The sequence below is a fragment of the Brassica napus genome, chromosome C7 (assembly GCF_020379485.1).
Source record: "Brassica napus cultivar Da-Ae chromosome C7, Da-Ae, whole genome shotgun sequence".
In the NCBI taxonomy this organism is placed as follows: Eukaryota; Viridiplantae; Streptophyta; class Magnoliopsida; order Brassicales; family Brassicaceae; genus Brassica; species Brassica napus.
Window position 1 is genome coordinate 32,863,918 of NC_063450.1, and position 69,302 is coordinate 32,933,219.

Consider the following 69,302-nt stretch of genomic DNA (forward strand, 5'->3'; position numbering starts at 1 on the left):
TTAAATATACATTTAAGTTTTTTTTGTCATCAACTTAAACAGACTGATCTAAGACCCTACAACCAAACTGGCAACTCTGCATCCAAATGAACGACAAAAGACGATTGATTCCTACATTATGTGCAAGACCATCCGCTTTTAAATTTTGTGTTCGAGATATATGAATGATCTCTGAGTGGTTGAAACTTCCCTTTCGAAGCTTGATGTCCTTCATGTAAGTTGCAAAAGCAAGTCATTCTTCTGATGTTGAAACCATATTTACCAATTGAGAACAATCAGTTGCAAATATGATGTGAAACTGGCGTATATTCTGCATACATTCCATGGACCAGATAAGCGCTTTTATTTTCAAGTGTAATGGTGATAGGCCGCCTCTCATATTTTTTGCCCCCATCAAACCATCAAAATCTTCTTCTATACTATACCAGTCTTGTCCTGAATAAGTTTCATGCGCTTTCGATGATCCATCCGTAAAATCTCATCGACTCAGGATGGAAGCTAAACTTGTCACTTCAACCTCACTAGATTGGGTGACTCTGGGTGAGTGATACCTAAGCGTCTACCCAAAGTAATGATTCAGTTTCTGCTAGCTAACAAACAACGGAAGAACCGTTTTACCTTTCGATTTGAGGTGAGGCACCGAGGGAAAGCTTCGAGGAGAAGACCCACCGAGAGACAGATTCGAGGAGAACCAACAAACTACAAAGAAAAACAACCGATCAGACCAAGAAGATGCATAATCTAAGACATGCATAATAAAAAACACAACAATCGCTTATCTTTCGATTTCAGAAGAGCAACCGAGAGAGAGCTCCGTCGCCTCGAGGAGAACTACCGAGAGAGACGTCGCCGACGCGAGCCACCGATGGAGATGTCGCTGACGCGAGCAACTGAAGGAGACGTCGAAATCACCTTTCGCCGAAAAATCACTTTCACTTCACAAAGTACAACGTCTTCGGTGCACATCAAAGCTGTTACCCCGGATTGTATGAGCCCACTGGACTCCATGCATATTTGAATTTACCTTTGATACTATTTTGTAACCCCTTAACTGTCGCCACATGTGGTTTCACACCCGTTCTCTGCATGTGTACCTCATTCGCTGGATGGCCAATGTGTTAGTTTATTTTAGAGATTTGTTTACTTATTCTACAATCACCTCATGGTTTTTCATTTTGTTTCCTCTTTATTCACACGATATTAGTAATCTCTTTTTGATATATCACCTATCATTCTAGTGCTCTAGTTTAAACACATTTTATTAACATATTGATAGACCATGGATTTTACCCACTTTTATCCATAGTCTATAAGTGTTTTAATAACTAATTATTACTATATAGTCTGTTTAGAGTGTTTACAGGTTCAGGTACGTTCTGGAGAAATATGGTGATTTTGGAGTCTTTTGAGGTGCAGAACTGCACAGACGCGTCAGATGTCTAGCTATGGATGGAGTTCTTCCCACCGTTATATTGAGGCCATCTGTTGATACAAGATATAGCTTTGAGTTAGCTTTCCAATGCCGCCGGTCTGAGGTCAATCAGCATCCTGTAGCAGAAGTTATGTCCATTTTACTGAGGAGTAGCTAGTCTGCCTCGCGAGAGGAAGCTGTCGAGAAGAGGAACGTATGTCGATTGTGGGAACCAAAATTCACACTGTCTATTTCCATTTAAATTAGTAAAGTTAGGAAAACCCCAATTTACTAGATGTCCTGGATATTTGTTAAACCACACGCCAAGCAATCAGAACACGCAAGTAAAGACGATAAGAAATAAGAAATCGTAAAAGAGAGCAAAAGGAGTTTTATTCCGAATTCGCGTATGAGCGTTACAACAAGGTAGAAGCCTCGGCTATGAGATATCTCGGCGAGATACCTAGTTCTAACAACCAAAGACTGCCAAACCTAGTTGAGTCGCATCTCGAAATAACAAAAACGGAAAGTTGTCTAATTGCTCTAAGTGCTAAGTTTGCTCTGAAAAAACCTCCCCCCATGCTTCTCGCCTAGGACTCCTTATATACTGGCTCCTAGGTCGGTTTACGCTTTTCCTCTTCTGCCCTTAAGCCATCATAGCATAAAAATGGAGATATTCCATTTTTTCCGATCCTCGTAATTATCTTCAAAATTTCGTATTTATCCGCGAAAACTTGACATTAATCTTTCCTTGCGAACCAAGTGTAAACCGTCATGCGGCTTACGAGCTGTTGGTTAAGAAATCATAAGTTGGGCCTCGAGTCATGTCTTAGGTCCCTTTGGGCCGTCTCTTGACTTGAAGCGTTTATTACGGCTTCTTTCGATAAAGAACAAACTTTCCGCGGTTTTTACCGTAAAGTTTGATCGATGACTTAGAATGGCGGGAAACATGAAATGGGTTCGGTATGGTCTTCGGGAGATAGCATCGAAGGGTAGACGAGAATGCATGGACTAATTGTCGCATCGATGTTTTGGAAGAGCTCGGTCGCTACGTAGCGACCGAGCGGAACGGACGCTACGTAGCGACCGAGCGGAACGGACGGTACGTAGCGACCGAGCGAATCGAACACTCGGTCGCTACGTAGTGACTGAGCGGAACGAACGCTCGGTCGCTACGTAGCGACCAAGCTTCGGCTCGAGCTCGGTCGCTACGTAGCGACCTTACAGAGCGAACGCTCGGTCGCGATGCAGCGACCGAGCTTCGGCTCGAGCTCGGTCGTTACATAGTGACCAAGCGGAACAGACGCTTAGCGACCGAACGGAACGGGGGACGTGTTCGGTCGCTGCGTAGCAACCGAGTGGAACACGCATTCGGTCGCTGCGTAGCAACCTTTTTCGAGCTCTTGTCCGATGTCTCGTGTTTTCTCCGCAAAGCTTTTCGTAAGAAAGAATCTATTTTGAAAAAGTATTTGTCGAAGAAAGTTCTCGTTTTCTTCTTCGGACGTTTTGAATGTTAACTTCGTCGTAACCATTTTTGACCCCAACAGTTAGCCCCCCAGCTCATTTGAGTCGAGACTCTAGCGCACGGTTTGACGATTTTGGCAAAGTTAGGCGTATTGAACGAAGTTTACTTCAAACTCCGCGGAAGAAAATTCTTGAGAAAGCATATATTAAAAATATAAAATTCCGAGCCCATACTTCTGTAAGTAGTGAGCTCTTGTCAATCATTTGCTTCACACCTTCCCTTCTTCAAACCTCCAAAACCTCTCTAGCTCCAAATATTTTGCCTTCAACATGTCTTCTTCCCATGGTAACAAGAGAAGTTCCGATGTTGAGATGGGCGATACCACCTCTCCGGCTCCGATTCCGACTTATCCGGTCGAAGCGCCGGCTTGCGTTGCCGACCATCTCTCCTTTCGAGAGAGACTAGTTCATCGCCAAGACGAGAAGGAGCAGGTTCGAGCCGGCTCCAAGTTCCCATCCTCTTCTGAACTGGCCATTGCTCCGGGTAATGGGACCGAGGTCGTAACTCCACGAGATGCGGGAACTCTCGCAGGCTCGGGCATTCCGGATGCTTCGACTTTACCTGCCGGATCGTCCACGATTCCGATCCTCGTCGAGGATAAGGAGAGGGCTTCTGACTCTATGCCTCCTCCTCCGGCCAGGAAAGAGATCGTTCTAGCGCTACGTGCTCCTAGTGTTGTTCCGGTTGCTCAGCCTAAGGGCCAAAAGAGGAAGTTTACCAAGGGCGGTGACGGGGAATCTTCGCAGCAAGGAGACTCGAGCATAGCGTCGGGGCTTCGCGGAAAGGTTTGTCGCTCACCTAATCTCTTGATTGTTATATATTTCTCTAAAAGACAAAAAATTCCTAACTTTCTTCTCGTTTCGCAGTTCATGTCGTTGATCGACGGGATGATCAGCGAGTGCGGTTCTGAGACCAGTCGTCTTGCCGGGGAGTTGTTGGAGCTGCAGGGTAGATGGTCTGAAATCGACGCCATGCTGACGGCTGTCAAGGATTCTCACTCCGTTAAAGTGTCGAAACTCGAGGTCGCGATAGGGGAGCTCGAGAGGGACCTCGGGAAGACGGCAAGTTCATTGCTTAAGGAGAAGAAAACCAGGAAGGCCAAATCTTCGGAGGTGCGTCGGCATCAGCGTCAGATAGAGGGCGCTGCAGGATTAGCGAGCCGCGGGATCTGAGAGGCCAAGGACGCTCTTCGTTCTGAGTTTCAGGCTCACTTGGCGAAGATCTCCACATTTCTGGGCTCCCTCGAGTGCATCAAGAATAGGGATTTAGCCTTGGCGACAATTGAGGGCGGGATGGCTGTGGTTCAGTCGTTCCAGAGTGAGATTCCTCCGACCTTAGAGGCCGAAGAGGATCGACTGTTCGGCTGCAAGGGAGATTTGGCAGTCGTGGATGGAGATTTCGATCTCATCCTAGCTGACCTGAAATCCGCGTGCTTTTTTCCGACGTGTTCAGAAGGCCCGGAGGGGAAAGATCCGGTGCTCGGAGAAAGCGGAGGTGATGCGGCTCCAGGCTTGGACGAAGCAACGGGTGAAGAGGGAGCGTGACTTCTGAGGATGACTTTGGTTAGATCTCTTGCGAGAGACTTTTTTTTTATATTTTATGTTTCGGCCTTAAATGGTCTCATTTCGTGTTTCGGAACTGGCCGTATGTGGCTTTGAATCCCTGCCGCTCTGCGGCTTTCTCTTTATGACAAGATGATCGAGTTGCATCTTTCATAAGCTTACGTATGGCGTGGAACAAGGGTGATGAGTTGTCGTCTCATATCCTTCTTCGATGTGAAATGTTTTGTTCGAGATCCGTTTCGAGAGTTTTTCCGCGAGATATCGACTTCGTGGGATATCTGAAGATGTCGAATATAAACATAGAGGCATGGTTTGGGATCTCGTATCTTTTGGATATCATGCCTTGAGATGTTAGAGACCAGCGCGTTGGGTTTAGGGCAAGACCTAGGTTTACTTTCGGTTTTAAGATTTTATGCGGTGACTAGTCGGCTATCGATTTATCTGTCGCGATTTTAACCTGATTCGTACCGATTTTAATTCCGCGATAGGTTCTCGGCTTATATGACTTGTTGGATATGAATCGAGCATCTCTCCGGAGACAATTTTTAAGCCAATCGGAAGTGTTGGACCAAAATTTTGGGTTTCTTTTATAGCGCTATTATCCTTGTGTCGGATGTACGAGAGTCATCTTCGTGAGATGGCTATGTCTGTTTAGGACGTTCGAGAGTTCGATTTGATCAGCACCGGACTTGGCGGCAGATGCCGTCGTTTGGAGTTTTTGCGCAAAATATGTGTTAAAATGTTCATCATTTTTTTGACGGAGTGTCCGTTTTCGTCGTTCGGAAGAAGTAACTCTCGAGGCATCTCCTGCAACGTCTCGCGATACCAAAGGCTGCTTCTCCCTAATAGCTGATTTATTTCCGAATATCAAAAATGTTTTGCGGATAAAAAATAATTTGCTTGGTTAAGATATGTCGGAAACATCGAAGGCGTGGCAGGATGTTTTCGAATTTGAGAGTATACGAGTATACGTATCGACCCCCCCCCCTTTTAAATGAGGGGGGACAGCTGAATTCGCCTTTCGACAAACTGCCTACGTACTCCTTATGGAGATCAAGACGTCTCGTAGTTCGGTCATTGTGAGTTGGTTTGTTTAGTGATAATATTTTTTGAGATGCATCGCATTCCAGGTCCTTGGAATTTTTACGCCTTGCATGTTGGCTATTTCGTAGGAGCCCGATCGGACGACTTTTTCGATTTTATAGGGTCCTTCCTAGTTTGCTCCAAGTTTTCCCGCGTTTCGTTCAACGGTCTTTTGGAAGACTTTGCGAAGGACCAGATCTCTTTGATTAAATCTACGATTCCGTACGTTGGAATTGTAGTACTTTACGGCTTCGTGTTAGTAATTTTGGATTCGGACGAGCGCTCAATCTCGGCGCTTGTTAATGAGATCGAGATCATCAAGGAGCATTGCGTTGTTGAGCTCCTCTTGTTCGGGATGTAATCTTCTTCGAACACCGGGTAACTCTACGTTTGCGGGAATCGGGCATTCCGTTCCGCACACCAGAGTAAAAGGGGTTTCTCTGTTGCTCGCCTCGGGGTGGTACAGTGGGACCAGAGGACTCCCTCGAGTTTGTCGGCCCACCTGCCTTTTTTGGCCCCTAAGCGTTTCTTCAGTCCGTCGAGAATGGTTTTATTAATCGTTTCAGCTTGTCCGTTACACTGCGGGTACCTGGGCGTCGACTTGTTAAGTCGTATCTTCCATTTTTCGCAGAACGCCTCGAACCGGGTGGAGATAAACTGAGATCCGTTATCGGTTACGATTTCGTAAGGAACTCCATGCCTACAGATGATGTTTCTCCATACGAAATTTTAGACTTGGACATCTTCTATACTCACGTACGAATCTGCCTATACCCATTTTGAAAAGAAATCGGTGAGGACTAAAAGGAAACGCTTTTGCTTTGAACTATGAAGGGGACCGACGATGTCCATGACCCAGCGCATAAAGGGATTGGGCGATGTGATGGAGGATAGAACTTCTGCTGGTTGTCGGATGGTTGGAGCATGCCTCTGCCATTTTTCGCATTTTCGTGCGAACTTCTCGCAATCTCCGATCATCGTTGGCCAGTAGTATCCATGGCGTTTGATTTTCACTGCCAGCGATCTTCCACCGGAGTGGTTGCCGCAGGACCCAGAATGTACTTCTTCCATCACTTTTCTTGCTTTTTCCTCTTCCAGGCACGTCATGAGTGGTCCGGAGAATCTCCATTTGTAAATTTCGCCATCCACTGTTACGTAGCGCGCAGCCTATGTTTGGACTTTGCGGGCTGCCCATTTCTCGGTGGGTAGGTGTCCGTTGATAATGTAATCTCGAATTGTCTGCAGTCATGGGGTATCGTAGCCGTAATCGGATTGCTCTGATTGCGGTTGTATCGTAACTTCTTCTTCTTCGTCATCTTGACCTTCTATGAGGTTGACGACGATTGATGGTCCGATGCTCGGTTGTTCGATGAACTCGACCGGAATTACCCTTTTAAGTCCTGGGTCAGAACTTGATGATAAGGCCGCGAGAGCATCTTCCTGGACGTTTTCGGAACGGATCGTCAGTTCGATAACAAGGAGACCGTTGCTCCCCCCCCCTTGAACGAGATGACGTTCGCGCACTTCGAGTCTTGCATATCGTTCCTGATTGTTGAGTGGCTTTTGCGGGTTAGATTGATCCACAGACCTCCTCCTTCTAGCACCAAACTGTGGGAACCGAAATTCGCACTGTCGATTTCCGTTTAAATTAGGAAAGTTAGGAAAACCCTAATTTCCCAGAGGTCCCAGATATCTTTTAAACCACCCGCCAAGCAATCAGAACACGCAAGTAAAGACGAAAAGAAATAAGAAATCGTAAAAGAGAGCAAAAGGATTTTATTCCGAATTCGCGTATGAGCGTTACAACAAGGTAAAAGCCTCGGCTATGAGAGCTGTCGGCGAGATTCCTAGTTCTAACAACCTAAGGCTGCCAAACCTAGTTGAGTCGCAGCTTGAAATAACAAAAACGGAACGTTGCCTAATTTCTCTAAGTGCTAAGTTTGCTCTGAAAAAATATCCCCCCATGCTTCTCTCCTAGGACTCCTTATATACTGGCACCTAGGTTGGTTTACGCTTTTTCTCTTCTGCCCTTAAGCCGTCATAGCATAAAAAAAGATATATTCCATTTTTTTCGATCCTCGTAATTATCTTCAAAATTTCGTATTTATCCGCGGAAACTTGACATTTATCTTTCCTTGCGAACCAAGCGTAAACCGTCATGCGGCTTATGGGCTGTTGGTTAAGAAATCATAAGTAGGGCCTCGAGTCATGTCTTAGGTCCCTTTGGACCGTCTTATGACTCGAAGCGTTTATTACGACTTCTTTCGATAAAGAACGAAATTTCCGCGGTTTTTACCGTAAAGTTTGATCGATGACTTAGAATGACGGGAAACATGAAATGGGTTCGCTACGGTCTTCGGCAGATAGCATCGAAGGGTAGACAAGAATGCATAGACTAATTGTCGTATCAATGTTTCGGAAGAGCTCGGTCGCTACCGAGCTTCGGCTCGGGCTCGATCGCTACGTAGCGACCGAGCGGAACGAACGCTTGGTCGCTACGTAGCGACCGAGCTTTGGCTCGAGCTCGGTCGCTACGTAGCGACCGAGCGGAACACGCTTTCGGTCGCTGCGTAGCGACCTTTTTCGAGCTCTTGTTCGATGTCTCATGTTTCCTCCGCAAAGCTTTTTGTAAGAAAGAATCTATTTCGAAAAAGTATTTGTCGAAGAAAGTTCTCGTTTTTTTCTTCGGACGTTTTGAATGTTAACTTTGTCGTAACCGTTTTTGACCCCAACATCGATCGATACAGAACTCTTGACATCGATCGATATGGATGCCAGAATGCGGGCCTAGCATATTATATGACTGACTGAAACCCAAAAGCAACCAAAAATTACCAGAATACCCTTGGACGACCATAAACCCTATTTATGTTATTTATAAGCCATTGTTGAGGCTACGCTATAAAAGCTTTCTTTGATTATTGTTCTTAGTTAGGAGAGAAAGGAGGAACTCCTTCAGAGTCCTCCTGGAACTCCATTGTCTTGGTTTTTATATCTATTGCAATTTTATATCTATTCATCTCTGATTTCTGTGACAAACTTCATGTCTGAATATATCCACCTATTAGGTTTAAGGTTCAGATAAGTTATGAGAGATTAGCCCAAAATATAGAAATGCTAATCTGTGATATTCATCATAGGATTGTGCTTACTGCTTGTGTTCTAGAGTCATGAACTAGAACTCTGATCTTAGAATCATTAGGCACAATGCCATTGCTTGGTCTTTTCTCTGAACTGAATTCTATTGAGCTAGGATTGCTAGAAACATACGAGAGTTGATTTAGGAACCCTAGTGAACACATATTCAACCCGATCGTAAAGCTTGCTAGAAGTGATATCGATCAATGATCCAATAGATTAATCGATCGATATTGTGAAAGGTGTATCGATCGATATTCCTATAGAATAATCGATCGACACTTTCTACAGATCAACATGTGAGAGCTGAGATCTTAGATCTAGTAATAGATAATCTACACATGCGAGAGCTGGTAGATTATTGTTATTGTTTATCTTGCAAGCAACAATTAGCCTCTATATCATTATAATCCTGATTACCTGAATAGAAACCCTAGATCTAGCAACCATCCTTCCATCAAACAAATCCCTTCCAAGCTGAACAATTGTCTTGTTCAACTTGTTTACTGCTTTGCTATATTTATTTACTGCTTTAAAACTATTAGCCTAGCTTAATCATAAACTGTTTAGATCTAATTGGTTCCCTAGCTCCCTGTAAATTCGATCCCTAAGTACTACAACTCGACCTCTTATTTGAGAGAATATAAATCACTCCTTAGGGTATAAATCACTGTAGCAAAACTACTGTAGCAGGATACTGTTTATCGGAAAAAAAAGAAGAACCGAGTAAACGATTGCCATATGTATCAACCGACGCAAACCTGTCGACATCGATCGACATTGCTTTACCTGCGTCGACCGATATCAACATCCTTACATCGGTCGACATTCATTCCGGTCTGGTATATCGTTCTTACTTGTTACATTGAGCCCTTATGATTTATTTCTAACCATAGCTCATAGCTCCGACTAAATTTACACTGGGGACAGTGTAGTTTAAGTCTGGGGGGAGGTTTACTGATATTTATTTACTTATTAGTCTTATTAAAATGTTTTCAAATTAAGTTATTATTGAGTCAATAAGAGGATTATGAACTTATAGATTTTGCTAGATATATAACCACTCTTTAGGACCATTCTAGACTTACTGATTGCAGATAGCACTAAAGATACTAAAGTGGATCAACCTGTCAACTATCCACTCTTGCTAAGGTTGTTTTGAAGGAACCAAAGCTGACCTCCAACAATAAACTTGACACAACTGCTTGTCTTGGGGCTTGGTATACATGGGATCGGATTCTTTAAACAAGTCTGGAAGATAAAGCCCTGTGTAGATTTATCATCTTTTCTTTCTCTATTTCGACCCTAGATTTGTAGGAAGAGATATTTATTTTCAAAAAAAAAAAAAACGAAAAAGAAAGAAAAAAGTAAAAAGAAAGAAAAATATAAATTATAAAGAAAGAAAAAAGTAAAAAGAAAGAAAAATATAAATTATATATATATGTGTTAGTTAGGTGGAATCCGAACAGAACTTGGTGGGTACAACCATTAATGATTGCTTCATAAGGATTCCAACAAAAAGACTTCGAACGGGACTTGGTGGCGGCAATTATCAAGGTTCGATTTATATGAATTCTTGGAAATATGTCAAAAAGAAGTGAACATGACTTGGTAGCAACCACCATTAAGGCTTGATTCATGGAAGCCTGTCCAATCTTGGTCAATGATCTTGCAATATAAGCAGACGTTGATTAAAGAGAGAAATTAGTAGAGAGAAAAGGTAGGAACTAACTTTTACCTGCAGATCCAGATACTTGTTTGAAAATCCTTGCATCATGTGATCGATACTCCCAAGGTAAAGCCTGCACTTTTATTTATGCTAAGAAATGAGGTTGGTAGAGGGGAATGTCAGACAGAATTTGCTAAGTTGTTGGCTAGGTGAATTTGGTTGCTAAGCTAGGATATGATATACTGTGCTTTTGTGATTAGGACTTCTTAGATGTGGATTGCAATATTGTAGAGGTGATGATTTAAGTTTTTAAATCCTGTGAGTCCCTGCTGTTTTCAAACCTCTTTCAGAGAGGCTGCCCGTCTGTTTTGCTTGAGGACAAGCAAAAGGGTAAGTCTGAGGGAGTTGATAGACCATGGATTTTACCCACTTTTAGCCATGTACTATAAGTGTTTTAATAACTAATTATTACTATATAGAGTCTATTTAGAGTGTTTACAGGTTCAGGTACGTTCTGGAGAAATATGGTGATTTTGAAGCCTTTTGAGGTGCAGAACTGCACAGACGCGTCAGATGTCTAACTATTAATGGAGACCTTTCCACCGTTAGATTGAGCCCATCTTTTGACAAAAGAATCGTTTTGAGTTAGATTTCCAATGCCGCCGGTCTGAGGTCAATCAGCATCCTGTAGCAGAAGTTATGCTTGTTTTACCTAGGAGTGGTCAGTTTGCCTCGCGAGAGGAAGCTGTCGAGAAGAGAAATGTATGTCGATCGATGCAGAACTCTTGACATCGATCGATATGGATGCCAGAATGCGGGCCGAGCATATTTAATGACCGGCTGAAGCCCAGAAGCAACCACAAATTACCAGAATACACTTGGTCGACCATAAACCCTATTTATGTTATTTATAAGCCATTGTTGACGGCTACGCTATAAAAGCTTTCTTTGATTCTTGTTCTTAGTTAGGAGAAAATGGAGGAACTCCTTCAAAGTCCTCCTGGAACTCCCTGGAACTCCATTGTCTTTGGGTTTTATATCTATTGCAATTTTATATCTATTCATCTATGATTTATGTGACAAACTTCATGTCTGAATATATCCACATGTTAGGTTTATGGTTCAGATAGGTTATGAGAGATTAACCCAAAATATAGAACTGCTAAGTTGTAATATTCATCATAGGAATGTTCTTACTGCTTGTGTTCTAGAGTCATGAACTAGAACTCTGATCTTAGAATCATTAGGCACAATGCCATCGCTTGGTCTTTTCTCTGAACTGAATTCTATTGAGCTAGGATTGCTAGAAACATACGAGAGTTGATTTAGGAACCCTAGTGAACACATATTCAACCCGATCGTAAAGTTTGCTAGAAGCGATATCGATCGATGATCCAATAGATTAATCGATCGATATTGTGAAAGGTGTATCGATCGATATTCCTATAGAATAATCGATCGACACTTTCTACAGATCAACATGTGAGAGCTGAGATCTTAGATCTTAGATCTAGTAATAGATAATCTACACATGCGAGAGCTGGTAGATTATTGTTATTGTTTGAGTTCTCTAATATCTTCCAAGCAACAATTAGCCTCTATATCATTATAATCATGATTACCTGAATAGAAATCCTAGATCTAGCAACCATCTTTCCATCAAACAAATCTCTGCCAAGCTGAACAATTGTCTTGTTCAACTTGTTTACTGCTTTGCTATATTTATTTACTGCTTTAAAACTATTAGTCTAGCTTAATCATAAATTGTTTAGATCTAATTGGTTCCCTAGCTCCCTGTGAATTCGATCCCTAAGTACTACAACTCGACCTCTTATTTGAGAGAGAATAAATCACTCCTTAGGGTAATTTGAGTGATATCACGTATATATCAACCAAATATTTTTTTTTCGTCTCCACGAATACAATTATTTACCAGAAATGGAAATGTTAGGGGAATTGAGATATACAAGAAGCAATTTTCATATGTTTTTAATTTATTAATCGTACTTTTATAAATCTATTTTCGTTTTTTTCCCAGCATAAAGAGACAAATAAGCTCATAAAGGTGTCTTCGTTGACTCACATAAGCTGTGAAGGAATATGATCAAACCATACTAAAATATTACTATATGTTTTTATACAATCGTGTAAATATATAACTAAATTTTAATTTTTGTAAATAACATATATCTTGTTTAAGTTTTTTTTGGCAAATCATATCTCAATTGGCACATCAGTTCATCAGTTATTACATCATCTAATTTTGGTGACATAACACATTAATTTTACTAACATAGATGCCACATATGACGTATCCAACAACATGATCTTACTAACATAGATGCCACATAATTTAGGGGTGTCAAAATGGGTCAGATAGGTCAACCCAACCCATAACCCAAATAGTTGACTGTTAATGGGTCATGGATCAACCCAACCCATTTATTAAATTACATGGATCAGATGGGTTAATGGTTGATCCATCAACTCAACATCTTTATAATGAACCTACGTTAGATATTGCCATTGTAGAGACTTCAAATATCCGTCTTTGTCAATCTTGAAAGAATATAAACAATCATACTTGTCACCAAAGACATTCTATGTTTACTCAACCAATTAGCTGACGCACCGTTTTGGTATTGTAGTAACGTAAAAAAATACATCCGATTATGAGGATGTTCATAATGTAAAAAAATTATATAACCATATCGAAGATGATCGCCAACCTCTGTATATGGGTCTACACTTCAGCAGAAACTCGACAGTTGTTGTCAACGCACTGGACAATGTCACTGCAAGTTATATTGTCAGTGAAGTAGAGATGTTCAAGCTCTTTTGTACAAAATACAGATTACATATCTGTAGAAATATTTTCAAAGCTATCATATGTCAAGTGAAACGTTAAAACATATTATCAGACGAAAGAATATTACTTTCGAGACTGTTCAAATATCTAAAAAAAAATCTGACATTAGATGGAGATTTTGAGTACATAACATTCAGAACAATGAACCAAGAAACTACAAACGCCACAAAAGAGTAGAGATTGTTGAACACTATACATCTCTACTAAACCTATCACTTATCAGCAACAAACACACAGACACCATATGCTAAAGTTTAATCATCACAAAAGAGTTAAAAGACTCTCTCAAAACACTTAAGAAACAGAGAAGCAAAGTTGTTATTATTATGTTGATGTGAGGGATGAGACCACCACCAGCTATAGTTCCATGGTACTAACATCGTCTTTATTTGGAGTTATTAGTGCTTGACTTGAAGCCTCCCGGATAATGACTATCTCATCTTCATCATCTTCATCTACAGTTCATAAGAAACCGAATATTAATATATAAACTTAATTGAGCAAAGAATATAAAGTTTATATAAGATTGTACCTTCACCATCAAATTTATAGCCATGAATCCAAGACTGAGTACACAATAAAGCTTGCACATTTCTAGGAATAAGGCGAGTTCTGTACTTGCTTATTACGTGAGCTCCAATACTGAAAGAAGATTCAGAAGCCGTAGTGGTAATAGGAATGCTGAGAATGACCATTGCCATGAATGCTAGCGCGCCAAAACGATGCATGTTCTCTTTCCAATATCGCAACACATTCTAATCAGGATGAACTCTCATTTCTAGTTTTGGCTCCTCTAAATATATATCCAACGCTGACTTTCCTGGTTCCGCAGTCTCTGGAATATCATCTAACTCAAACAAATCATGTTCTCAATAAACATAATAAGAAGTTTAGAATGAATATTAGAAAAAGTTTCAAATGAATTAGATATATAAACGTCAGAAACTTATATCCAACACACCAAAGTTCTCGGTCTCTGTTCCTTGCTCAGAACCACGAGAATATGGTCTTGTAAGCTCACAACATGAGTCAAAGAGAGCTGTCTTCGGTCATCATCAAAGAACTTCCTAAGCTGATCCTCAAGATGATCAACTTTTTCTTGGGAGGTGAATGGATCAAGCTCGCCATAAAAACGCTTCAAAAGCTTTAACTTCATCCTAGGATCCAAGACAGCCCCCATTGCAAGAACCACGCTATACTCCTCCCAGTATTTATCAAACTTCTCCCTCATGTTAGAAATCATTGTCTGGATGACGACATCCTCATTGCTCTTATGAACTTCCAACAAGCACTGAATCTTCCAAATATGAGCAAAATACAAGTTTTAAGTAGAGTAGCTTCTGCCAGACATTAAAGTTGTAATGCTATAAAATGGCTTCAAGAGCTCAAAGATAGTGCTAGCTCTTTTCCATTCTTCATTGGAAGGGCAATGCTTGTAGTGTTTATCACCTAATTTATACCTCTTTAAACCACTTAAATACCAGAGTCTCCATATTCCTACGAAACTATAAAATTGTGTCAGTTGGTACCTCTTTTAATTCAGTTTCGGCCTGAATCTGAGCTTGTCTCAGTTCCTCATCGTGCTTGGCTTTGAGGTTGAACTCCTTAATTCCATGTATAGAGAAAGTGATCCAGATATACCTGGTCAAAGATAGTGATAGTTTCTGCCTGACATTAAAGTCTTAATGCTATAAAAGGGCTTCAAGAGCTCAAAGATAGTGCTAGCTCTTCTCCATTCTTCATTGGAAGGGCAATGCTTGTAGTGTTTATCACCTAATTTATACCTCTTTAAACCACTTAAATACCAGAGTCTCCATATTCCTACGAAACTATCAAATTGTGTCCAGGGGTGAAGCCAGAAGAATTATTTAATGGGTACATTATTAGTGATAAAAAATAAATCTGCATGCAATGGGTTTCGAACTCAAGACGTTATGGGTGCAAACCCTGTTTTTACCAATTGATCAACTGAAACTATAGTAACTTTAGGTGTAACATTTCAAATATCAATAAATAAGGGGGTGCACGTGCCACCACACCTCTAAACGTGGCTTCGCCCCTGATTGTGTCAGTTGGTACCTCTTTCAATTCTGTTTCGGCCTGAATCTGGGCTTGTCTCAGTTCCTCATCGTGCTTGGCTTTGAGGTTGAACTCCTTATTTCCATGTATAGAGAAAGGCATTCATCGTAAACTCCACGTAATGTTATGACGAAGTTACCAGGCCCGTCTTTTTTCATTTACGACGAAGTTACCAGGGTCCGTCTTTTTTCATTTACGACGAAATTACGAGGAATTGATTTAACCAATTACGACGAAGTTACAGGCCAGTCTTTTTTCATTTACGACGAAGTTACCAGCCCCGTGTTATTTTTACAAGGACTTTACTACGTTTAACCCTAAACCCCGAGAATGAAATCCTTAAACCCCAAAGTCACACATCATCTAACATCATCATCTTCTTCTTTACTTCTTCTTACTCTTTCTCCAACTTAAACCCTAAAACTCCAAATAATTTTTTAAAATCTAAAGAAATACATATTATATAAAACAACATTTGTTACACATACATTAATATGATATAAAAACAATATTTCCTTAAACGAACATTACAATAGAGAAATACAACATTTGTTACATATATTATATCACTCAAAATCGTTTTTGTTCTCATCAATATTGCATCACTCTAAATCATTTTTGTTCTCATCAATATCAGTATAATCATCATCGTTGCTTCCCTCGAACTCGTCTTCACGTGCTTCATCTTTCGCATCTTCAGAAAGATCTTCATATTGAAAGTTTTCCGGGTCGATCAAAAGGATTTCATCAGTTTGATGTTCAGGTACCTCAACTTCAGTGATAGCATCTTCTTCTTGCAAAGGCGGTTCTTCTCCAGCGACAATGCGTCCACGAGGTGTAATTTTGATAGCAGCTAACCAGTTTATCCCGGAAGTTCGAAGGCGAGGATAAGGAAGGAAGCTAACTTGGTCGGCTTGTGAAGCTAAAATGAAAGGCTCAAATTTGTTGTATCTTCTCCCAGAATTGACATCCACAACACCAAATTTGTTATACCGAACCCCTCGATTCACAACAGGATTGAACCATTCACATTTGAAGAGGATGCATTTTAGCTTCAATAACCCCAGAAATTCCACTTCAATAATCTCCTGCAAGATTCCGTAAAAGTCTGTTTCACCTTTCATACATATTCCGTAGTTACTCGTTGCCCGATGTCTCCCATACTCGTATGTGTGAAAGGTAAATCATCGGGTGAAATACATAGGTGATGTGGTGACCTTTGCTACTGGACCTTGAACCAAATTGTGAAACCATACTGGATAATATGGATCGTCATAATCAACCTGCAAAAAACAGATATTCTTAATTAATATTGAAGTATCAAAAAACGTGCTTAATTAATATATGAATGAGATATATTACGTACCTGTGATTTTAATCACTTGACAAAATGCTTAACTTTCCGTGTGTCCACATCAGTTGCAGATATTCCTGGTATTGCTTCTTCAACTTGAGATACAAACATGCTGCAAATTAAACAAATGATCAAGTCATATATAATTAACTTCAATTCATATAATTAACATTCACAAAAATATTTACCTTTCAAAGTAGCGGGTCACTGCATCCTCGCAGTTGAGCATAATATAAGTGTGGGCACTATGTTTATCCTCTTCACATGACCACCATACTTCTTTCGTTTTACCAACAAACTGTCCAATTTGGCAGAAAATGTCAGGAACACCATCAATTGCATATGATGTTGGTACTCCACCATCATCATATCTTCTACGAACTATTTTTCTCGTACGAACAGTAGGAGCAAAGTAGTATGATGTTAAGTTAGATGTTTCGGCTGTCAAACTCCCCGCAACTATTGAACCTTCCACATTTGCAAGATTTCTTGCTTTCCCCTTCAAATGTTTCATCTGTCGCTCATACGGATACATCCATCCGTTGTGAACAGGTCCAAGAAGCAATGCTTCATACGGTAGGTGGACAACTAGATGCTCCATGACGTCAAAAAATGAAGGAGAAAATATCTTCTCCAGGTTACACAATATGATCAGAATGTTCTCATGAAGTTGTTCGATGACTTCTTCCTTGAACGTACGTGTGCTAAGATCTCTGAAGAATGCTCTGATGGCTGTATATTGCAAAAGTAATCAAATTAATAACATTTCATAACATATGTATATATATATTATAAATTTATAATTACCAGCATGTGCTTCATGGACATTTGCTGGAAGGAGCTCGGCAAAAACAAATGGAAGTAGTCGTTGCATAAACACTTGACAATCATGACTCTTCATTCCGGAGAACTTTTGACCTCGTTTAACACATCTTGACAGATTTGAAACATAACCATCAGGAAACTTAACTTCTGATGCAACTCAGTCAAACAAAGTTGTTTTGGCTTCTGATGACAACCGGAAGATGGGAACATGAACGTTTCCATTGCTCTTGATATGTAACTCACTTCTTGAGCAAATATCAGGTAAGTCAATCCTTGACTTTTTGTTATCTTTTGTCTTCCCAGGGACGTTCAGTATTGTATTCATGATGTTCTCAAAAATGTTCTTCTCAATATGCATGACATCCAGATTGTGGCGTAAGAGAAGATCCTTCCAATAGGGTAGCTCCCAAAATAAACTCTTCTTAAGCCAATTGTGAGAGACACCATACCCATCAGACATATTTCCAGGAACATGCCAGTTTTCTCCAACATTAACTGTTTCCTGAGCTCTGTAATAATCAATGTCTGCTTCGATCTTCTGGCCGGTGATATATGGAGGAGGACTGTCTCTGACAACTTTTTGTGCCGAAACAATGTCTTATTTCTTCTGTACGGATGGGAAAGTGGAAGAAAGCGACGATGACAATCAAACCTACAACTCTTCCTACCATTCTTCAGTTGAAAAGCATCCGTCGATCCAAGACAATATGGACAAGATAATCTTCCATGTGTTGTCCAGCCAGACAACATCCCATAAGCAGGGAAATCACTTATCGTCCACAGCAGAACTGCTCGCATCATAAAATTGTTTTTCAAGGAACAATCGTGTGTCCTCACCCCTTCCGACCACAATTGCTTTAGCTCTTCTATCAACGGTTGAAGAAAAACATCAAGAGACCGTTTTGGATGCTTCGGCCCAGGGATTAATATGGTCAAAAATAGAAATTCTTGTTCCATGCACATATCCGGCGGTAAATTGTACGGCGTAAGAATGATTGGCCACAAAGAATATTGTCTCTCAGACATTCCAAATGGACTAAATCCATCGGTGCATAACCCAAGATAGACATTCCGAATATTTGTAGCAAAATCTGGGTGTGCCTTGTTGAAGTGTTTCCACGCTCTTGCGTCTGATGGATGTGCAACCTCACCATCTCTCTGAACATGTTCCGCATGCCACCTCATCGACGCAGCAGTCCTCTCAGATTGATATAATCTTTTCAATCTGTCTGTAATTGGTAGGTACCACATCCTTTGGTACGGTACCCTATTCCTCCCACGGCCTTGCGGGTTGAATCGTGGTTTTTTGCAGAATCGACACTCTTCTAACTTGTCATCTTCTTTCCAGTAGATCATGCAGTTGTCGATGCAAACATCAATCATCTCCGAAGGCAACCCAAGACTATAAACCAATTTCTGAATCTCATAATAAGATTCAGCAGACACGTTGTCTTCTGGCAAATACTCTTTAAACAACTCCGCCCATACATCCATGAAATTCTCAGGTAAATTATGATCCGTTTTAATATTCATCATCCTAGCTGCTAGAGACAATTTAGAGAGACCTTCTCTACAACCAGTGTAGATTGGTTGATTTGCAGCATCTAGCATTTCATAAAACCTTTTTGCATCCAAATTAGGTTCTTCTACATTTCCAGTTCCATCAGCTATTGTTGTAGTTGTTTCTAAAAATGCATGATCACTAATCATATCTTGAACCCTATCATGATCTACCATCTGTTCATGATCTTGATGATAATTATATTCATTATGCAAATGATTCGGTTCTTCGTTATGATGAGCATCCTCAAAATTATTATTACTACTACTAGCTTAATTTCCCCCATAACCCTCTCCGTGTTGATACCAAATGTAGTATTGTGGTGTAAATCCTCTATTTACTAAATGCTTCCATACAGTTTCACTACGTGCAAATTTTGAATTCTTGCATTTCCTACAGGGGCAGAACATCTTACCGTTTTCCTGCGTGATCGGTGTACAGCCCGCCTGGTGCATGAATGTCTCTAGCCCGCTCAGAAATGCGTTCGTCACCCTCCCGTCGGAATCTTATGTGCAAATACATCCAACTCCGTAACTCGTAAATACTACCGCCACCGGCCATTTTTTTCTTAGATTTTATTTTGAAATTTTTTTTTTCTGATTTTTTTTTGTTTTCGTTTGTGTTGTGAGGAAGAGAATTGTGGGAAATGACATATATATATAGAAATTTTTCGAGTTTGGTAGGTGAAATATAACAACGAATTTCCAACGAATATATAAAAACGAATTTAGGTAAGTTAAAGCACATTGAATACACGTTTTCACCTAAATATAACGGTAACATGTTTCGTTGTAATGTCGATGTAACGGTTACGACGAATTTCTCTTTCCACGTACTTTCGTTGTAAACTTACATTGACTTTTACGACGAAACTGTTTCCTCGTAAAGTTACATGGAGTTTACGACGAATTTTGGACTTGTCGTAATTTCGTTGTAAACGTCATGTAAATTTACGAGGAAACATTTTCCTCGTAAATCTTCGTTGTTATAGAAACGTTTTCTTGTAGTGTTACCGCCACTAATGGAACATTTTCAAAAATAACTTCTTCGTTAAGTGGCAAAAGACTCTTATACTCTTGTTGTTTATGTATATAATAAATCATTATTTAAATAAATAAAAAAAAAAAAAAAATTAATTTTTTTTTATGTTTTCGAATTATACTTTTTCAAATTCAAACTTTTTTAATTTTCTTTTTAAAATTTTTATTTATCGATTTTTTTTTATTTTTTTCAAAATTTCTTTTTGAAAATCGAAATTATGTTTGGAACTATTTTTTATATATTTTTTAAGTATTTATTTATATATTTATTAGAATCCTAAATTTCACATTCCAAAAACCGTACCCCACCCTTCGACTCAAAACCCTATGTCTCGATTAGTTAACCCTAGGGGTATAAGTATCTTTTATCCTTCATTAAAAGTGAGGGTAAAAGTGATTAGTGTGAACATGAAAATTGGTACTATGAATGTGGTATTTGTGGCAATTTCTCATGTTCGTATCGTATTAAAATATATGACCAGTAAAAATTATGTATAATATTTTCAACAAGTGATTAATATTATTATATAAATAATTTTAATGAATTCATGCAGATATTTTTATATTTTATAACTCTTATTGTATTGCATCAACTAATAAAATTAGAGTTATTTATAATTACTTAATACTTTTGCACAATGAAATATCAAACATATATTTTGTTCTTACATACTTTCTTTGTTCCATAAAGATAATTTTTAGTGTTTAAGAAAATACATTAAATCACTATAATAAATGTACTCCCTCAGTTACGCAAAGATTCATGTTTTAGAAAAACAAATTGTTTTTACATTTTCAATGTACTAATTAATGATTAGCTGTAAATTTTTAAAAACTTAATTATATTTATTAAAATTCTATTGGTTAAAGTTATGAGAATAGTTAATTAAAAAAATAATACATTGGTAATCAAAATTTCATATATTTTTAATATGTATTAAAATTCTAAAACATATATCTTTTTGAAACAGAAGGTAGGCTTTGGACTTATATCTGATTCCGTTATCCGATCCGGGGTATTTTCAGATATCAATTTTTCATAGGCCTAGGTCATTAGCCTTCCAGAAGGAGTATCATTTTCTGTAATTTTCAAGTTTTAATAATTTTAGCCTATATTAATTTAATAAAGTCAATTAATTTTCTTAAAATATATAGTTTTATCAATTATTTCTGAAACATTTATGTTAATGGAAACAGAGGGAATATAAATAAATAGGATCTGCTTGATCTATATTTATTCTAGTTGATCTATATAATTTGCATTTTCTATTTGATGCAACTTCTGATCTGTGTCACTATTCGAATATAGTATAAATGCAGATTAAACACAGTATATATATATATGCAGATTTGCCTACATATTTTTTTGTCATTCAAGGTTTTAAATGCAGAACAAAATTACATTATAAAATAATAAATGATCTCGATACAGATTAATGTTAGTGCTATTTTCTTTGATCTGAAGATTAAAAAGAAAGGACGCTGAAATCATGCTAACGACCGATCGCATACACTGATTGGAAAACCTAATTTTCATAGTTTTTATATATTTTTAATGTTAATAAACCTTCCATTTCAGTTTAGTTATCGTTTTAAAATAAAATTTTTGTTCCAAAATAAGTGTCATTTTAGTATTTCAATACAAAATTTATTAACAATATTCTTCAGCTGATTATTTTATTAGTTGAAATATGATTAGTTGTATAGGTAATGATATTTTTATATTGGAAATGTGCAAAATGAAATGTTTTCTTAATCTGTGTGTATAAACCTAAAACTACAACTAAAATGAAACAAAGGGATTAGTAATTAACAACTAAAATAATTAATATTTGTTTACGAAAAGTAATTGTTATCTAAGATAATATATTTATAAATTCAAAATTTTATTTTATAATCACTTCATATTTTATATGATAAAATATCATATATATATATATATATATATATATTGTTCTTTCATATATTATAACATTTATTGTCAACATATAACACGTGGGTGAATTTTATCGTTATTAATTAGTTAGTTTTACATTTTTAGATTACCTTATATCTACAATCTTCAAAATGAATTCTAAAAAGTAAAAAACATTTTTAAATTAGTTATATTTCATGAATTAAGAAAATAACTAATTTGAATATGTTACAAATAAGCTGGTGTTTGTGTATAGTAATATTCAATTAAGAAAGCTATATGTAACCAACAAATATATTATAGGGGAAATTTTATGTTTGCCACTTTCATGGTACCACTTTTCAACTTTACCACCACTTTCAAAAATACTTTCTTCATTAAGTGGCAAAATACTCTTATACTCTTGTTCTCTATATATATAATAAATCATTATTTAAATAAATAATTTTTTTTATGTTTTCGAATTATACTTTCTCAAATTCAAAATTTTTTATAAATTTATTCTTTTGAAGATTTTTTTTCGAAAATTATGTTTGAGACTTTTTTTTTAATATATTTTTTAAGTATTTATTTATATATTTATTAGAATCCTAAATTTCACATTCCAAAAACTCTACCTCACCCCTCAACTCTGAACCCTAAGTCTAGATTAATTAACACTAGGGGTATAAGTGTCTTTTATCCTTCATTAAAAGTGAGGGTAAAAGTAGTTAGTGTAAACATGAAAAGTGGTATTATGAATGTAGATTTGTGGCAATTTCCCTATATTATAACACACATATATATATATATGCACTTTTATTTTATCTTTAATTAAAACTAGTATTTTAGCTTTAATTAAAATAATTAATACTTGTTTACGAAAAGTAATTGTTATCTAAGATAATTTCATATAAATTAATTTAATGAATTCATGCAATTTATTTAATAATTTATATTTTAATATATTTATAAATTCAAATATTTATATTCAAAAATTTATTTTATAATCACTTCATATTTTATATGATAAAATATCACATATATATATATATATATATATATATATATTGTTCTTTCATAATTTTATAACATTTCTTGTCAATATGTAACACATGGGTGAATTATATCGTTTTTAATTAATTATTTTAAAATTTTTTAGATTACCTTATATCTACAATCTTCAAAATGAATTCCAAAAACAAAAAAAAACGTTTTTAAATTAGTTATCTTTCATGAATTAATAAAATTTTAATATGTTACAAATAAGTTGGTGTTTGTGTATAGTAATATTCAATTAAGAAAGCTATATGTTACCAACAAATATATTATAACACATATCTGTTATTTTATCTTTAACTAAAACTAGTATTTTAATTTTGATATTTAATTTATCATTTTTATATTTAAATCATGTAGAATATGATGATTCAGTTGTTTAATTTGATCAGTTAGTTATGCATTTGTTCTACATAATCTTTGATCTGCATTTAGTTTGCATAATCTACTTGATCTGCATTTGTTATGATTGATCTGTATTTTATATTTTATCTGCATTTTTTTTATTTGCATCACTGCTCGAAGCATAATTGCATAGATACACTAATGATTTAAATGTCTTTAATTCAAATAATATAATAAAGATTAATTGAGAGCAAAAACAGAAGTAAGTGATAGGACTGAAACATTATAAACATATAGAAATCACACATAAGATAGATTTTTAATTAATTTTTGGTTATTTTTATTAAAATAATTAGAATTATAAAATGATTATGTTTTTATTAATATTATTTTAATGACTATTTTGCTTTAAATTGAAAAAAATTTAATGTCATTGTATACATCATCCATGTAAGCAAAATTAGTTGATATGTCATCCGCATTAGCTAAACTAGATAATGTAGTAGCTAATGTGCCGACTGAGATATAATTTCACCAAAAAATTAAAAAAGAAAATAAATATTTGAACATTTTTAAAGCTTATGTATATACTTTGACATACTTTAAACAAGAAAATAAATATTTGAACATTTTTAAAGCTTATGTATATAGTTTGATATATTAAATGAACATATAGTGATACTTTAGATATTATTCGACCATTTCCTCTAAAGATGTACAAGACTTTGTTTCACCTTCGTTGATTGATTGATCTTTCTCTAATTTTGATCATATTTGTCATTTTTCTTCTGAACTCTTTGTCGAAATAGAGTAAAATGTGGGATTACTCTATATATAGAGTATCATTGGAATATAACTCAATCTATTATTGAGTTATTTTATTTTAACAAAAAAAATAGAGTTTACCATTGAAAACTGTCTTAGCTTCATGATTTCTAAATCTTTATGAATTATTCTTGTTCTAATATTATTTTTTTATAGTTTTCAACTGATTTACTTACACTAACTAGGGGTATAGCCGCCGCGCAAGCGCGGGGCCGGATACGTTATTGATGCATTGTGTAGTCTTATGTATGGGATTTTCTTTTTTTTAAAAAAAAAAATTTGTGTTGTATATAATCTATATTATAATAGATTGATTAGGTTGATATGAGAATAACCGATGATTTTTTATGTGTTGATATTTCATATCTTATGTGTGGACGTCTAAAAGAGTTTCCGATTTATCTTCATGAATTTGACATCTAGCAACATTTTTCCCATGAATATGTCGGACAGAGACCCACATATCCGCTGAGATTCAACATCTGATACGCTGACTAATTGTCATTCTCATTAGCTACCCAATAAATCTGCAAGCTGTGCAAGTATAAGAAAATAGTTATCTCCCACAGTTTAGAAACCCCAAACAATTGTGAAACCTTTAATTAGACATAGAACAAGAGAATATACATAACCCTATAAATATGGTCAAGGCGAGATCTTTTAACAGAAACAAAAAAAATGAATCTCCATGAGCTCCTCTCAGGTCTATGTAAACTCTCTTAATCCGTCCAAGAAGCTGTGTTTCTTTTTCATTGGTTGTTCCTGTAGTTGTCGGCTATGTAAACGATTTTGTTCACCTCCTCCTTGAAACTACCAATGTGTTCTAATTCGGATTTGAAGTCTGGGAAATTAATGAATCCCTCCATGGCGTACATATATTAGTGGACAACTTCGGAAAGTAGAACAAACAACAAAGAAAAGTTATATTAATCAAGTTTTCAGTAGGACTATAAAATTCTATCAAATCAAAGAGTTTCAATGATACGCGACACTGAATAGAGCGGTTTAGAGTGTAATGGTTTATCATCAGAGGTCATAGTTAAGCGACGAAGTGGGAGAACCCTAGGCTTTAACTTAGAGACGGTGAAAAAGAATAGACGAGTAGACAATTAGACGGTAAATTAAACCGGGTGCGATAGACCGCAAGTTAATTAAAATGACCCAACAACCATTAATTAAAATGTCTTACCTTTTAAGGCTTATGTAGAAACCGGGTGCGATAGACCGCAAGTTAATTAAAATGACCCAACAACCATTAATTTATTACACAGCCCTGTACAAAAACTCACCGCCGAAAGCCGTAAAATCGCCAGAAAAACGTAACTCGGGCAAGATTTAGACTGATTTGGTCCGAAAATCGGGATTTAAAAAAAATAATTACTCGTTTCATCCTATAATCGAGTAGTATATATAAAGATTCATGATGTTTTCATGAAAATGGCAAAAACGAAGAAATTGATGTATAACTCGTGAAAATTTATGAGCCGTCAGAGTCAATATTGTAGAAAACCTAAAAGTCTAAAGAGAAATACGACTTGTAAAAGTCATAATTGCCTTTAATTAAACTTAATCATAAAAACATGTAAAATACCCATTGTTTCTATTCGAACTTGGGTTGTTAGCTTTTTTAAAAATGTGTAAACCGCTGCACTAAGTGATAGTTATTGTAATTAAGTTTTTACAAATAGATAATATATTAAAACAAAAACATAAAGATAGGTTCCGCCAAAATCTATATTATAATGATTGAGTTTTTGCTCTCTGCTTAGAGTGTCCACCTCATCATTTCATTTATTTTGGTGGACACTCCAAGGAGATAGAAAAGTTCAATCATTATAATATAGATTGTTATGTTTAGGCACTAAAGATCATTAAGTTCAGCATGTCTTAGTTACATTCTTATAAAAGTATATTGCAACTTTAGTCTCTGTGGATGTGACATTAAATAATAAAATTGTTGTTGTATACATGTAATAGGAATTACAAGGATTCAAGCTATAGAGATCACTCGGCCATATAAGTTTTCCCAATTCAAGCCATACCAACAACTCCAACAAAACGAGTTTCGTCGTCATTGCAGTCGACATCAAGCTTTTCCTCCAATTACTTCAGGCATTGTTTTCCTGGTTTGATACTGCTTGATGCCATGTTAGAGCCTTCCTCAGGATTAGGGTTGTCTCCTCCCTTTCCTTGGGGCTTAACGTTTTCTTCTCTTTTTCCTTGGGGTTTAGGATTTTCTTCTCTCGGCGGTTTATCTTTGTTTAGGTAATCCTGAATATGTTTTGCCATCTTATCCGCGAAATCCGCTTCGTTACTGCAGAGGAACAGAGAGGGAATCCCAATGAGGCTCATGCAACAATAATGTCACCATAGTCATAGTGACTGAACTGTGATTTAGAAATACTTTCAAATATATATATTGTTAATGGAGATTTTAGTTTAAAATAAAGATTCCTCTTTCATGGCTAAAGGTATACTTCAGAAGATACATCATAACAAAAAAAAATACAAACTTTATATGATAAAGCATTAAAATATAACCCACCACCATTTTTAAAATAATTGAGAACGATTAAATACAAAATACATATAAAATGTTTTTTATTAAATTCATTTTTTTCACTACTCAAATTTCCTAAATATAATCTTGGCTATAAATTTTAAAATATTTTCTCTTATAAAAACACCACCTCTCAACTAGAAATCTAATATAAAAAAACTCAACTAATTTTTGTTAGTAGTTTAACTCCTCCATCTAAAATGTTGTTAAATAAAAATGTGTATTTTAAAACATAAAATGACATATACAAAATAAAATATATTTTAAAGTTTGTTCAAACAAGATCTTCAATATGAATCAAGATCCAAAAATTCTAAAAGTGACGGTAATTTGTTTTTGCAAATATAAATCGTGATTACTTAAATATAATTTTAGTATATATTTGAAATAAAATTTGCTTTTAATTTGATTTCAAATATCACACTAACTAATAGCATTTTTTTACAAGGATTTCTTGTTAGTCTTGGTTTTGATTGGAAAGAGAAATCTTAACTTTCAGTTTAGAGATTTTTTGGTTTTTGATTAAAAGTAATTCATATTATTTGAACATGTTTTAAAACAGATATTATTTTGATATTTAAAATACACGGTTTTCATTTAATAATGGTCAAAACAATTTGTCCATTGTAAAATCCCAATATATTAATACAGAACATTTTAAAATTTATAACATGTAGTTTGTACTAATTAAAAAGGTGTCTTGCCGAGTTGTCACGTAATTAGAATGCTAATTTTACTTACATGGCGGTTTGAGAATCAATTGAGAATTTTGTTAGTCCAAAATTGAATTGCTAAAGAATGTTATATTATATAGTATGTTCATTATGGATCATTCATTTATCAAATTAAAAATATTATATATTATTTCCTTAAATAAAACCTACGGAATTACCTAATGTGATTAAGATATATATGGCAATTAATAATTTTAAATAATAAAGATTTGCTAACAATTTGTACACTTTCTATCATTTTTGTTCAATTATTTATCACTAAAATTAATTACACAATTGCATTAATCATATAATAAAAATTTAGTTTTCTTGTATATGTTGTATTTTGAATTTTTCATAACGAGCATAAATTACTAAAATTGTTAAAAGTCTAACATAACGAGTATGCAATAAGTGATTTTTTGACCTAAAATATTTTTAAAAATGGGACCAGCTCATCACTAAACAAATTATGCAACAAAAAAGTTTTTAAAAAAGTGTTGAATGGCCAAAAATATTAATTCGATCAAGAATATAAATTTTATTTTTATATACGATATTTATTAAATAATTTTCTTATAAATTCACCATGCGCAAGGCGCAGGTCTTATCCTAATAATTGGTTAAAACATTAACAAAGCAACATTTTCAAAACACTTTTTGTTATTAAAAATATTGTTAACAGAGAATTCAAAATATCACAATTACATTTTAGACTAAAATATTTGCGGTGGTATCACAATTACTTAAGGAGTTTAATATTAGATTTTTAGTTGAGAAGTTTTTATCAGAACCATGTAATATTTTTTTCGTACTAAAATAAATATCTGTGTTGACTATTGAGAACCACTAATCTAATAACAGGAGATAATTATCTACTTCATTAAACCATGTAATATAATACACCACCCTTAAACAATATGAAACAATTTATATTTCCTAAAGAAGTTAATTTAGACTCCAAATATTATAAATCACACAGAACCGTACTTAATAATAACAATATATATATATATATATATATATATATGTATATATGTATCTATATATTTTCGTTATCACTACAACCGTACTGCAGTTATTTTCCAATTGTTATGCGTGTTATCATTCGGATCCTTAGAGATATCTTATATATTAAAACAGAAATCACAATCTTGATTTATGTGTGATTTTTTTAAAAAATGGATCTAATGGACATATTTCTATAAATTCATATTACATTTAAATTTAATCTCTAATCTTATCATTTAAATTTTGGGTCTACCAGAAATTTTTATTGGGCTATCAATAATTGGATTTAAACAATAGATGATCCATTGGATTTATAGATAGTATAAATTAAATAGATATAATTTAATATTGTAATATTATACCTCCATATGTTAATTATTTAAATATTTGTCGATGTTAACTTTTAAAATTATAAAGTTTTTTTTTAACTAACAAAAATCATACGAACAATGATTAATCTTTACTACCTTAAACAAGTGAATTTCTTTTTAAACTATATAATTTATTTTAAAAATTAAACAAAAACTAAATGTTTAATTATTTACTCGATAATATAAATCTATGAAGCGAAAAGTTTAATTTTTTAAAAACTTTCTAAATTTGTAAAATATTACAATATATTTGAATATAACAATAAAATAATATTTTACTAATCATTATATATATAGTTACGATTTTAATAATGAAATAATAATCCGAAAATATATATATATAGAAGAAGATACAAATACATGTGAAAGTTTGAAACAATCTATTCAATGAAAAAAATATACTGTAAACTTATTATGTTTTAAAAATTGATAGACACATATGTATTATAATATATATCAATTTAGGATTGAAAACAAAATGTTTATATAAAAATAAATGAAAACAAAAACCTGCGCGGTTGCGCGGGTCGAGATCTAGTCTATATTACTAAAATTGAAGTACAAATGAGAATTTTTTGGAAACATTTATAGCATTATAAATTAGAACTTTTTGGAAACGTGGATAGCAGTACAAAATAATAATTGCCTATTTTTAAGTGATTTTTTACATATTTTTGTTTTATTTTTAATCAATTATAATCACTTCATTTATTATATTTACTAAATGATTTGACATCATTTATTAAATTCATTTTCTCACTTTTTTAACTACTTCATTAATTATATTTACTATAATATTTTGACAGCATTTATTCGACATATTTGAATCAAATTACTTTATTTGCGACAAGAATTCAAAATGGTTGACAAATTTTCTTTTTATTTGTTTACATATTAATCGGGTACGAGTTTTTTCTTTTGAGTATCAGGTTTTTTTTGAGTTTTGAAACTAGGTTTCACTCGGGTAATATAAATTTTCATGTGTGTTTCGAATCGGATCTTCCCAAGTCCAGATAAATTTAGTTTTGATATGTAGAAACCTACAAATATCCAAAAACTATTGTATCTGATGCCAATTCGGATATTTGTAACAAAATTAACAATATTAACAGATTCAGTTCAGATATTTTGAATTTAAACTAAACTTAACCTAAAAATAACCAAAAGTAACAATATTACCCTATTTGATTTGAATTCGATTATGATAACCAAAAGTAACAATATTACCCTATTTGATTTGAATTCGATTATGATGTATAGAAACCTAAAAATATTCAATATTTACGCAATTAATTATATTATGACACATATAAAATATATAATACTAATTACGAAAAAAAAATATCAATTTATAAAAAACGTAAAGATTAACAGCCGTATGGGCGTGTGGGTCAATTTCTAGTATTGAATTAAGAGCATAGTCTTTTAGGCATTAAAAAAAAGGTAATAATAGCAAAAAGGTATAAATGGGCTATGTGCTTTGTTTATATTAGTTCTGTTTTGGTTGAGGTTTTGAACTTTCTCTTATTTTTTTCTCCCGACTCAGAACATTTAACGTACGAGTTTCGACATTTTAATCTAAATCACAAATCACAAAAGTTAAAGGTCGAGTCCAAAATCTAGTAAATAGTAAATACCAAAAGCTAAACTACAGTTCCATATAACACCAAACTGAAAACGTAAAAGGCAATCCTAAATACTAGTCTCAGGGTTTTTCTTCACATCAAAGATAAAAACCTAGTTCGTTATATGTTCCCAATAAAAGGTCAGAATCACATCATGTTGAAAAAAATCTATGTTATGTACGTTAAGTTACCTGTTTTCTAAATATCGCATCGCTTTCTTGCCGCTAACGTCCTGCAAAGCTGCATCCCACTTAAGGATTCGGTCGTCTCGATTACAATGATTTTCTTTTCTCCACAGCTTCCATAGCTGAAGACCAAAACTGCCCTTCAGTTTCTTCACAATGGATATCTCTAACTTATAGAATACTGGAATAACCCGGAGAGTGCGTCGATCCACACACTCTTTTATCTTCACCAGCTCGTTCAAACACCAATCTGACTCCGTGTACCTGCTCGATATGATCGCCACCGCCACCGTGGACTCCTCAATCTTTTTAAAAAGATCCGTAAGATCATCACCTACTTCCAATTTATCGTCTATAAAAGCATTGATCCCATTTTTGTGCAAGACGTCATGGAGATAGGGGGCAAAGTGGCTACGCAGGTCTGCTCCTCGGAAATTGATGAACACTTGTGCTTTATCGTTGCGAGATGAGGATGACATCATCATTTTTTTTTGTCTTTTTGGTCTGCAATTAATTGATTGGAGAAGCAAATGACGTCTTCTTAAATATAGCTCATCTGACCGCGTTAATCGTCGAGATTACAAAATATAAGAATCAAAGTCATGGTACTAATACTATACTGGTCATTATTTTATCAACCGATGCTAAAAAAAAGTTTTATTAGGAATACTGTTTCTTTAGAGGCATAAAATTTTAATGACCAACTAGATGATAAAAATAGTTTTGATTTGAATCAACGATCACCTAGCCAATATAAGCATGAATGTTTTTTTTATCACATAAATGTTTCACTTCTGAAATTTCTTTATTTTTACTTTTGAAGGCCTTCTTAATTGTTGATGAACTTAAAAGAACTTGTATGAACAATTTTCAATTAGCAGAGTGTGATCTCCGGTGTGGTATTTGTGGGGCAGAAGAGGAATCCATCTATCACGTTATTTTTGAATGTCCACCAGCACTTCAAACATGGGCTTTATCTCGAATCCCTTCCCCTCCCGGAATCTTTTCATCTTCCTCCGTTTTTACTAGTCTGGATCATCTTTTTTGGAGACTTCCAACGGATGTTGATTCAGAGTATTTTCCATGGATTATCTGGTATATATGGAAAAATAGGAATGACAAAATTCATAATAATAGGACTGTAAGTGCTCAAGAAATTTTGCGCAGAGCGGATGTGGAAGGATCACTTTGGGCTGAAGCCCAACTCTTGGTACAAGAGAATCAGGGGTTTCCACCGACAGATGGGAGTTGGCAGACATTGGGGTCCTCTCGAGTTTGCTACATTGATGGGGCGTGGAGAGAACATGATGCTTTTACAGGCCAGGGCTGGTATTGCCAAAAGATAAACTCAGAGGACGTAATGATGGGCGCAATGAACCTTCGACGTAGCCTACCACCTTTTCATGCTGAATGTGAAGCTCTGATTTGGGCAATGGAGTGCATGAAGACCCTGCAGTTCTCAGATGTAGTATTTGTGACGGATTGTTCTCAATTGGTGAAGATGGTGTCCTCACCTGAAGAATGGCCGGCGTTCGCTACACACATGGAAGAATTCTGCCGAAGTAAGACTTTCTTCCCCAACTTCACGATCAGATATATCTCAAGGGCACAAAACACAATGGCGGACAAGCTTGCACATGGTGCGAGGAGTTCTCCTTCAGCTATGCTATATGTCGATTCTTTACCTCCGGTTCGGCTATCTGAACCGGTGGCCCCATAGGCTTCTAGTCTATTATGATGTCAAAAAAAAAAAAATATCTCAAAATGACCCTCAGAAAATTGTGTAGAGAGTTTAGATTAGAGAAAATGACTAGGATAGCACTAAAAAAGTTTTTGTCACAAATATAACTTTTAAGAATAAAAATGACCAAAATAGCACATAATGTTTTATTAAAAGAGATAAATATACAATTATACCCCAAATGTAAATTAATTTAGACATTAGGGTTTAGAGTTAAGTAGTGGGGTTTAGGATTTAGGGTTTAGGGTTTAGAGTTTAGGGGTGGGGTTTAGGGTTTAGAGTTAAGGGGTGGGGTTTAAGATTTCGGGTTTAGGGTTTAGGATTTAGGGTTTAGGGTTTAGAGTTTAGGGTTTAGGGTTTATGTTTTAGGGTTTAGAATTGGGGAGTGGAGTTTTGGAATAAAATTTTAAATTTTGAAAAATAAAAAAAAAAGTTTTAAAAGATAAAATGCTATTTTAGTCATTTTAGTTTTTGAAGATTATTTTTGTGACATAAACTTAGAAATGTGCTATTTTGGAGATTTGTCCTTTAGATTATAGTGGTTTCTAAACGTAAGATTTATATTTATTTTTCGCCGTTGTGATATAGTTAGAAGGGGAGTTCGTTAAATGCTAAGTGGCAAGGGAAGTTCTCATGGAGTTTGTTTGTCTTTTGAGAGCCTCCCAACATCTCTCTTGCTCTTTGACCATTTTTTTTATAAAATTTTTTTTTCGTCTAATTATTCGATGAAATCTCCTCATTGGAGACGTTCTTCTTAGCCCTGAACAATTAACATGGTAAAAGCGTATAAATGTATCAATGACTGCAAGCGGAACATAAAAAGAAAAAGTTAATCTGAAGGAGTGTATTCAATCTAAAATTTGAGGTGATTTGATTTTTAATGAGGTTTTAGATGATTTTAAGAAATTGCAGAGAATAAAATAATTTTTGTTAAACCACTTTAGAATATCACCTAAAACCATGAGATTTGATTTTTTATTTTTTAGCTAAGAAACTTCACTCAAACACTCTAAAATCACTTGAAAACTTTAAAACTTCACAACTTAAAATATTTCTAATAACAGTGAATTTCAGAGTACTTTATAAAATGTCAAGTTCTATAACACTGGATTTTAAATGAGTTTTTAAAATTCATGTTTTAATAACAGTAGATTTGTCGTTTTGACACAAATCACCTAAAACTTTCAATTGAATACACCCCTTACTTCATTTTCGTTGAATATTTCAAAATTATAAAGATAACGTCATTTGCATTTATATTAATATTAGTATGTTAATTGACCCAGATAAGTTTTGTTTGACTTTTCACTTCGTAATAGTATATAAGAAACCTAGCTGCCATAATTTTTTCTCCTTTTAATTGGTTATTTGAATGTTTCAATATAATTTGGAGGAACAGATGGAAAGTGATTCATTTTTTTTTAGCATCGAAAATAAATAAGCTAAAAAAACTTAGTTTGCATCCACCAGGGCTAACCATCTTGGAGCACATCTGTTCACATAAGGTATCCGGAGTTCGAGTGATCGGAAAGTGATTCATTTAGAAACAAGTTCTACCCAAAATTTTGTAGAATCGGAAATAGATACAGTGAAACGAGCCATTTTAAAACGTAAAAAATTATTTTTTTAAAGAATGGAAACGTTTTAACAACGTACTAGATTTTGATCCGCGCTTAGAAAGCGCGAATTTGTTTTTTTATTTATTTATTGATTGAAAACTGATTTACAAACTGCCATTATTTTTGTTTCGGACCATAACAATTGAGTTTTTAGGTTTTTATCATTTGTTTTTTTTTTCATTCAAAATATGGTATTTGTTCGAAATATGGTAGTTGTTCTATAACAATGTTTGAGTTTTAAGATTTGTTTTCATATCCGACCTAAATTCATGGTTGAACCTACAAAACCCGATACATTGTATATAATCCGGTTCGGATTTAATGAAAAATTCGTTAACTAAAAATAACCCGGTAAAAACCCAAAAACTCACTATTAACCATCAATATGATACCATTGATCCGATAAAACACAAAATATCTGATAGTATTTTTTAAAAAAAAAATTGATTAAATTACTCATATATTTTTTAATATTACATAAATTAGGGATTCCTTAGAATTTGATGAAATTTTATTACATTATCAAGATAAAAAATGATAATATATATAAAAAAAATTTATTGATATTACAATATTAGTTTATTTTTGTTATTAATAACCTACTATAATTTTGTGTTTTTATTTTAGATTTAAAAATTGATTTTAATATAATTTTTAAAATATTCTTGAACACTCGTAATTTTCATATCAATATTATGTATAAAATGATATTATACATGGAAAAATGATATTCAAATATGTATATAATATATGGTGTAGGATATATGATTTGGTTTGTATTGAAGATTTGTATAATATTCAAATGATCTATTTTGAATATTGATATATATATAGTAGAACCTCTATAAATTAATAATGTTGGGACTTTAAAATTTTATTAATTTATAGAGATATTAATTTACAAAAGTTTCATTTTTTAGTTTTTTTTTCTATTTTTGAATTTTTTTATTGATAAAATAAGAAAATATGTTATTTTACCGTATATAAATTATTTAAATTTTAGAAATTTGACTTTCTTATTATTTTATTATCTTATTTGGTGTATATTTTTATGTTTCACAGAATTTTTACATGGTTTTCGATATAATTTTACTAAATATTATGAAAATATATTAAAATATTAAGAAAAATAGAAGTATTTTCATTGTGAATATAAAACCAATAATATAATGTTTAGTTTGTACTTATATAAAATATATATAGAGATAGATTATTAATTTATGATTTTAATGGGACTATATATTTACATGGGAATTTTAAAAATATTATTATCTTATTACTTTATAGATTTGTGTCATATTTTACTCCGGCCCGAGTTGGGACCGACGAAATTTATTAATTTATAGAGATTATTAATTTTTCGAGTATTAATTTATAGAGGTTCTACTGTATTTAAGAAAATGATATTTTCATGTTTGTTAATTTATTTATAGTTCATAATATATTTATACTTATATTAAATTTAAAGTTAGTATATCTTTTAAATATATATAGGTCCATTATTTGTACAATGTTATTTTTTTGATAAAATTTATCAAAAATAAGTAATGTTTTATATATTCACAGGTTATTTTTAAATAAAAATATTTTTTGCATTTCTAAAACAGAATCACGAGTCTATAAAATAGAAACACAAGTTTCCATCGCATCGCATTTTTGGAATGAGACTTATAAGAAAGTGTTTCTAATGTGTTTTCAAGAGATTTCGATTGAAAATGTTTTCGAAACACAAAATGAACATCAACCAAGTTTCCATGCAACATAGGTTTCAACCAAATCAGAAAAAGAAAATACATAATTATATTTTAGAACATAGAATTACAATCCTAGATATCTCGCTAGGTCGCAAATTAATTTAGTAGCGAGTCCACTCTGTACCATTAAGAACTTTTTTTGGAGGCTGACTGGATGAACCAATAGGGTATATTAAAAAAAAACTATTTAGGTTGATTACCTTGTCGATTACCATCATTGTAAACTGCCACGAAAATATTATCGACCATTCCAACAAACCAGACGACTAATAGGGGGCTGATCCACCATTTTTTTATTTGGGGGCAGATTTGACTATTTTCCCTGCTTTTTTATTTGGGAAAATATCTCATCTTTTGAGAAGATTATAAATCCTTTGTACTTTATGAAATATTGATTTTTTTTTTTTACTACCATAATTTATTTGTTCATGATTGTGTAATTTCTTGTTAGATTATGGGGGATTTTGAAAGTTTTTTTTCACGGTTTGGTAGATAGGTTTAATTAATGGAGTGCCAAATTTATTTTATTGAGTTAACCATCTGTATATTTCTGATCTTAATGCATGCTAATTGTACATCTAGTTTTGATATTGGAAAGTCTTTGGTTGAACACCACATGATTTAATGGTCTGAACTAGATTAAGGGTGTGATTGGTATTGGTTGTACGTACTGTCCACAGCTCCATTTATTTTTACAGCACTAAATTCACAGCAATCAAGCTTTAATAAAAATTTCAAAATCACGGCTCTTGAAATAACCTACAGCTGTACAAGTACTTTGTAGAGCCAAAAATACAGAGCAATTTTTTGGAGCTTTCTATAAAATTCTAAATCAATAAAATCTACAGCCACAACAAAAAATCTACAAATATTTTTCTACAGCAAATTTTTTAAAGCTACAGCCATTACCAATCGGACCCTAACTAGACTACTTTTAAATTTAATCTTATATAGTATGATTCAGATTCAATAAGATAAATAGAATTTATTAGTCTACAAAAGTAAAATTATTGAATTAATGTGGTGCTCTAGGTAGCATTTGATTCTCTTATTGAATTCTGAATGATTCTCACACCCAACACTTTGGTTTTATTGCTTCCTTGTTATCTTCAACATTTGCGTAATTTTATATCAATCACAACAAAACTCAAATATTGTTCTTAATAATTTGGTGTTTATCGATAAAACTGAAAGTGTTATTTCCTTTTTACTTTCCATAAATTTAATCTCAAAATGGTAACATCCTCATTATGATATATGATAATATATGGTTAAAATTTTAAGACAGTTGACTTGACTATCTACGTTTCTAAAAACATTTATTATTTTGGTCACTTATGTTGAAAGAATTCCAAAATTAAGCGTGATTGAACTCAATTAATAGAAATATAGATATTTGTTGATAAATAGTTTATGATACCATGCGAATGAGGCCAAAACACACAAAAAACATTATATGTTGATTACATGGTCAATAATTAAGTCTTTCGAGTCTCCACAAGTTTAATGCACGGGTCATCGGCTGGATGATGGGTCCATGAACCAAGAAAGCGGGTGTAGAAGACCCATTGACGAGGAGCAGTCAGGCAATGATCAGAGATGGTTAGCCATCTATAATACCACTTGTAACCTTCTTATATGTCCCTCCCGTTTGCCCACAACGATCCCTCTTTTGGATCGTAGGCCCACAGTCTAATGAATCATTAATTGAACATACGAATTATTTGATAATGAAAAAAGAACATACGAATTACATTCCAATGAACGAATAAGAAGAATGTTAGAAACATTGATTTAAACACGAAAAGTAGTACGATACTCGCTCTGTTTCGCGTCATTCTAATTTTTTTTCTTGTTACACAAAAAATGTCAATTTATAATTTCAATGCAAATTATACTTACTTTTATCTAAAAATTAATTGTAAACTACATTGGTTTTTTCATAGTAAGTTTACTGGAAAGGGCTGCTTTTAGAGAGAGAGAGAAAGGAGATCTGAGTTTTCTCTCCGGCGTACGGCCGGCGCGTGAGCGTCCGTGCCGTCGCCAGAACCTTTATTCCTTTTCATAGAGGTTTCTTTTGGCCTCTTCTTCGTCGCCTCTCACCGATCGCTTTGTCTGAGCTCTGGATTGGAACCATCCTCCAACGGTGGTTTCCTCGCGTGGAGGGAAGACGCGGTCGCGTGGAGGCTAACGGCGTCAGAAGAGACGCTTGCATGTGTCAGTGGTGATTCTGGGAGATGGAGGCTATCACAGATCCGTCGTCGCCGGTTTGTTTTCAGGGAGGTGGAGGCTTCTTCAGCTTCGCCGTCGCCGGTTCTAGTTCCCGGGAAGGGGAGGCTTTCTCTGCTCCGTCTTCGCCGGTTTTGGCTCCGGAGGGTAGGGGCTCACATAGCTCTACGCTGTCGGTTTAGGTCCCCGTTCTCTTTTGGGGTTTTTTTTCTTTGTCTTTACTAGTATGGATTGGGTGGAATTTGCGGTGTGGTTCTTGTCGTTAGGGTGGTTGTTCGGATTTGAAGGGATGAGCGATCGGTAGACGATGAAGCTCTCCATTGATGGCGACGACGACAAGAGAAGGAAAGCATAGTTCTTGAGTCTCGGGCTTGATATGCCCAGTAGGTGGCATGGATGTTTGGGATGAGCTCTCGGTTAGTCCGATTACGCTCTCCGTGACAAGCGCGACGGAGGAGAGCCATTCGACGGTAACAGCCGGGATGAGTCGTCTCGTGATTGGGTTAAGCCGACCCGGGTTCTTTGGTTTGTGGGCCTGTCGGGGTTGGGTTTGTGGGCCTGTGGGCCAGTTTGTCTAGGGTTAAGCAGGTTTTGATAATTGGGCCGTGAGCCTTTTATCTTTTAATTTTTTGGGCTTGGCCCATTTTCTATTTCAATGAAATATTGACGGAAAAAAAAAACTACATTGGTTTTATAAATAATTTTATTTATCTAAAATACTATTGGTCAGAAAGATATACTCCCTCTGGATACGAGTGTAAGATGTTCTATATTTTTATCTTGTATACAGATGTATGATGTTTAGAGATATAATTAATGCATTTATTTTTAAAATTTAAACATAAATTAAAAAGTAAAATTATAAGTGGTGAAACTTTATTGATATAATCAAAAAGTAACAGCTAAAATATTGTATTTATTTTTCTTAATATGTGTGTAAAATCTTAAACATCTTATATTTAAATCGAGAGTGAATAATTAAATAACTTACGTATATTTCTGCTATTTTTTTTAGTCCGTGTAAAAAAAGTCAAAATGACACTTATTGAGAAGGGAATAAGATTTTAGGATATACGCCCTGATATTATCTAAAAAAAAGTGGATTGCATTTAATATTTTTTGAATGACTCGAGGTGTCGATCACAACCGCTATTCGCGCCTCTTGAATATTAAATTTTAGTGCGCCCAATGTTACGAGCGGTTTTGTCAGCTGTAGGAGGCACGTGCGAGATAAAATGCGAGAATTGGTCTCGCTTGTTACCTAGTGTGGAGAGATCAGCGAAATCTAGAAAATATATTTGATCAAGTATTATCATGGGAGCAAACCTTTCCATGAATATGAATTGAAGTTTCGAGGAATATGATCTGACTAAACAGAATACAACCATCAGATTATTTTAAAGTTTAGTTGTACTCTTCTATGAACCATTCAACATAAAAATGAAGAAGAAGAAGAATAAGAAGAACCATTCAACATGTCATTGCGTATCTTCAATAGTCACCAAATTACATTTGTTCCACGCAAGCCGTATCTATTTATAACCAGCAATTTGAGTAATTGTTTTATAGTATATAGTGTGTTGTTCTGTCCTTGTTAAGGCTGTCTATGAGCTTATTTCATTTGATGTGGTGGCATAAGACGACAATGGGAAGACAATAGTTGACATTAAAGTAAAATGTTTATTAACAACACAATTTGAATGTTTGTTGTTTGAGTGGAAAGTCTTCGAAATTTGAGTTATGACGTAAGAGTGAAAGCTAATTTCAAGGTTTTTCCGGGAATTTCCTTTTTCTTATGTGCATGTTTTTTTCCCCTCATGTGCATGTTTTTTTCTTTAACATCAAACAACTATTTTATTATTCAAACTTGAGGTGGTCTATGTAATTAGACCGGAATAGAACAACCAAAACGTAAAATAAGTATAAATATATATGTATAATAACTGTAGTGGACAATACAATATATCAACTTCTCGACGCATTGGTCGATTTCTCTTGTAATTTTTTTTCTTAGTCTAACTTCATTTTTTTTTAAATCAAGAAGCTTTGAACGAAAACTAGTAATTTTCCCAAATTCAAAACTACATTATGTAACATTTGGTAACTTCTAATTTCTGTATAAGGCATTCTTATGATTGAGCTAACAACACTTGGTAATCTAACCTAATTTTAAAATAGAATTACAAACTACTAGAAACTACAAATATATATCTATACTATTAAAGCATAATCTTTATTAGGATTTTGACCTTAATTTTTGAACTTATTTACAATGCAATGCCACTGTCTTTTTTTTTTTACTTAACAAAAGATTTTGGCCAACATAAATACAACCCAAATTATTGATTTTACGGTTTGGAAAAAAGAAAGATATCAAAACATTTACTCCTCTTTCGTAGGAAAGTAATATGTCATCAATTAATATGACACCAAAATATGGTGCCTTAAGCAACCATTATAAAATTAACAGTAAGAAGGGGGGCGGGAGAGCTTTATTTCGGTAATCATAAATTTAACAAATAAAATTGGAGGCCCCACTCCGAACATAATAATCAAAATAAAAAATTTTAATAATAGAGTAATCGTGCTGATAACGTGTTATAATTATATTATATTGTTTCATCTTGTGTTTCATATTTTATTAACTATAGTACAGGTTTTACGTAAATAATAAAGAAATGTTGCGTATAGAAAGAGGGTAATAACATTGAGAAGACGAAGTATAACAAAGAAAGAAAGATGATTTTATTATTATCGTTCGAAATGGACACCTTACAAATCAATCGAAACGTTCAATTTATAGAGAAGATATGAGACATATTTCACTGTGAAACATTAATAATTAAGAAGATATGAGACATATTTCACTGTGAAACATTAATAATTATGGGATCCACTTCGAAGATAATACGTAAACATTTGCAACAAATGACAAATTATTCCCGACGAATTCTTGTTTGTGAGAATATTTGGCCAACAAAGTAAATTTCGTCAGAACCAACAAAACTTAATTCTTCGGGAAAATACAGATTAACAGGACTTTACAAAACTTAGGGCATTACTGGTTTTCACGCTACCACTCGAAAACACAGTTTTAACGGTTGGTAGAGGTTATTGGCGTTTTGAAACAATCCCAAAGAACACTATAAATTGCTTCAAACCGTTTTAAACCTCTTAAAATCAAAAGCTGGTTCCAGCTAGCGTTTACGGCTGGGGAGGTTAATTTTTTTTTTTATAAAAAATAAAACTAAAAATATTCAATAAAAATTTAAATTGATATAATAAAAATTGTAAAGTGTATATATATTATATTTTAATTTATATTATAAAACTTTAAAACAAAATATTTTCTATAATTTTTTAAAAAATTAATAGTATGATTTTATAAATGTAAATTTTTTATATTTATTATAATATTATAATTTTTAATACTTTTATAATTATATAAAATGTAAATATTGTTAATTTATTATTTAAGAGCTGTTGTATTTGGTAGTTTACCAATCATAAGAGTTCTGCAAACGCACCAATTTCTAATCGTAGTACCAGTCGTACAAATATCTAAAAACGCTTAAACCCGCAACCACCCGCATCCTCAAACTCCCGCAACCGCACCCGCAACCGGTGCGGCTACACCAGTCAGGCCCTTAGCAGTTAATTAAGAATACTTAAGCTAATTAATTTTGTAGAAAAAATAAAAGTAAAAATCTAAATTGTAAAGCATATATAAAAATGAAATAATACATAAAAGTTGTATAAAATAAAAGAAAAAAGTTACAAGTTTTGAAATCTAAAAAAATAAAATTCCTAAAGAAAGAGTTATTTCATCTTGTCCATCATAATTTGATTTATTTTCTGAGTTTTCGCCACTTTCACCATTTACCGCCATTTGAAGAAGGATTGTAACATTTTTGGTCTCGAAAGCTGATATTGGCTCATTTTTTTTTTTCAACTACTCCACAATCTCAGGATCACTATACAAGTTTTGTGAAGAACAAGCAAAGCCAAGCCCTTTCTCAAAAGGCAAGTTTATACTACCACATAGTATTTTCAAATTATCCCCAAAAATAATGACTCTATTTCGATATTTGGTTCAGTCAGTTTTTTGTTGAATTCTAAAATACATTCAGAAATATGGTTTATGTTTTTGGTGACTTGTTGAAAGAGTTATCTAAAAAGGCAAAGTCTAGGCTCTGACTAATTACAAAAAAATGGATGTTTTATTGATGATAATATCGAGAGTAAACGATGAATACAAAGAATATCTGAAGACAAGAAAATATGACTGTATGGAGAATATAGTTTAGCGATGGAGAAAATTGGATCTCCATTTCCTGACTTGTCATCCTTCTTTTATAGGTCTTTGGAGGCATATACATGATCTCGACGTGGATCAAGTGTCTTTATAGTGGTCTTTAATGCTTTTAATGTCCTTACGTTATGTTTTGACTACCCGAGGTAGTCGTGTTAGAATCTTCTAGCCAGCTGGGGTGGACCTTTGTGGACATATGGTTCTTTCTTAGGCTTTGATGGGGTTTGATTTGGGATTTACTACGTTTTGATTTAGATCTTGGAGGGATCTAGAGCGGGTGAAAAAGAGGCTCCAACCATATCCCCCACCCCCGGAGCCTGACGTGTCACATGTGGTTAGGTGAGTCGAGTATCAAATCCAACTTAAATGACGTATTTGAGACCGTTGGTCTGCTCATTCTAAGTTCCGGTTGGAGATTCCAGTTGGATTTCATTCAAGTTAATTACGGAATTTTGATTATCAAACACGTTTTTCGAAAATACAAATCGTTTTTGTCGTAGAAAATTATTGCGTTCTTCAGGGTTTCGAGCTTGAGGCATAAAACTCTTTATTTTCTTATATCAAAAGCTAACTCATTTTATTTCATTCTCGCCTTCTGACTTCCTTCTCTTATCGTGTTTCTGTTTCTTGATCGAAATAAAATTGATGTCATCTTCCGTGATAAAATGGCGAATGACCTTCTTCCTGCTGTTCTTTTGAAAGTGGCGGTTCCAGTTTTGTCGTTAGATGACGACGTACCCATCGCTCGCCGTAGGAGACCGGTAGTTAGTTTTTTGTCTGAATCAAGCGCTGATGCAATGCTAACCCTAGCGGGGTGGTTTCTTAAAGGGATCTCGGCCTCTCCTCTCACTCGATGTTCCTTACTTGGAAGTCATTGAGTTAGGAGAAGTCTGTTTCCGATTTGAGAAGGGATTTTAGGATTTCTTCTGAAGTGAAGTTTCGTTTACCCCTATCTTCCGAGGTTTTTTAATCTGCTCCTCTGAGATATCTTATCATGTATGGGTTGTTTTTGCATGAGTTTCACTTGTGGTTTCCGCTTCCGTGCCTTTTGTTGCTCTAATGCCACATATGTGGTGTTGCGATCTCCCAGCTAGCCATTAATGGTATCTGTGTTATAGTTGGCCTTGCCATTCTGGCCGGAGAGCTTGGGCAAACCATGAGTCCTGAGTTTCTTAAGCCCGTGACTACCTTCAAGTCGATACTCAAGAAAGCCGGTATGTATTGTATTTCTGGCAGTCCCTAGATCGATTGTCGCTCCTCCTCTAGAAAGGTGTCGGATTGGAGAGCAGAACTTGTCGTGTGGGATATGTTTTTGAGATAATAAGTATCATCAATATATACTCAATTTTCTTCAAGCCACTTCATCAAGTGTTTCACAAAAAAAAAATGATACCTTAGCACAATTCTTCTTTTTATTCTGTAAAATCTCACAAAATTACTATCCTCTTATTATTTAACCAAATATATTAATAAAATATTTAGTTGTCCAAAAGTATTTTTATAATCAATAGTACATTTTAAACTCCAATCCATTAATTTTTAAAATCGTAAACAATTTTTTCACCATAATTTTGTAAAAATAATTGAATTAATAAACTTTGTTATACTAATATATTTTTATTTTAATAATTCAAGATTAGTTTTTCTTTTCTTTAAAAAAACACGGTAAGTAACATTGTCATCATCTACATGTATCTCATATCATTTTAACATTTAATTTTAATATATATATATATATATATTGGTCTAAAGTGTATATTAAATATTATTTATCATTTTGTAATGACGAAGGAAGGTATTACCAGGTCACATATATAATGACGAAGGAAGGTTTTACTGGACTCATCAGCAGTATTACCAGGTCACATATATAATGACGAAGGAAGGTATCTGTATATAGGAACTACAAATTGGCTATAATTGTTTCCTTAACTAATGTTCTATATATTAAAATCTATTAAATAGAAATTAAATATTTTTGTTTATTAATAACAAATTATAGTAAAAATTTAACAATATAAATTAATTTCATGTAAGAAAGTAAATGCAAAAACCATATTATAAATTCAATCAGTAACATTTATTATAAATTTATAATCAATTATTTGGGTAAGATGATTTACTTGGCCTTCAAAAATAATAACACATAAAAACTTCAATCATGTATATTTTAAAATAATAAGGATTATTATTATGTTTTCACTATATATCTAATTTAAGATAATCTTTCTATTACAGTGAATCATGTATTTTCTTTTCGCTTAGTTTAAATCAACAATTCATAGAAGTATAAAAGAAACGAAAGTACCAATAAATTCAATACACAAACATTCAAAGAGAGAAAATATCTATGTTTTTCAAGTTAAACCTAAACAACAGCAATTCTAAGAAACTTCATTTTACTTACTATTATAATTAACCAAAGTACAACACAAAATACTGGAAGAACATTAACATGCAGTGGCTACGCTATGAGTTATATTACAACAGATCATACTGTTATCACCTGTTGTTAACTTAGTCTTCTTTATTTTTTGCCTGACTTGACCTAGTCAAATCCTTTTTTTTAAATTACAAACTCTTCTCATATTTAATATGATATTCACATTTTGACATTAAAAAAACATTAACATGCAATTGACCCTAAATATATTATTGATGTACTTTACATTATGTTTAGTTTTTAGAATATAAATGAAGTTTACAACAAGCAATTGATCCATTCCATTTCCAACCTTTTTCAAAAACAAAAAAAAAACAAAAAAAGAAAAAAGAAAAAAAAAAAAAAAAGAAAAAAGAAAAAAGAAAAACAATATTCAAAGAAAAGCATAAAACAGTTATATTTTCATGAAAAAGTGAAACAAGCTTATTACCCGTAAGAATAACAAAAAAAAAATATTGAAAGTTAATGTTCCTTCGAACTAAGAATAACTTAAATGTTCAAATATTCATTATATTAGTAGCTCATTTAATTATCCGCCCTAACCCAAGTTTTAAATAAATACGTAGAAGATCCGTACTTCTTTACTTTTTAAACGCAGCTCCGAGGAATCATTTACATGAATAATTTTCTTTTTGCAGTGAATACAAATTTATGAAAGAGATCGCCAGGGATGTGTGTGAGAAGCTCTATCCAACGGAAGAGATCGGGATCCACAGGCGGCAAGAGGAGATAGAAAACTTGCTATGCAAGCAACCATGGGGCGTCCGCACTCTAGGTATTTTTGGTAAGCCTGGTATTGGCAAGACGACTTTGGCTATAGCCCTCTTTCGCCATATGTCTGGTGGTTATGATGCTTCTTGCCTCATCAAAGATTTTGACACAAAATATAATGAGAAGAGACTTACTGCTTTAGATACTGACTACTTGAGTGAGACTCCAATGGAGAAGTTTGACCTAAACTGTATTGATTCAAAGCCGATCCTCCGCAAGAAAAGGGTTCTTATTGCTCTGGATGATGTGCAAAATGCTCCGGATGCAAAGTCGTTTCTTGGTGGATTTGACAAGTTTGGTCCAGGAAGCTTGATCATCATAACCTCCCAAAATAAACAAGTTCTAGAGGAGTGCCAGATGAGTGAGTTTTATAACCTTAAAGGTCTAAATGATGACGAAACTCTGGAGCTGTTCACAAGGTGTGCCTTTGGAAATATTGTCATAGAAGAAAATCTTATGGATCTTTCAAAGAAAGAGATTCAGAGCAGCAAGAAAATGGTGGAAATGGTATCGACATTGCCTGATGTTTGTGAAGTACTCATTGCAGAAAACAATTATATACGGTTGATCCCATATGAAGAATACAATGAGGCCCAAGAAAATAAGGAGTTCCAATCTGATAACGATGGTGTATTGGTATGTCAAATTCTAAGCATCTATATTATTCATTTTTAACACTTTTTCAAACATCTATATATATATAGTTTCAACTTCAGTTTAAAAAAATATGAATCGAATAACATATTTGTTTCAACTTATGAATATGACTAAAAACACAAGATTCTAACTTAAGTTTGTAAACATTGATTGAATAGCTCAAGTATCTAAAATAACACATTGCGATGTCAATGTAATAATGTATCTTTAAATTTTGAGATTTGGTAGCCTGTCTTGATCATCTCTTATCTTTTCTCTTTTGTGTCTTTCTCAGGCCACTAGAGATACAGATCTCATAACACTGACCACATCAGACTTATGCTCCAAGTCTTATCCTCAGAAGAGCCTGAGAGCCAGACTTTACAACCGCTTCTCCAAGTCCATACCTCGTAATCTAAGGCTTTACCGATTGGATTATAACTCCATGATCAGATCTTTGTCTGAACACTTTCAAAAGCACCATGTTCTAGTACAAGGAGTTTCTAGTCAACTTCAGAAACTTAGTCAAAGCTTTTCAAACTCACGGGACCACGATTTGCTAGAGCAAAATCTCCAACGTCTACTTACTCTCTCTGGTGGTTGCGACAGGATTAAACGTGTTCTAGATTTTCTAAGAAAAATTAGAGAATTGAATCGTAAAGGGGAAGAGAACTGAAGATTAAACTTGACCGAGATTATGCTAATGGCATGGGCCAATATATATCGTATTAAACTCAAGTTGGATAGAACTGGAAAGAAAAAAAACATGTCCATAAACTGTATATATCCAATTTCTTGAAATCTTTGTCAAATAATTTGGATTGCTATATATCAATAAGTTGTATAACATGTAAAAATGACTTATGTTTAATATCTGGATATATGTTAATTTGAACATTTTTAAATGAAATAAAATTTTGTTTAGTTTGGACACATTTTCCAAAATAAAATCATCATGTGTTTATCTAGATTTATTCGTTGTTTTGTTTTACCATTGGGCATTGGCCTTCGTTAGGGGAGATATGAATGTTGTGAGCAAACGAAAATCAAACACGAAAAATTCAGAACACTTTAGAGAAAAAAATATGATCGAGGCAAACACATGTGTTAACATTATACTATCTCAAAAATTGATATTTATTTCTCATTTAAGAAAATATCCATATCTCCCAAAATCACTTTTCCTAGTCTTAAAGACAGTCCAGCTCAACGAATGTGATATTTTACAAATGCACTGAGATTTAAATCACTTACAAAATGAACACTGAAGGAGTAGCAATTTTATTAGTTACGAATGGAATAAAGCGGCAGTCCACCGGGGATAGATATCGTGACGGCAACTACTACATCTGCCACTAAAGTATAAAGTTGATATTATGTTTAAGATATAGATTAGCCATAGGCAAAAAAAAGTCAGACCAAAGAACATGGGTTTGTAGTGGTTAAAGCTTGCTTTTAAACCCTTAGTCTCATGCCGAGATTGCTAATATCCCATTTCTTCTTGTCCAAGACTTCATTATTATTCCGAGAAGACGACTTAGTTGCAGGCATGCGTTCTCTGTCTTCTCTTGGTGCATCAAATCTCCGGTGGTCGGTTCTGAATTTTTCAGAGAAAACACATGGAGTGGTTAAAACTTGCTTTTAAACCCTTTCTCTCATGCCGAGACTGCTACTTCTTTATCAGACGAGACCCTCACGAGTCTTCGGCTTTGAGAGACAGATCTTCTCGTCCATTTCAAGTCTTTGCCTTGATCCTTGTAACCGAGCTTTTTATTTCACTGTGGATTCAAAATAACCTTAACGCTCTTCTTCTCAAGTGACCAAAAAAACTCATTCTTCCCCAGAGACGAACAAATATACTTTCGCCTGGTCTGAGTTCCTCTCCCGTTGAACTTCCATCAGCGCCTGAACCATTGTCCTTCGGTACTGCATCAGCCTTTGCATCGCTACTAATACCATTATGAGGTTCACAAATCAATTGACTTGTTTCAGCGTTGGCATGCCAAGAACCATTATCAGATTCACAAACCAAACTGAAACCGCACTTCAGCACCTCACATTTTTCATCCTCAGAAGTACCATCTGTGACTTCAAATTTGATGGAGGCTTTAGTAGGAACACGCCTCATCTCACCGTTGAACAAGCTGGTGAAGCCAATAAAGACGTGGGTAGACTTGATCGTGCATTGTTGTTGATTGTCTGTCTCGGATAAATCTCCGATATGGAAATTGAAGAAGCTAGAAGACGTCTCGGCATTGTTCAACTGGCATATGCATTTTAACATGAAGTTGTTGTTCTGGATTTTGTAGTTTTTAAATGAGACAACGGCACATAGAGCTATGCCAACAAACCCATTGTCACGCAGATATGGAGGCAGCTCTCGCTCTAACACTGCTCCAGAAGTTTTGTTGTCGAACCATGCAGGAACTACACTTCCAGGAAAGCAAGTGGCAGCCAAAGTTTCAAAAGCAAGACCCTGCATGGTAAAAAATATAACTCATTATTGAAAGATTACTACAATACAAACTCTATAAATTAATAAACATGATAAATTAATAAAAATGGAAAAGTAAAAGAGTGGAGCCAAAGCGGGAGAAATACCTTGTTGTGGCGATTCAAAGCATCTGATGAGATCCGGGTCTTATTGTGAGCATAGCATATTATTTCATTTTTGGCGACGTGCTCCAGTGTCTCGCAGTTGGTGAAGATAAATGAGGAAGGACCCTTCTCCATTGGCAAAAGTAGAGCTAAAGGACTCGCTACTGTTTTTAGCGAGATGCAACCATGTGCATTTAAGTACTGAAGATTGGGTGGCAGCGTTAAAAGTGATGTGAGATGCGTGCAATACCTCAAGTCCATCCATTGCAAGTTATATAGTTCGCTGATGCAAGGTTGCGGGCTTTTGATCATATCATTCCTGCTTAAGCATAGACGCCGCAACATGGACAGGCCATTCATCTGGAGTGGCTCTTGAAGTGGCTTTTCAACTGAGGTCCCATCAAGTAGTAAAATCTGTAGATTTTCCATGGTCTCCTTAATTTTAGGAAAATTCCTAAGCCTTGAACAACCAGAGAGCGTAAGTTCTTCAAGAGCCTTCAGTGATATTCCGTGTTTTTAACGGTTTTAAACTCGTTTTGGAGCAATTAAATGGTCGGTTTTAATTAATGTTTTGGTCTATTTGATGCGTTTTGGTGTTCTTAAGTGTAATATGCAGGTTACTAGATAGCTTGAAAGAAAAGAACGCATTCGGGATTTATTCAGAAGCAAGATAGACCGAACAATGGACCGAATGAAGTATTGATCGCACAGGACGCGAGATCGACCGATCCAGTCAATGTGGATCGACCGATCTTATGCTTTCATGCACTAGATCGACCGATCCGGCATATGTGGATCGACCGATCTAAGGCTCTACGGGCTCCACACGCACAAACGAGCTTTTCACTCCTTTTTACCCACTCCCCTCAATAATTCAGAAAAGAACTCGACCTTTGAGACTCAGAAAAGACCAGGGGCGACCAAGGAGGAGATTTACAAGTTCTAGAGAGAAGATTTGAGTGTTTTGTACTTGTTTTGGTGTGATTTGTGAAGATTTGTAAAGGAGTTCATCTCAAAACCATTTGGAGAAGATCTTCTGAACCTTTACTCTGTTTTAATACAATCTTATCATGTTTTCTTCATCAAAATCGTTTTGTTCTTGCTTAGTTATGTGTGAGTAGTCATCTAGTTGGGTTTAGGGGTTCTCATAGGGGATTTCTTGATGTTTTGATCCATAAAACGTGTGTAGACTAAGGGATTACGTTTTGGTTCTTCATCTAATGGATTTCTTACTGCTTGAACTGAATTGATCACTTAGTTCATGATTTCAGATTGTTTGATGCACCGAAAGTGATTGTTTGAACTTCCGAAAATACTTTAGATGAGCAAAGTGTCCTTAACCCTCGGAAGTTGATGTTATTGCGCTTTGTGAACATATTGAACCTGTTCTTAATGCTTGTTTAGAAATTGAAACTCAGCGGAAGTTAGTGTGGAGATTTCTATAACATAGAGAATTAGCGCTACGGAAGTAGGTTAATTCTAATATCGTGTTTGAGTTCTAGACGGTTCTTAATATATCCCTGTGTCTTCCATTAATTGTATCTTGATTAAAAAGAAATCCCTGAGAATTCCCAATGCCCAACGTTTGTTTTAAAATAGTTTTCAAATCGTTTAAATCATCTTTTTACATGCTTGTTTATGTTTTGTGACACTAAGAAAATTAAATAAAAACCATCAAAAATATATCTTGATTCGCTGTAGCTATTAACTTGTCTGCAACTCTACGTGTGATCATCGGTCCCTGTGGATTCGATCCCGCATTACTACTGCGTACTTTACTGTGCACTTGCAGTTAGATAATCGGGTTAAAACTCGACACATCAAGTTTTTGGCGCCGTTGCCGGGGACCATTTGGTCACCCTAGAGTTAATGATCAGTTTAAGACTATAGCATTTTCTTTATTTTGTCTAATGTTTCTGTCTTTCTCTTTCTGTTTGTGTTTTCAGGTGAATGAGCGGATTTCATACTAGAAGCAAAGGATCATCGAATTTAATACCTTTGGAGTTAGAGCTCGGCCGCCTAGAGAGACAAGTGAAAAAGAAAAGACTTGAGTCCGCTGAAGAGGTTGAAATGGCTGAACACCAAGAAGACAAATTTCAGGACAACCCGCAAAATCCAATTCCTGTAGATGAACGAGAAGGCAACAATGCTGGTGATAATCAGCAGGCTGGTGTAGCTGCAAGACAACAGGCTGGAGACTATGGCATGCCTAGGATGACGCTTGCACATTATGATACACCAGATGCATTCTATGCCGATCGTTCTGGGATTCGCCCACCTCCCATTGAGAGAAGAGACTTTGAGATCAAGACTGGTCTCATTAATTTGGTGGAGAAAAATCCGTTTCATGGAAACCCGTCTGAGGACCCGATGTATCACTTGGAGCATTTTGAGCGAGTCTGTGACACCAGCAGACATAATGGAGTTCCTCAAGGCGCTTTGAAATGCAGGTTGTTCCCGTTTTCCTTAGCTGATAAAGCTATCAGATGGTTAAAGTCCATCCCTCCAGGATCTCTTACTACATGGGAAGAGACAAGAGCTGCTTTTCTACAGCATTTCTTCACCAAGTCAAGGTCCACATATCTGAGAAGCAGAATTGGAAGCTTTCAGCAGCTTGATTCAGAAAGCTTTCATGAGGCTTGGGAGCGTTTCAAGGAGTACACACAGGACTGCCCTCACCATGGTTACACTGATGTGAGCTTGCTGAACATTTTCTATAATGGAGTTCATGAAGAGAGTCAAGATGCCATGGACACAGCAAGTAATGGTGATTTCATGACCAAGACTGTTGAAGAAGCTTACACCTTGCTGAACAACCTGTCATCCAGCAAAGCAAACCGCAAGTCAAGGTTTGACACCAGCCAGAAGGGTGTTGGTTATGAATCCAAGAAGATAGATGAGCTGAATGCCAAGATTGAGATGCTTCTCAAGAAAGATCAGAAATCTGTGAAATTTGTGGAGGAGCAAGGCTATCGTTCCTCACAAGAAACTGTTGGTGATGATTCAAGTGATATGCAGGCTGATGTGAACTACATTGGTGGTCAAGGAAACTACAACAGAGGCTACAATCAGAACCTTGGGTGGAATCAAAATCAGCAAAATAATCTGTCTTACCGGAGCAACAATGTGGAGAATCCACAACATCAGTCCTACCCTCAGGCAGGAAACAGGCAGAACCAGAATCAGAACCAGAGTGTGTTCAACCAAGGATTTCAGAACAGAAATCAATATCAGGGGAACAACTCGGGCAACTCAGGATTTCAGCAAAGGCAGCAGTACAACAACTATCAGAATCAAGGAAATGCCTCTTCGTCACAGCCTTCTCAGGATAACGAAATTAAGAAGATGCTGCAAATGGTGCTAGAAGGTCAGAAGAATAGCACTGCAGAGATAAACACCAAGGTGGATAACATGTATGGAGAGCTTAATGGGAAGTTCGAAGCTTTGAACACCCATTTGAAAGTTTTGGAAAAGCAAGTTGCTCAAACCGCCTCCAGCAGCAGAACAGCACCTGGATTTCTACCAGGGAAGTCAGAGACGAATCCCAAGGAGTTTGTGAATGCTGTAACACTTAGGAGTGGAAAAACGATTGAGGGATTGAATGAGAAAGAGATCGACCGATCTCAAGAACAGATCGACCGATCCAAGGGGAAGGAGATCGACCGATCCGGTCCATCTGGATCGACCGATCCCGTGTCGACGAAGCCAAATTCCTCTGAACCTGAAGAGGTGTATGTGGCGCCTCCTGCTTATGTTCCTAAGGCTCCATACCCATCCAGACCAAGGCAGAAGATCAAAGAACGTGAGTACGAGAAGCTAAAGAACCTTGTTGGGGAGTTACATGTGAGATTGCCATTTGTTGAAGCGGTGAAGATGGTACCTTCTCTTAAAAGGTACATGAAGGAGATTCTTACCGATAAGATGAGCCTAGAGCGGGGTGTGTTGATGCTCAATGAGGAGTGTAGCGCAGTTCTACAAAATGTCATGCCTAAAAAGCGTGAAGATCCCGGAGCATTTGTTCTACCATGCCGCATTGGATCACTTACCTTTGAGAAGAGTCTCTGCGATCTGGGTTCAGGAGTGAGCCTAATGCCTTTCTCTGTCTCTGAGAGGCTAGGCATGACGAACTACAAACCTACAAGGATCTCCTTGGTCCTTGCTGACCGATCAGTGCGAAGACCAGTCGGTGTACTAGAAAACATCCCTGTTGGTGTTGGAAAGGGATATGTGCTTACCGATTTTGTAGTTCTGGAGCTGGAAGAGGAACCTAAAGATCCTCTCATTTTGGGCAGACCGTTTTTAGCTACTGCTGGAGCCATGATTGATGTACAGAATGGGCATATAGACTTACGTCTAGGAGACATGGCGATGAGATACAATGTGGAGAAGGTGCTGAAAAATCCGACTATTGATGGACAGACTTTCTGGGTTGATACATTGACTGAACTGGTGGAGGAAATGGATGAAGAGTTGCACACTGATGATCCTCTACAAGTCGCATTGACCCAAAGGAGAGTGAGTTCGGGTTCATGAACCAAGAAGTGGTTGGATTTTCTGAGATTTTGGATTCAGCCTCACCGATTGAGAAGCATGTCGCCTATGTCAGCCTTGAAGACTCAGGCACCGATAAAACCGTCAAACCGTCATCCTCCCAACCAGATTGGAGTGAGGAGAATGCTCCAAAGGTGGAACTTAAAGCCCTCCCAGCTGGGCTGAGGTATGCATTCTTGGGACCGAATTCCACATATCCTGTTATTATTTGTGCTAACCTGAATAATGTGGAGACCGCTTTGCTTCTTTCAAAATTGCGAAAGTATAGAAAAGCATTGGGGTACTCTTTGGATGATATTACAGGTATTTCTCCAGATCTTTGCATGCACAAGATTCACTTGGAGGATGAGTCAAAGACGTCCATAGAGCACCAGCGAAGACTGAATCCCAAACTGATGGAAGTTGTGAAAAAGGAGATTCTAAAGCTGTTGAGTGCAGGGGTGATCTACCCAATTTCAGACAGCACTTGGGTGAGCCCGGTTCATGTGGTTCCTAAGAAGGGTGGCATCACTGTCATCACAAATGAGAAGGATGAGCTGATTCCTACCAGAACAGTCACAGGGCATAGGATGTGCATTGACTACAGGAAGCTAAACTCAGCCACAAGGAAGGACCACTTCCCACTTCCTTTCATTGACCAGATGCTGGAAAGACTAGCCAACCACCCCTACTACTGTTTTCTCGATGGCTACTCCGGGTTCTTTCAGATACCCATTCATCCAGACGACCAAGAGAAGACAACATTCACCTGCCCATACGGTACTTTTGCCTACAGGAGAATGCCTTTCGGATTGTGCAATGCTCCTGCCACTTTCCAGAGATGCATGATGTCGATCTTTACTGATCTTATTGAGGACATTATGGAGGTTTTTATGGACGATTTCTCAGTCTACGGTTCTTCATTTAGCGACTGCCTTGCTAATCTGTGCAAGGTGCTGGAAAGATGTGAGGAGAAGAACTTGGTGTTAAATTGGGAGAAGTGTCATTTCATGGTGAAAGATGGCATTGTTTTGGGTCACAGGATATCAGAGCAGGGTATCGAGGTTGACAAAGCAAAGATTGAAGTTATGACCAGCCTACAGCCTCCCAGGACAGTGAGGGATATTCGGAGTTTTCTGGGACATGCCGGTTTCTACAGGAGGTTTATCAAAGACTTCTCTATGATAGCGAGGCCACTCACCCGTCTGCTGTGCAAAGAAGCGAAGTTTGTTTTTGATGCTGACTGCCTCGCTGCGTTTCAGATTCTCAAGAAGTCTCTAGTCAGTGCTCCCATTGTGCAGCCACCAGATTGGGACTTGCCATTTGAAATAATGTGTGACGCAAGTGATTACGCGATTGGAGCTGTTTTGGGGCAGAGAAAAGACAAGAAACTCCATGTGATCTATTATGCCAGCCGAACGCTTGATGATGCTCAAATCAAGTATGCTACCACTGAGAAGGAGTTGCTGGCAGTAGTTTATGCTTTCGAGAAGTTCAGGTCCTATTTGGTGGGCTCGAAAGTAATTGTGCACACAGATCATGCAGCCTTGAAGTACCTGATGACGAAAAAAGATGCTAAACCGAGACTCTTAAGGTGGATCTTACTCCTACAGGAGTTTGATATTGAGATCAGAGACAAGAGAGGAGCAGAAAATGGAGTGGCAGATCATCTTTCCCGAATGAGAGTGGAAGCTGAAACACCACTGGATGATACATTACCCGAGGAGAATGTCTATGTGATCACCTTGCTGGAGGATGAGTATTTGGATCAGGCTGATTGCTGTGTCATGAGACAAATTCAGGATGATCTCCCATGGTTTGCAGACTTTGCAAACTACCTATGTGCTGGAATTGAACCACCGAACCTGAAGGGGTATGAGAGGAAAAAGTTCATGAGAGATGTGAACCACTACTACTGGGATGATCCCTTCCTCTACAAGAGATGCTCAGATGGTTTATTCAGGAGATGTGTTCTGGAGAATGAGATGCAAGGGATTCTTTTCCACTGCCACAGTTCAGAATACGCAGGCCATTTTGCAACATTCAAGACGGTTTCTAAGGTCCTGCAGGCTGGTTACTGGTGGCCTACACTTTTCAGAGACGCCCATGAGTTTGTCTCAAAGTGTGATGCATGTCAGCGGAAGGGCAACATCAGTAAGAGAAATGAGATGCCCCAAAATTTCATCCTTGAAGTTGAAGTTTTTGATGTATGGGGAATTGATTTTATGGGCCCTTTCCCATCTTCTTATGGAAATGAGTACATCCTGGTTGCGGTTGATTATGTCTCCAAGTGGGTGGAAGCAGTAGCCAGCAAGACAAATGACTCTAGTGTTGTCAAGAAAATGTTCAAGACAGTCATTTTTCCAAGATTCGGGATCCCGAGAGTGGTTATTAGTGATGGAGGCTCTCACTTCATCAACAAGACGTTCGATAAACTGCTGAAGAAACATGGAGTAAAGCATAAGGTAGCTACACCTTATCATCCTCAGACAAGTGGGCAGGTTGAAATATCGAACCGAGAAATCAAGGGATTTTGGAGAAGGCTGTAGGCAAAACAAGGAAAGACTGGGCTGTGAAGCTTGATGACGCCTTATGGGCGTATAGAACCGCCTACAAGACTCCCTTGGGCACCACTCCTTTTAATCTGGTCTATGGAAAGTCTTGTCACCTACCTGTGGAATTGGAGTACAGTGGTTTTTGGGCAACGAAGTTGATGAACTTCGACATTAAAACCGCAGCAGAAAGGAGGATGGTTCAGTTGAACGAGCTGGACGAGATTCGGTTGAACGCCTATGAGAACACCAAAATCTACAAGGAAAGAACTAAGGCATGGCATGACAGAAAGATAATCCCGAGAGACTTCGCTGCTGGAGACAAAGTCCTTCTGTTCAACTCTAGACTCAAGCTATTTCCTGGAAAGCTTAAGTCTCGTTGGTCCGGACCTTTCACCATCACAGAGGTTAGACCTTATGGAGCTGTTGTCTTGGAAGACAATGGGAGGAAATTCACCGTCAATGGGCAGAGGCTAAAACCTTACTTCACAGATGCAAAACCCGAAGAAGGAACCAACATTCCTTTAACGGAACCCGATCTCGCCTAAGGACAACAAAATAGTCAGGCTCGCGACTTTAAACAAGCGCTGACTGGGAGGCAACCCACATGGTTTGATTTTCTTTCTTTTTTGTGATTATGTTTTCTTGTGTGAATTGATTTTTGGTTGTGTTTTTAGATGATTTTTAGGCATGTATCACGATCAGGCATGAATCGATCCGAAAGAAATAGAACGGCGATCCAGGTAAGGGATCGGTCGATCCGGTATACACAGATCGGTCGATCCGTTCATAAGATCGATCGATCTTAAGAGTACGGATCGGTCGATCTCGGGTAAGTCTTGCCCGGTTTGATTTCACTCAATTTAAACCGGAAAACACCCACAAAAGATCCCACTCGCGAAAATCAGATCAAAACACTCATAATTTCATCTTCTTCTTCTCTCAAACTCTCTCAAACCTCTAAAGAACATGCAAATCGATTTTCATCACATCTTAACCGATTTTTGTAATTCTTGGTGCTAAACTCATTAGTTTTTCAAGCTCTATCCATTTCTACCATCAGTTTTCATCAAGACACAGGTATGACTCTCTAATTTTAGAATCAAAAATCACCCTAGGGTTGGATTTAGGGGAATCTCCGAATTCTAAATGGAATAGCATCTAGGATAGTTTATTTGTGATGATTATACTCATGGGTTACCTAGATTGCCAATTTGTAGGATGAATTGCGATTTTGCAATAAAAAAAAAAAAAAAAAAAAAAAAATAAAAAAAAAAAAAAAAAAAAAATTTAAAAAAAAATTTTTAATTTTCGATTTTAATTGAAAAACGAAAATTGGAATGGAGTGTGATGTGTTATTTTGAGTTTAGAGAAGAGATGTGTGCTAAATTTTTACATGTTTGGGAGGTTGATCAGAAATGATTATATAAGAGTGTTTTTCTATATGTCTCTTACTTGGGTTTTGATGAATTAATTTTGCAGATAATGCCTAAGAGACAGAAGAAGCAGAGTGAGCGTGGGGATTCCTCGGTACAGACTGCTAGGCTCAGCACAAAGGACAGGTTCCGAAAGACGGATAGGTCTCATCCTGCGAATCGAGAGATAACCCAGCAGTGGGATATACATGATGATGATTTCTATGAGCAGATGAGGGGAGTGGAAATATGTCCGTCGCGCTTCGCTCACAGAGACACTACAGATGCATTGGGGATAACCGAGGATATTGAAGCCTTGTTCGCGAAGATTGGCCTGGGATACATCTTCGATCTTCACTGTGATTGCTATGCTGACTTGACCAGGCAGTTCCTCGCATCAGCCCGCCTCTACCATCCTGACGAGGACAACCCGGTTGCTGATAAGGCGATGTTATCCTTCATTGTGAACAGGCAGTTCCACTCCATGACCATCTTTCAGCTGTGCGACGTCTTTGGGTTCGGGAAAGGACGTCAATCTTGTGTTCCTGACTTCCCGGAACACAATGATTTCTGGACATTCATCGCTTCAGGAAACTTCATCTCTCGAGAGGCCAAGCAAGCGAGAATACGTAGCCCTGTTCTGCGATATGCAGTGAGAGTGATCAGCAGTGTTATCTATGGGAAGACGGAACCCGCTGCAGTGACAAAAGATGAGCTAGCTCTTCTGTTCATCGGGGCTGGACACCTATGGCCTCAAGGCGCGGACATTACCTATGTTAGCGGGAAGGACATAAACATAGGAGCTGTGATCGCGGAGAAGCTTGCGTACTTCAAAGTTTCAGATACGAAGAGATGTGGGTTTGGAGCGGTTATCACACAGATCTTAAGGCATTGTGGAGTGTTTCTTCCACCTGTTGACAGAGTGGTGGATAAGAAGGGGATGTATCAGAACTTTTTCGACATGAGAGCACTCATTAGCAGCCACTACCTCACCGGCCCTTGGCGAGGAAGCATCGACAAGTCCGCCCCTCATATCTACCAGTTCCAGAACCAACAAGGGAGAGAGCAATTTGTCAAGCTACCCGATACCGCCATCACCGAGCTGACTGATCCAGGTGCTATCATATTTCTACCACCGCCTGCATCTCTCTGCACCAGACCCGCGACACTGAAGAAGAAAGGAGTCGCATCATCATCGACACACCAGCAGACACCACATGATGATATAGAGGAGGAACCTGAAGATGAGGAAAGTCTTTTCCCCACGGATTTCACTCCGTATATGCTGCCACCAGCACCTCCCGCTACTGCATCCGCTGCTGAGATCAACGCTTGGTCGATCAAGAGCCATCAAACCAACAACTCCATACTGCTGAAGATGTGGAAGGGAATCTGCAACATTAAGAAGGGATGCGCATCACAGCCAGCTGTTTCTGGAGATAGCGATGACGACTCAGGCGCTCACGACACCGCTGCTGGACCTGAGGCAGCGGAGGACTCTGATGATGATGGAGCCTTGGAGAGGCGCTCCAAGAGGCGTACTGACCGCAACGCCTGATCGGTAATCTCTCTTGGAATTATTTTCACACCGAGACGGTGTGAAGTAAGTCTGGGGGAGGATGCTACTTATGTACCATATTGCTTTTATTTCTTTTATTTTCTTAGTTTATCGGATTTGATTGTGTTTTAAAAAAAAAAAAAAAAAAAAAAAAAAACTCTACGTATTTTTCTCAGACCCTGTGATGATTATTAGACTATTTCCTTGTGTGTTGTGTATTACATTTCATATTGACCATTTTTCAGGACTGTTAGCGCAGACAAACCGAGGAACCACTTGACCAAGCAACCTCTCCTTAAATCTTTTATCAAGTCTCGGTGAATTGTAATCGACTCAAATATTTTTGACCATTAATGAATTTAATTTCTTTTGACCAGGAATCAACATCAGGAAACGGTACACCATATACACATTCAGGATTTTCTTTACCACATTTTACCACTCTTTAATAATCCTGAATGGCCAGACTCATCAATAGTTTGGTACCACACCTACACCGTACCCTTTTATTTCATCTCCATGCATTCTTACACACTGATTATATGTGCATACATGTGCAAAAACAATGGAGAGATTAGGGTAGACATGGTTCATCCGACTGCTTAGGTAGGATCGGAACATTTAGGTGGTTAGACACGGACCTGTGTGTCTAGAGGTGTAAATGGAAAAATTGGGTGTTGTAAGTGTGTGATTGCATCGCAGTGTATATATTCGATTTCGGTTTATAAATGTTTTCTTCAAAAAAAAAAAATAATAATAATAAAAAAAAAAAAAAAAAAAAAAAAAGAGTTCATGTTTATATCTCATTCAGTATATTTGATTTAGACATTTTATTTTTATTTTATGTACTAGAGATGATGCTTTGTTTTAATTTGGGGTTAGAGTTTGAGATTTGTTGGGTTTTGATCATTTGAGACTTGAGCAGTTCGAAAACATGGTTATCAATATACTCGGTCTCTCCAGCGATTTTGCATAATGTTTTGCATTTTTTTTGTTGTTATCGCTGATACCCACAAACACTTGAGCCTCACCTAATTAAACACTAAAACAGCCTCCCATACACCGAGCCCGTTATACCTGATGGAGATATCTTTGGTGGAAAGGTCACGCCCTTTTTAATGAATGTAAAGAGTTGATTACTTGAAACTGAGACTTGCAGGTCTGAAATATGGGAAGGTTTGCGAGGTCTTGGTAGGGATTTGGAATGAAAGCCTTGACAGTCTCTGATTCAAGTGGTTAGCGAAATCACAAGGTAAGGTCTACTGAGGGTTAGTGAGCTCCCAAATTTTAATCCTCTTTACTTGAGGACAAGCAAAGATTCAAGTCTGGGGGAGTTGATATTCCGTGTTTTTAACGGTTTTAAACTCGTTTTGGAGCAATTAAATGGTCGGTTTTAATTAATGTTTTGGTCTATTTGATGCGTTTTGGTGTTCTTAAGTGTAATATGCAGGTTACTAGATAGCTTGAAAGAAAAGAACGCATTCGGGATTTATTCAGAAGCAAGATAGACCGAACAATGGACCGAATGAAGTATTGATCGCACAGGACGCGAGATCGACCGATCCAGTCAATGTGGATCGACCGATCTTATGCTTTCATGCACTAGATCGACCGATCCGGCATATGTGGATCGACCGATCTAAGGCTCTACGGGCTCCACACGCACAAACGAGCTTTTCACTCCTTTTTACCCACTCCCCTCAATAATTCAGAAAAGAACTCGACCTTTGAGACTCAGAAAAGACCAGGGGCGACCAAGGAGGAGATTTACAAGTTCTAGAGAGAAGATTTGAGTGTTTTGTACTTGTTTTGGTGTGATTTGTGAAGATTTGTAAAGGAGTTCATCTCAAAACCATTTGGAGAAGATCTTCTGAACCTTTACTCTGTTTTAATACAATCTTATCATGTTTTCTTCATCAAAATCGTTTTGTTCTTGCTTAGTTATGTGTGAGTAGTCATCTAGTTGGGTTTAGGGGTTCTCATAGGGGATTTCTTGATGTTTTGATCCATAAAACGTGTGTAGACTAAGGGATTACGTTTTGGTTCTTCATCTAATGGATTTCTTACTGCTTGAACTGAATTGATCACTTAGTTCATGATTTCAGATTGTTTGATGCACCGAAAGTGATTGTTTGAACTTCCGAAAATACTTTAGATGAGCAAAGTGTCCTTAACCCTCGGAAGTTGATGTTATTGCGCTTTGTGAACATATTGAACCTGTTCTTAATGCTTGTTTAGAAATTGAAACTCAGCGGAAGTTAGTGTGGAGATTTCTATAACATAGAGAATTAGCGCTACGGAAGTAGGTTAATTCTAATATCGTGTTTGAGTTCTAGACGGTTCTTAATATATCCCTGTGTCTTCCATTAATTGTATCTTGATTAAAAAGAAATCCCTGAGAATTCCCAATGCCCAACGTTTGTTTTAAAATAGTTTTCAAATCGTTTAAATCATCTTTTTACATGCTTGTTTATGTTTTGTGACACCTAAGAAAATTAAATAAAAACCATCAAAAATATATCTTGATTCGCTGTAGCTATTAACTTGTCTGCAACTCTACGTGTGATCATCGGTCCCTGTGGATTCGATCCCGCATTACTACTGCGTACTTTACTGTGCACTTGCAGTTAGATAATCGGGTTAAAACTCGACCCATCAAGTTTTTTGGTGACAGCTGTGGGATGCTACTTATGTACCATATTGCTACTCGACCCATCAAGTTTTTTGATACCAAGGATGCTACTTATGTACCATATTGCTTTTATTTCTTTTATTTTCTTAGTTTATCGGATTTGATTGTGTTTTAAAAAAAAAAAAAAAAAAAAAAAAAAACTCTCTACGTATTTTTCTCAGACCCTGTGATGATTATTAGACTATTTCCTTGTGTGTTGTGTATTACATTTCATATTGACCATTTTTCAGAACTGTTAGCGCAGACAAACCGAGGAACTACTTGACCAAGCAACCTCTCCTTAAATCTTTTATCAAGTCTCGGTGAATTGTAATCGACTCAAATAATTTTGACCATTAATGAATTTAATTTCTTTTGACCAGGAATCAACATCAGGAAACGGTACACCATATACACATTCAGGATTTTCTTTACCACATTTTACCACTCTTTAATAATCCTGAATGGCCAGACTCATCAATAGTTTGGTACCACACCTACACCGTACCCTTTTATTTCATCTCCATGCATTCTTACACACTGATTATATGTGCATACATGTGCAAAAACAATGGAGAGATTAGGGTAGACATGGTTCATCCGACTGTTTAGGTAGGATCGGAACATTTAGGTGGTTAGACACGGACCTGTGTGTCTAGAGGTGTAAATGGAAAAATTGGGTGTTGTAAGTGTGTGATTGCATCGCAGTGTATATATTCGATTTCGGTTTATAAATGTTTTCTTCAAAAAAAAAAAATAATAATAATAAAAAAAAAAAAAAAAAAAAAAAAGAGTTCATGTTTATATCTCATTCAGTATATTTGATTTAGACATTTTATTTTTATTTTATGTACTAGAGATGATGCTTTGTTTAAATTTGAGGTTAGAATTTGAGATTTGTTGGGTTTTGATCATTTGAGACTTGAGCAGTTCGAAAACATGGTTATCAATATACTCGGTCTCTCCAGCGATTTTGCATAATGTTTTGCATTTTTTTTGTTGTTATCGCTGATACCCACAAACACTTGAGCCTCACCTAATTAAACACTAAAACAGCCTCCCATACACCGAGCCCGTTATACCTGATGGAGATATCTTTGGTGGAAAGGTCACGCCCTTTTTAATGAATGTAAAGAGTTGATTACTTGAAACTGAGACTTGCAGGTCTGAAATATGGGAAGGTTTGCGAGGTCTTGGTAGGGATTTGGAATGAAAGCCTTGACAGTCTCTGATTCAAGTGGTTAGCGAAATCACAAGGTAAGGTCAACTGAGGGTTAGTGAGCTCCCAAATTTTAATCTTCTTTACTTGAGGACAAGCAAAGATTCAAGTCTGGGGGAGTTGATATTCCGTGTTTTTAACGGTTTTAAACTCGTTTTGGAGCAATTAAATGGTCGGTTTTAATTAATGTTTTGGTCTATTTGATGCGTTTTGGTGTTCTTAAGTGTAATATGCAGGTTACTAGATAGCTTGAAAGAAAAGAACGCATTCGGGATTTATTCAGAAGCAAGATAGACCGAACAATGGACCGAATGAAGTATTGATCGCACAGGACGCGAGATCGACCGATCCAGTCAATGTGGATCGACCGATCTTATGCTTTCATGCACTAGATCGACCGATCCGGCATATGTGGATCGACCGATCTAAGGCTCTACGGGCTCCACACGCACAAACGAGCTTTTCACTCCTTTTTACCCACTCCCCTCAATAATTCAGAAAAGAACTCGACCTTTGAGACTCAGAAAAGACCAGGGGCGACCAAGGAGGAGATTTACAAGTTCTAGAGAGAAGATTTGAGTGTTTTGTACTTGTTTTGGTGTGATTTGTGAAGATTTGTAAAGGAGTTCATCTCAAAACCATTTGGAGAAGATCTTCTGAACCTTTACTCTGTTTTAATACAATCTTATCATGTTTTCTTCATCAAAATCGTTTTGTTCTTGCTTAGTTATGTGTGAGTAGTCATCTAGTTGGGTTTAGGGGTTCTCATAGGGGATTTCTTGATGTTTTGATCCATAAAACGTGTGTAGACTAAGGGATTACGTTTTGGTTCTTCATCTAATGGATTTCTTACTGCTTGAACTGAATTGATCACTTAGTTCATGATTTCAGATTGTTTGATGCACCGAAAGTGATTGTTTGAACTTCCGAAAATACTTTAGATGAGCAAAGTGTCCTTAACCCTCGGAAGTTGATGTTATTGCGCTTTGTGAACATATTGAACCTGTTCTTAATGCTTGTTTAGAAATTAAAACTCAGCGGAAGTTAGTGTGGAGATTTCTATAACATAGAGAATTAGCGCTACGGAAGTAGGTTAATTCTAATATCGTGTTTGAGTTCTAGACGGTTCTTAATATATCCCTGTGTCTTCCATTAATTGTATCTTGATTAAAAAGAAATCCCTGAGAATTCCCAATGCCCAACGTTTGTTTTAAAATAGTTTTCAAATCGTTTAAATCATCTATTTACATGCTTGTTTATGTTTTGTGACACCTAAGAAAATTAAATAAGAACCATCAAAAATATATCTTGATTCGCTGTAGCTATTAACTTGTCTGCAACTCTACGTGTGATCATCGGTCCCTGTGGATTCGATCCCGCATTACTACTGCGTACTTTACTGTGCACTTGCAGTTAGATAATCGGGTTAAAACTCGACCCATCAAGTTTTTGGGTGACAGCTGTGGGATGCTACTTATGTACCATATTGCTACTCGACCCATCAAGTTTTTTGATACCAAGGATGCTACTTATGTACCATATTGCTTTTATTTCTTTTATTTTCTTAGTTTATCGGATTTGATTGTGTTTTAAAAAAAAAAAAAAAAAAAAAAAAAAAAAAACTCTCTACGTATTTTTCTCAGACCCTGTGATGATTATTAGACTATTTCCTTGTGTGTTGTGTATTACATTTCATATTGACCATTTTTCAGAACTGTTAGCGCAGACAAACCGAGGAACTACTTGACCAAGCAACCTCTCCTTAAATCTTTTATCAAGTCTCGGTGAATTGTAATCGACTCAAATAATTTTGACCATTAATGAATTTAATTTCTTTTGACCAGGAATCAACATCAGGAAACGGTACACCATATACACATTCAGGATTTTCTTTACCACATTTTACCACTCTTTAATAATCCTGAATGGCCAGACTCATCAATAGTTTGGTACCACACCTACACCGTACCCTTTTATTTCATCTCCATGCATTCTTACACACTGATTATATGTGCATACATGTGCAAAAACAATGGAGAGATTAGGGTAAACATGGTTCATCCGACTGTTTAGGTAGGATCGGAACATTTAGGTGGTTAGACACGGACCTGTGTGTCTAGAGGTGTAAATGGAAAAATTGGGTGTTGTAAGTGTGTGATTGCATCGCAGTGTATATATTCGATTTCGGTTTATATATGTTTTCTTCAAAAAAAAAAAATAATAATAATAAAAAAAAAATAAAATAAAATAAATAAAAAAGAGTTCATGTTTATATCTCATTCAGTATATTTGATTTAGACATTTTATTTTTATTTTATGTACTAGAGATGATGCTTTGTTTAAATTTGGGGTTAGAATTTGAGATTTGTTGGGTTTTGATCATTTGAGACTTGAGCAGTTCGAAAACATGGTTATCAATATACTCGGTCTCTCCAGCGATTTTGCATAATGTTTTGCATTTTTTTTGTTGTTATCGCTGATACCCACAAACACTTGAGCCTCACCTAATTAAACACTAAAACAGCCTCCCATACACCGAGCCCGTTATACCTGATGGAGATATCTTTGGTGGAAAGGTCACGCCCTTTTTAATGAATGTAAAGAGTTGATTACTTGAAACTGAGACTTGCAGGTCTGAAATATGGGAAGGTTTGCGAGGTCTTGGTAGGGATTTGGAATGAAAGCCTTGACAGTCTCTGATTCAAGTGGTTAGCGAAATCACAAGGTAAGGTCAACTGAGGGTTAGTGAGCTCCCAAATTTTAATCTTCTTTACTTGAGGACAAGCAAAGATTCAAGTTTGGGGGAGTTGATATTCCGTGTTTTTAACGGTTTTAAACTCGTTTTGGAGCAATTAAATGGTCGGTTTTAATTAATGTTTTGGTCTATTTGATGCGTTTTGGTGTTCTTAAGTGTAATATGCAGGTTACTAGATAGCTTGAAAGAAAAGAACGCATTCGGGATTTATTCAGAAGCAAGATAGACCGAACAATGGACCGAATGAAGTATTGATCGCACAGGACGCGAGATCGACCGATCCAGTCAATGTGGATCGACCGATCTTATGCTTTCATGCACTAGATCGACCGATCCGGCATATGTGGATCGACCGATCTAAGGCTCTACGGGCTCCACACGCACAAACGAGCTTTTCACTCCTTTTTACCCACTCCCCTCAATAATTCAGAAAAGAACTCGACCTTTGAGACTCAGAAAAGACCAGGGGCGACCAAGGAGGAGATTTACAAGTTCTAGAGAGAAGATTTGAGTGTTTTGTACTTGTTTTGGTGTGATTTGTGAAGATTTGTAAAGGAGTTCATCTCAAAACCATTTGGAGAAGATCTTCTGAACCTTTACTCTGTTTTAATACAATCTTATCATGTTTTCTTCATCAAAATCGTTTTGTTCTTGCTTAGTTATGTGTGAGTAGTCATCTAGTTGGGTTTAGGGGTTCTCATAGGGGATTTCTTGATGTTTTGATCCATAAAACGTGTGTAGACTAAGGGATTACGTTTTTGTTCTTCATCTAATGGATTTCTTACTGCTTGAACTGAATTGATCACTTAGTTCATGATTTCAGATTGTTTGATGCACCGAAAGTGATTGTTTGAACTTCCGAAAATACTTTAGATGAGCAAAGTGTCCTTAACCCTCGGAAGTTGATGTTATTGCGCTTTGTGAACATATTGAACCTGTTCTTAATGCTTGTTTAGAAATTGAAACTCAGCGGAAGTTAGTGTGGAGATTTCTATAACATAGAGAATTAGCGCTACGGAAGTAGGTTAATTCTAATATCGTGTTTGAGTTCTAGACGGTTCTTAATATATCCCTGTGTCTTCCATTAATTGTATCTTGATTAAAAAGAAATCCCTGAGAATTCCCAATGCCCAACGTTTGTTTTAAAATAGTTTTCAAATCGTTTAAATCATCTATTTACATGCTTGTTTATGTTTTGTGACACCTAAGAAAATTAAATAAGAACCATCAAAAATATATCTTGATTCGCTGTAGCTATTAACTTGTCTGCAACTCTACGTGTGATCATCGGTCCCTGTGGATTTGATCCCGCATTACTACTGCGTACTTTACTGTGCACTTGCAGTTAGATAATCGGGTTAAAACTCGACCCATCAAGTTTTTTGGTGACAGCTGTGGGATGCTACTTATGTACCATATTGCTACTCGACCCATCAAGTTTTTTGATACCAAGGATGCTACTTATGTACCATATTGCTTTTATTTCTTTTAATTTCTTAGTTTATCGGATTTGATTGTGTTTTAAAAAAAAAAAAAAAAAAAAAAAAAAAAACTCTCTACGTATTTTTCTCAGACCCTGTGATGATTATTAGACTATTTCCTTGTGTGTTGTGTATTACATTTCATATTGACCATTTTTCAGGACTGTTAGCGCAGACAAACCGAGGAACTACTTGACCAAGCAACCTCTCCTTAAATCTTTTATCAAGTCTCGGTGAATTGTAATCGACTCAAATAATTTTGACCATTAATGAATTTAATTTCTTTTGACCAGGAATCAACATCAGGAAACGGTACACCATATACACATTCAGGATTTTCTTTACCACATTTTACCACTCTTTAATAATCCTGAATGGCCAGACTCATCAATAGTTTGGTACCACACCTACACCGTACCCTTTTATTTCATCTCCATGCATTCTTACACACTGATTATATGTGCATACATGTGCAAAAACAATGGAGAGATTAGGGTAGACATGGTTCATCCGACTGTTTAGGTAGGATCGGAACATTTAGGTGGTTAGACACGGACCTGTGTGTCTAGAGGTGTAAATGGAAAAATTGGGTGTTGTAAGTGTGTGATTGCATCGCAGTGTATATATTCGATTTCGGTTTATATATGTTTTCTTCAAAAAAAAATAATAATAATAATAAAAAAAAAAAAAAAAAAAAAAAAAAAAAAGAGTTCATGTTTATACCTCATTCAGTATATTTGATTTAGACATTTTATTTTTATTTTATGTACTAGAGATGATGCTTTGTTTAAATTTTGGGTTAGAATTTGAGATTTGTTGGGTTTTGATCATTTGAGACTTGAGCAGTTCAAAAACATGGTTATCAATATACTCGGTCTCTTCAGCGATTTTGCATGATGTTTTGCATTTTTTTGTTGTTATCGCTGATACCCACAAACACTTGAGCCTCACCTAATTAAACACTAAAACAGCCTCCCATACACCGAGCCCGTTATACCTGATGGAGATATCTTTGGTGGAAAGGTCACGCCCTTTTTAATGAATGTAAAGAGTTGATTACTTGAAACTGAGACTTGCAGGTCTGAAATATGGGAAGGTTTGCGAGGTCTTGGTAGGGATTTGGAATGAAAGCCTTGACAGTCTCTGATTCAAGTGGTTAGCGAAATCACAAGGTAAGGTCAACTGAGGGTTAGTGAGCTCCCAAATTTTAATCTTCTTTACTTGAGGACAAGCAAAGATTCAAGTCTGGGGGAGTTGATATTCCGTGTTTTTAACGGTTTTAAACTCGTTTTGGAGCAATTAAATGGTCGGTTTTAATTAATGTTTTGGTCTATTTGATGCGTTTTGGTGTTCTTAAGTGTAATATGCAGGTTACTAGATAGCTTGAAAGAAAAGAACGCATTCGGGATTTATTCAGAAGCAAGATAGACCGAACAATGGACCGAATGAAGTATTGATCGCACAGGACGCGAGATCAACCGATCCAGTCAATGTGGATCGACCGATCTTATGCTTTCATGCACTAGATCGACCGATCCGGCATATGTGGATCGACCGATCTAAGGCTCTACGGGCTCCACACGCACAAACGAGATTTTCACTCCTTTTTACCCACTCCCCTCAATAATTCAGAAAAGAACTCGACCTTTGAGACTCAGAAAAGACCAGGGGCGACCAAGGAGGAGATTTACAAGTTCTAGAGAGAAGATTTGAGTGTTTTGTACTTGTTTTGGTGTGATTTGTGAAGATTTGTAAAGGAGTTCATCTCAAAACCATTTGGAGAAGATCTTCTGAACCTTTACTCTGTTTTAATACAATCTTATCATGTTTTCTTCATCAAAATCGTTTTGTTCTTGCTTAGTTATGTGTGAGTAGTCATCTAGTTGGGTTTAGGGGTTCTCATAGGGGATTTCTTGATGTTTTGATCCATAAAACGTGTGTAGACTAAGGGATTACGTTTTGGTTCTTCATCTAATGGATTTCTTACTGCTTGAACTGAATTGATCACTTAGTTCATGATTTCAGATTGTTTGATGCACCGAAAGTGATTGTTTGAACTTCCGAAAATACTTTAGATGAGCAAAGTGTCCTTAACCCTCGGAAGTTGATGTTATTGCGCTTTGTGAACATATTGAACCTGTTCTTAATGCTTGTTTAGAAATTGAAACTCAGCGGAAGTTAGTGTGGAGATTTCTATAACATAGAGAATTAGCGCTACGGAAGTAGGTTCATTCTAATATCGTGTTTGAGTTCTAGACGGTTCTTAATATATCCCTGTGTCTTCCATTAATTGTATCTTGATTAAAAAGAAATC

The 69,302-nt window shown here is 36.0% G+C and overlaps 2 protein-coding genes and 1 non-coding gene across 3 annotated transcripts; 1 reads left to right on the forward strand and 2 right to left on the reverse strand.

Moving 5' to 3' along the window:
• Positions 1 to 26,149: 26,149 nt before the first annotated feature.
• LOC106418029 (protein PHLOEM PROTEIN 2-LIKE A8-like) lies at positions 26,150 to 31,214 on the reverse strand. Its single transcript, XM_048762348.1, has 2 exons — positions 30,711 to 31,214; positions 26,150 to 26,553 (listed from the first exon to the last, which is right to left on the reverse strand). Exons 1-2 carry the CDS (start codon positions 31,187 to 31,189, stop codon positions 26,343 to 26,345), a joined length of 690 nt encoding a protein of 229 aa, XP_048618305.1. The 5' UTR covers positions 31,190 to 31,214; the 3' UTR covers positions 26,150 to 26,342.
• A 10,520-nt stretch (positions 31,215 to 41,734) lies between these two features.
• LOC106417944 (disease resistance protein RRS1B-like) lies at positions 41,735 to 47,106 on the forward strand. Its single transcript, XM_048762349.1, has 4 exons — positions 41,735 to 43,573; positions 44,165 to 44,245; positions 45,441 to 46,209; positions 46,505 to 47,106. Exons 3-4 carry the CDS (start codon positions 45,454 to 45,456, stop codon positions 46,883 to 46,885), a joined length of 1,137 nt encoding a protein of 378 aa, XP_048618306.1. The 5' UTR covers positions 41,735 to 43,573; positions 44,165 to 44,245; positions 45,441 to 45,453; the 3' UTR covers positions 46,886 to 47,106.
• Positions 47,107 to 51,387: 4,281 nt separating this feature from the next.
• Positions 51,388 to 51,494, reverse strand: LOC125590875. The gene has a single exon (XR_007326877.1). It is a non-coding gene; the product is annotated as a small nucleolar RNA R71 (small nucleolar RNA).
• Positions 51,495 to 69,302: the final 17,808 nt, after the last annotated feature.

Bases quoted from the DNA above. Each gene is read 5' to 3' on its own strand.
- LOC106417944 (XM_048762349.1), top strand. From the start codon at position 45,454: ATGAAAGAGATCGCCAGGGATGTGTGTGAGAAGCTCTATCCAACGGAA. The intron at 46,210-46,504 runs GTATGTCAAATT...TGTCTTTCTCAG, and splicing joins CTGATAACGATGGTGTATTG to GCCACTAGAGATACAGATCT.
- LOC106418029 (XM_048762348.1), bottom strand. From the start codon at position 31,189: ATGATGATGTCATCCTCATCTCGCAACGATAAAGCACAAGTGTTCATC. The intron at 26,554-30,710 runs GTAACTTAACGT...GTTCCTCTGCAG, and splicing joins ATGCGATATTTAGAAAACAG to TAACGAAGCGGATTTCGCGG.